A 62239-nucleotide genomic window follows, 5' to 3' on the forward strand; every position below is an offset into this window, starting at 1 on the left:
ATTAATGTGTTTTGTGTGGTAATAAATAACTTAGTTTAATCATTTGGTTTGCTATAAATACCCAAGTTCTCAAGCATTGTAAATCATCCCATCCAAAATCCCACTTCCAATTGTGAAGAAGCTTGTAAGCTTTCTTAGTTTGTAAACCTTTTTTTCATATATCAAAGTCCAAGTGTTTTGCCAAAGCTTGTTGCTTCCCTCCTTTCTCTATTTCTTTCTTTGTCCAATTTTATTTGAGAGTGCAAAGTGATAGAGGTGTGATAGAGTTTGTAAACTTATCACCCACATATTTTGGTATTGAGTTAGTAAACTGTCAAATACCAACAATTCGTATCAGAGCCAGAATACCATTCTGGCAGGTGCAGCAGTTATGGCGTCCAACTTAGTGCAACTCCAAGTTCCCACATTGAAGAAAGAAAATTATGAAAGATGGTGCATCCAATTCAAAGCATTGTTTGGATCATAGGAACTATGGGAAGTTGTCAGTAGTGGGTATGTTGTACCCACTGCCGAGCAAGAAGCCGTATATACTGCGGATCAAAGGAACACTCTCAATGACTTACGAAAGAAGGACCAAAAGGCGCTGTATCTTCTATACCAGGGTTTGGAAGATTCAACGTTCGAGAAGGTTGCAGAAGCAACAACGAGCAAGCAAGTATGGGATACACTCAGTACAATCTACAAAGGAGTAGATCGAGTCAAGAAAGTGAGGTTACAATCACTTCGAGCAGATTTTGAAACTGCTCATATGAATGAAGGGGAGAGCATCTCCGACTATCACTCAAGGCTCATTGTGATAGTAAATCAGATGAGGAGAAATGGCGAGAGACTCGATGAAGTACGAGTTGTGGAGAAGATACTCCGGTCACTCACATCTAAGTTTGAGCATGTGGTGACTGCCATTGAGGAATCCAAGGATTTGGAGGTGATGAGCGCAGAAGAGCTACTAGGATCCCTCCTAGTTCACGAGCAACGCATTCAGAAGAATGCAAGCCCAACAACGCTAGAGCAAGCTTTGGAGTCAAAGTTGAATATTGACAAACCAAATAAAGGTCGTGGGCAGTGGAACTCACGTCGTGGGAGCTCATCCAACCGTAGCCGAGGACGAGCCCGAGGAAGAGGTCGAGGCTATGCACAAAATCAAGGTCAGTCTCAGGAGTGGAGATCTACTCGAGGAAAGACGCATATCCAGTGTCACAACTGTAAGCAATATGGACATTATGCCAATGAATGTTCACATAAAAATGGTGAGCATGTCAACATGGCAGAATCAAGTGGAAATACTGATGAAGAACTTACAGTCTTACTAGCACACCATGATTCCAGTAGCCAACAAGATGTTTGGTATTTGGACTCTGGTGCAAGCAATCACATGTGTGGAAAGAAGGAGTTTTTTGCCGAACTTAAAGAAGGGGCCTATGGATCTGTAAGTCTTGGTGACTCCTCAAAGTTGTCAGTTGAAGGCAAAGGGAAGATCAAGATCATCCAGAAAGATGGAAGAGAAGAATACATCTCCGATACCTACTACATACCAGGTATGAAGAGCAACATTCTGAGCATTGGTCAACTGCTCCAGAAAGGGTACATTATACATATGGAGAACATGCTTCTCACTCTCAGGAATGCAAGGAGAAAGCTTATTGCACGTGTTCGAATGTCAAAGAACTGGATGTTTCCGTTGAATTTGAACACAAAGATTGGAAGCTGCAACATCGGTGTAATGGAAGATGAGTCATGGAAATGGCATCTTCGATTTGGCCATCTTAATTTCAATGGCCTAAAGTTGCTGTCAAGTGGAGGAATGGTTCGTGGTCTACCCCAGATTGAAGTCACACGCCAAGTATGTGAAGGTTGTGTGCTTGGCAAGCAAGCACGACTATCGTTCCCTGTTGGTGATACATGGAGAGCAAAGGCACCACTGCAGTTGGTGCACACAGATATATGTGGTCCATTGGATCCCATGTCTTATGGAGGTAATAGGTATTTTATTACCTTCATTGATGATTTCAGTAGAAAGACTTGGGTCTATTTTCTCAAGGAGAAGTCAGCTGCCCTAAAAAATTTCAAGGAGTTCAAGGCACTCACAGAGGCAGAAAGTAACCACAAGCTTGTGGCTGTGAGATCAGATAGAGGTGGAGAGTACACCTCCAATGCTTTCCAAGCATACTGCAAGAAGCAAGGAATTAGGCATCAACTTACTGCTGCCTATACCCCACAGCAAAATGGGATAGCCGAAAGAAAGAATCGAACCATCCTTGACATGACAAGGTCCATGCTTAAGGAGAAGAATTTGCCAAAAGAGTTATGGGCAGAAGCTATAGCTTGTTCGATTTATTTGTTGAATCGATGTCCAACAAAGAGTGTCAAGAGGATGACACCACAAGAGGCTTGGAGTGGATACAAGCCGAATGTTACACACCTAAGAATTTTTGGGTGTGTTGCATATGCTCAAGTTCCAGAAGCCAAGAGGAGGAAACTTGATGATAGAGGTGAGAAGTGTGTGTTTGTGGGCTATAGTGAAGAGTCCAAGGCATACAAGCTCTACAACCCACTAACTGGCAAACTAGTGGTTAGTAGAGATGTCATCTTCAGTGAGGAAGAGACATGGACGTGGAACAACAAAGAAGTCAGTAAAGAGAAGATCGTCTCCACTGATTTTGAAGAACCAGAAGTTGTACCACCAATTGTGCAACAGCCTGCTCAAACAATCACAACAACTCCAGTGCACAGAATTGCAAGGAGTGGTCCTACATCTAGTGAGGAAAGCAGCTCCTCAACTCCAATGAGGTTAAGGAGTCTCACAGAGATTTATGGACAAGAAGAAGAAGAAGAAACCAACCTTTTCTGCTTGTATGCAGACCACGAGCCTTTCTCATTCAATGAAGCTGTGGAAGAAGATTGTTGGAAGAAAGCCATGGAAGAAGAGATCCATGCCATCGAGAAGAATGACACTTGGGAGCTGACAAAGCTCCCACCAAATCAGAAGGCTATTGGTGTCAAGTGGGTTTACAAGATCAAACGCACTGCAGATGGGAGTGTGGATCGATACAAATCAAGGCTTGTAGCAAAGGGCTACAAACAGAAGTATGAAGTGGACTATGATGAAGTCTATGCTCCAGTTGCGAGACTTGACACGGTAAGATTGCTAATCTCTCTTGCCGCACATCATAAATGGAAAATTTATCAACTAGATGTCAAGTCAGCCTTCCTTAATGGAGTACTTGAGGAAGAAGTGTACGTGGAACAACCGGAAAGCTTCCAAGTACAAGGAGAAGAAGATAAGGTGTATCGTTTGAAGAAGGCTTTGTACGGCCTCAAGCAAGCACCACGAGCTTGGAACTCAAGGATCGACAACTACCTTCACCAAAATGGATTTCAGAAATGTCCATACGAGCATTCAGTTTACATGAAGAATGGTGAAAAGGGGGAGTTCTTAATTATTTGTCTCTATGTAGATGATTTATTGTTTACAGGAAACAATGAGGCAATGTTCCATGAGTTCAAGCAATCCATGTTCAGTGAATTCGAGATGACTGACAATGGATTAATGTCATACTTTCTTGGCATAGAAGTGAAGCAAGAAAGTGATGGTATCTACATCTCTCAACAAAGGTACATGAGAGACATATTGAAGAAGTTCAATATGGACAAGTGCAACACTGTCAATACCCCAGTCGCAACTGGATTGAAGCTGTCCAAAGGAGGAGAGGGTGAGTTTGTAAACTCAACAGTGTACAAAAGCCTCGTTGGAAGCCTAAGGTACCTTACAATCACAAGACCTGATATAGTTTATGGTGTTGGACTCGTGAGTCGATACATGGAAACACCAAGGGAGTCTTATTGGCTGGCCGCCAAGAGAATTTTGAGGTACATAAGAGGTACTCTAAACTATGGTCTATTTTATAATTTTGGTGAAGATGCAAAATTATTTGGTTATTCAGATAGTGATTGGGGAGGTGACCAAGATGAAAGGAAAAGCACAACTGGCTATGTATTTTTTCTAGGATCAACAGCTTTCTCATGGACTTCAAAGAAGCAATCAATTGTTGCTTTGTCATCATGTGAAGCCGAGTATGTTGCTGTAGCCTCAACCGTGTGTGAGGCAATTTGGTTAAGAAATCTGTTGAAGTCAGTGTGTCATCCACAAGTGGAATCGACTGTGATTCACGTAGATAACGTGTCTGCAATCAAACTTGCAAAGAATCCTGTTCAACATGGAAGGAGCAAGCACATTGATACCAGGTTCCATTTTCTAAGGGACCATGTGAAGCAAAAGACAATTGAACTTGTCTACTGTCACACCAAGGAACAAGTGGCAGACATCTTCACAAAGCCATTGCCAATTGAAACATTCCGGCTACTGCGTGAAATGCTAGGAATGAAGGCGTTTTGATTTGAGGAGGTGTGTTGGAAATTCAAATCAAAACAAGTTGTTGCTAGCCATTGTTGAAAATCAATGTCAAAGTTAGGCATGGAAAGTTAGGCAATGTTAGGTATGGTTGAATAAAAATTATTAGGTGCAATTAATGTGTTTTGTGTGGTAATAAATAACTTAGTTTAATCATTTGGTTTGCTATAAATACCCAAGTTCTCAAGCATTGTAAATCATCCCATCCAAAATCCCACTTCCAATTGTGAAGAAGCTTGTAAGCTTTCTTAGTTTGTAAACCTTTTTTTCATATATCAAAGTCCAAGTGTTTTGCCAAAGCTTGTTGCTTCCCTCCTTTCTCTATTTCTTTCTTTGTCCAATTTTATTTGAGAGTGCAAAGTGATAGAGGTGTGATAGAGTTTGTAAACTTATCACCCACATATTTTGGTATTGAGTTAGTAAACTGTCAAATACCAACAATAACAGTTGCTTCAAGAACGGTCATAAGAACTATCATCCCTCCTTCGAGAGTCGTGGAGGCATGATATAAATATGAAAACTAAAAAGGCGATGTTATCTGGAAAGAACATGCGAATCCGTCAACAACAAAGAGGAAAAAGTAAGGTTTTATAGATGAGAACAAAATAACATTACAATATGATATTAGGAAACTAATGAAAACTTTAAAACTTTGAATTTTAACCAAAAGTCATCTAATAACTTTATTTAATGATAAGGACAAAGGCATATGCAAGGCGCATGCCTGACTGAGATCGTCTCCTGATGAACTCCTCCCCGGGTCCTTTGTTTCCAGAGCTCACTGTGCTCTCATGTTCGTTTGAAGGCTTGTATGCCGTGAAAGGGATGGCGATGATTCTCCGCATGCGATTACAAGCTCCCTTGTTGATTTCCCTTTTTGTGTTTTTCATGGCTTCACCTCCCTTACTTTTCTTCTATTAATGGAGTCTTTTGTCCCAGGAGCCATTGAGCCACTCAGAGAGATAGAGAGAGATTGTGTGAGGCTTTGGGAATATGCGTTATGCAAAGATGGATGCTATTTTGGGTTTCTGTCAGCAAACCTTCTTGATGGAAGAGAAGCACCCAACTCCCACTTACAAATATCTCTCGCTCTCCCTGGTTCACAAAAAGAGACGTGAAATTTTTATCATTGTATTGATGATTGAGCAACAAAAGAGCTATAAAGCTCGATGCTACTTACACATGCTAATACTACAAAGGCTGCGACAATCCTCTCTCTTCTTTCTCTTTCCTTCAATCGTCTCTTACTTTCTTTTCTTCTTTCTCATCTTTCTCCCTCTTATGCGACCCCTTTTTTTAGATCTCTTTGTCTAGTTTATGCATAAGATTAAAAAAATTTAAATCGCAAACCAATCAAGTTTTTGAGCCTTAAAAAAAATTATTTTTAAGAAATATTTTGAGAAAAGATAAAAATTTTCAAATAGAATACCAAACAGGCCTTTATATTTTATTAACTTTTGTCATTTTCATTAAAATTCAAGTCTTTTTCATTAAGGTTTAAGCCTTTTTTATTAAATAAAGTTATAAAATGGTTTTTAGTTAAAATAAACTTAACTCAAGCCCTTTCATTAAAACTCCTATGATATTTGATTGGTTTTTTTTTTATTAGCACCCCACATAATAGTTAATACACCCCACATTAAAATTTAATTTAAATGACTTATGTACTATACTATGCAATGACAATTTCGACCTTATAAGTTAAAAAAAAAATCTAAATACACCATAAATTACTTTTAACGTATTATTTAGCTTATTCAACTCTCAAAGCACTCTAACCTCCATTATAGGACAAAACCCTAACCAATGAAACTACAAACACGTTGATTGAAACACAAGATCAACGTTTTAGAAGCTTCACATGAAGTAAGATTTCATATTTCATTATTTTAGTTATTTTAACGACATCGATATTTATTTAAGCCTACTTTCGCTTCCCAAAATACCTGTGTTATTAAAGCTATAAGTGGTAGTTTTCTGTTCCCTTCTCTTGTCGCCATTTTACGATGCTCCACCTCCTCGGTGGATCACCATTACTTGACTTTGAAATGGTCTTCCTTGGCTATGAGATGGCCATTATTTTAAGACCACAGAAATGAAAATATGTCTAAATTTTGGAAACCGCATTTTGGAAATGTATGGAATTGCAATAGGTACTAACTGCTAACTAATTGAAATGGTCATCTCAGTTGCTCAGAGAGGGTTTTGAGCTTGTCAATAGGTAGTAACTACAAACTAATTCATGTCGCAGAATTTAGTTGCATACTGATTGTTAAAAAATGTATAACTTCTCTAATGAGTTCATGTTGATAAATGTTGAGACGCTCAGTAAATCAGAGCGTTCCCTGGAGAAGCTAATGTTTGTCTAAGTATTTTGAAATTGTTGTCGGTGTAGGATTGCTTGAAGAACTCAAAGAAAATGTGTATAGCGTAAGTAGAAAATGTGGGGTGTATGTAAAAATGTAAGGTGTATGTTAAGATTATGGGGTGCAAGGGTACTATGAAGAATTATGTGGGGTGTTTCAAGATAATTTTTAATTAAAAAAGTAATTGTGAGATGTATTAAGTATGTAAGGTGTATTCAACAATACGTGGAATGTTAATACTTTTGACCCTGAATAAGACTCCTCTTAACCAGCTCGAAGACAAAAACACACACAATTCTCGTACGGATTTAATCCAACCATTTAATGAAAATAGACCTAAACCAATGATTTAATCCATCATATCATTGTTGCAAAGGAACTGCTTTAGGTTTATTGCCCAACTGAGAAATTTGTCATTCACGTCTAAAATATGAGAAATGTGTGTTTCATATATAAAAAGGAGTTTTATATGTTTAGATATTATGCATATTATTGATGCTTTAAGCGGCCTATTATTTTTTAAAAATCACAATAGTAGATCATAATATCGCATAATGAAGGCCTAATATATTGGAAAGTTCTAATCTAAGCTTTGATTTTAAAGAAAACTAATGAAAATGACTTGAAAAGTTTTAGTTTTAATAAAAAACCATGTTATAAGTTTTGTTTAATGGTTAGTACAAGGCCTATATTAAAGTAGTCCAACTAAAAATGACCCAACTATAATAAATTATGATTTGTCGATTTTACCCCTAACTTTTTTAGGTTGAGTTCCAGATTTTCATCATTAATAGAGTTCATCGTTGTTTTGCAAACCTTCTTCTTTTTCTTTGAAACATGATCGTCGTTATTATTCATAGTGGATTTGAGGTAATGTTTATCAAGTTTTCTTCGTCAGTGGAGTTCATCGTTTGTTTCTCTAGAAAATAAATTTGAGATCGCATACTATTCAATAACAACGACGAGTCACTGTTTCTGGACTGCAAAAATAAACTGTTTCTAGATTTTAAGTAACATTGTTTCTGGAATCTAAGTAACTGTTTCCAGAGACAGTGTTAGTTTTTCCAGAGACAGTTTTAATTTTTCTAGAGACAGTGTTTTTCCAGAGACAATGTTAGTTTTTCCAGAGACAGTATAGTGTTATTTTTTCCAGAGACTGTTAATTTTTCCAAAGACAGTCTTAGTTTTTCCAGAGACAGTGTTAGGTTTTTCCAGAGACTGTTAATTTTTCCAGAGACAGTATTAGTTTTTTCGGAGACAGTGTTAGTTTTTGCAATGACACTGTTAGCTTTTCCAGACACAATTACGGATTCAAAACATAAAAGGTCGCATTGTTTTCTAAAAAAGTGGCAAAAAAATCATACTATTTCCTAGAAATGTTTAACATTAACAGTGTTATAAAAGTTGAACGCCATGGTTGAAGTCACTTTTCTCTCTCTTCCTTGTCTACTTTTTCTATTTTCCTTTTTTTTCTTTTTTTTTTCCCATATTTTGCAATTGTGGAAGGTGGTTCTATCACAGGTAGAGATATATTTTTCTTTCTAGTTTTATGGAGAAATGGGTGCAAGGAATTGGAATTTTTGGTTTTTTCCTATTCCATGGAAAATGGATTCAGTTTGAGTGTCCTCTTCTTTGATTCAATTGCACAGCTCTTTTCCTGTTCGTTTCTTTTTAATTGTACTTTTGGAGATTGGATTCAATAATTTGGGATTTTTTTCTTCTCAAAGTCTGGTTATTCTCCAAATTTGAATCTAATTTGGACAAGGAAATTCAAAAACGGATATATGCACCAAGAATGAAGGAAGAAAAACCCAGAAAACAAAGCGCTGATCGACGCTCTGCTTGGAGCTGATGTGAGTTTTCTCCTTCATGAGAACAAACAAGTTTCAGACCTACGCCTCCTTGTTGGGGTAATTTTGGAAACTTATTTTTGTTTATGTTGAGCTTTGTAATTCAACCTATGTGGAATTGAAGGCCTTTGTCTTTATGGTTAATTTTGAGGTGCTTTTGGTTAAAGAAAATTATATGATGGTTTTTTATTAAAATAATCTTGGTCTAAGCCTTTTTCATTAAAGCTCCATTGATTTTATACTATTAAAAGGGCAGCACCCAATCTTTAACTGCTCAGACAGTAGCAGCGGGAAATATTAACTTAGGCAGAAAAAAAAAGAAAAAAAAAAAACACGTCAACAATTCAAAAGGAGGAAGAAAAAAATTAATGGCAGAGGTCTATAAAATTGAGGCCGACCATATTGCCTTACAAGTAAAATCTAATATATCTAAAGATTGAGGCCGACCATCATCCAATTTGTCAATCATCTAAAAGAATGAAGAGTCAATATCTACATAAGTAAAATCTGAAACATAACAGGAATAAAATGAGTCAATTGCTTGAAACATTGACATATCTAAGATAACACTGATACCTGGATGTAAGCCACAGCTTTTGAGATAGGGGGTGTGTTAAGGAATTCCCACCGAGTTTCCTTCCAGAGATCCATCAGTTTCCTCCCGTACATCTCACTTCAATGAAAAGAAAGTTAGGCCTATAAAATACAGATCTCCAGCTTTTTCCAAAAAAGGATATTTTAAGAAGGTAAATACTTGAAGAACCTAAGAAGAAGATGATATATAAATCTATACTAAATTGTAATACACACACACATTAAAGTAAAGTTATTGAAAATATCCAATAATAAAGCTAAACAAAAACTGAAAAATGAAAACCAAATGGTTATATATGAAACCGGCCTCAAAGGAATACACATAGTGGATTCATTACATGGAGTCTTTGAAGACCCTCGTACAAATACAAAGCTCATGCAAATACAAATCCAAGAAATTTGAAGAGATCATTCCCAACTTTGGGTCTTCTGTACCGGGCACGCATTTAATCTATAATTAAATAATTAAGAGTACTTAATATGGTTTAGACCAAAGTTGTTCAACGTCAGATGTGCTTTCTTCATGTGTAGGAATCCGGATCCATAACCGTCTTGTGATGTAGGAGTCATTCGGATTCATGAAATTTTTCTTCTTACTTCATATAGTATGCCACCTATCCTTTTCCATTACAAGCTAGTAGTGGAGGAGGACAAATGTGGAGTTATCGTACAATGCTTTACAGGTGATCTTTGATTTTAGTTATCGGAGCGGACTTGAATTTGTTGGAACCTTTAGGTTAACCGTTAGCTTGATGATAACTGTGTGCATCCTGAACTCGTAGGTTGTTACAGCACGTTGTACATCTTTTGATATGAGTTAAAAGGAAGAACTTGAGGAATCCCCCAGAGAATTTCAGCTTGCCCTATCAGTGGTAAAACATCAATAGCGTCTTCCACGTAACTAGGAATTAAGTTCCGCAAAATTCTACAGAAAGTTGACTTTCGTATCCTTCCAATGATGTATAGTACGAAATTCAGTTTGCTCTGAGGAGGTACAGTTTAATATGGGAAGTAGGCAGTGCTGCTGTGACGTGCTGGTTGAGTTGTCTTTCTGTTTAGTTGCTTTGTGTGCCAGATTTGAGGCCGTTCTTTCTTCGAAAAATTTTGGAAAAATAAGAATATTGTAGCTCGACTTCTTATCTTTCCAGGCATACGTGTATGTCACTTGGAAAAATTTAGAAGTCCTTGAGATCTTCATTTTCCCACAGCTACGCATTTCTGGCGGGAATGCATCTTTGACTATCTTCGTACGTAAAAATAGAAAGACTGGCTTTTGTACAAAATTCTAAAATTTGATACAACGATCTTGGAAGTCTTTGGTTGTTGGAAATGTTATGGAAAAAACTGCTATATATTTTATTATAAACTATTAAATAACACACAATAGTATCTCTATAAATGCAAGAAAAACAAGAAATAGAAGAACCTTAAGAGACCGAGGCTAGAATTTGATTCTATAGCCTTAAGACAAGATTGCCCCTCAGTGGTGCCTCAAGGTTTGCGTTGGCAAATGTCTCCCAGGATACAACGATCTTTCTCTTCGTGGAAGTAGCACTCCAATCCACAAAGAACAGCGAACCAAAAGTGTTTAAAACTCTCTCTTTATTGAACACTAAACTACTCTAATTTCTATATGATTTCTGGATGCAAAATTATATCTAAAATGCTTGACTTGGTGGTCTATTTATAGGCACTGACATGCCCCATTTTCAAAGTAGGCGTCTGTTTTCAAAAGGACAAAGGATGCATCCCTTTGTTCAACAGTCATAGCCCAACTACATGAAATGGCTGGAGAAAACCATTTGTGCATTCAAGTAGTTCAAACAAAAGTGACCGAATGATACATCACATGTATCAGGCCTTTATTTTAACTGGTGTGTCCTTTCAGATAGATAGTTAAACCCTTATTTAAATTTCAAACAAGAGTAACCAGTCTAATTCATCCCATAGCAACTTTCATGACAATACAAAATTAATTGAATAGTTGCGTAGACTACCCAAATTGGCAATCAAAAGACCAACTCAGTTTTTCCACTTTAATTTTCATTCACTTAAAATATTTAATATTTAAATATTAATAATAGTAACTAATATTCTAATATTAAATTTCTAACAATCCCCACATGAATGAAAATTAATAAAATTTAATGCAAATGAAGATGCAGACACTTAGAGAGAGTTTAATTGGACAAATACCATATGGGGAGAGGTAGCTTTTGGCTTTGAACCTTCCATAGTGAAATATTATCGGATTTACTAGCTAATCAGTGAACACGATGTCTTGAACTACTCAGCTGTTGATGTAAACCAAGACAATAATATTCACACGATATTCCTCTGAACACATATGATTCTACAGTTGTGTTCATTTTGGCCCTGAACAATTCCCGGTAATCCTGAGTGCTTTTTAGAATTTAGCCTTATAATTCTCATAGAAATGGCCACTTTTCACACTCATGTAGGTGATATCCCATTAAGAGTATCCTGCACAGTACCCCACTTGTTATTTCCAAGTATAGGAATCATTATAAGCAAAGCTTATCCTAAACACGCTGCAGATAGCACTATTTCATCATAGGACATGGGTAGGAGATTATCTCCGCAGTGCTCCCACTGAATCATCCACAATTCGGTTGTCCCTTTGAACCTAGATCTTGGGATCTCCAGTCAGCTAGGTTGGGTTGCCATTATGGCGATTCTTATGACATAGGCTTTAAACCCATTCCCCTTGATGATTTATAAACTTGCTCTCTAGTCAAACCTTTAGTAAACGGATCCGCTATATTTTCTTTTGACCTTATGTAATCAATGGTACTTACACCACTTGAGAGAAGTTGTCTAACGGTATTATGTCTACGACGTATGTGCGGGGACTTACCGTTATAAATATGATTTTGTGCCTTTCCAATCGCTGATTGGCTATCATAGTGTATACATATGGCGGGCACCGGCTTCAGCCAATTGGGGATATCCTTTAAGAAATTACGAAGCCATTCAGCTTCTTCCCTTACTTTGTCTAAAGCAATGAACTCAGATTCTATGGTGGATCTAGCTATACACGTTTGTTTAGAGGATTTCCATGAAATGGCTCCGCCTCCCAGAGTAAAAACATATCCACTCGTGGACTTTGAGTCTTGTGTATCAGATATCCAGTTAGCATCACAATAGCCTTCGAGTACTGTTGGATAAATGCAAATTGACATCATATGGTGTTTTTGCAGGACTACTTACATAATTACTAAATTTTGTAAGTATTTTCTCAATATAATGTGATTGAGATAAAATTAGTCCTTCAAATGTTCTAGAAATCTTGATTCCTAGTATAACATCTGCAAGTCCCATATCTTTCATATCAAACTTACTAGCCAACATTCTTTTGGTAGATTTAATAATCTCATGATTACTACCAATAATTAGCATATCATCGACATATAGACACACAATGACATATCCCTCTTGTGTGCTTTTAGTGTAAACATATTTGTCACACTCATTTATTTTAAATCCATTTGACAACATTGTAGTGTCAAACTTATGGTGCCATTGCTTAGGTGCTTGTTTTAAACCATAAAGTGATTTAACAAGTCTACATACCTTTCTTTCTTGGCCATGCACTATGAAACCTTCAGGTTGTTCCATATAAATTTCCTCGTCCAAATCACCATTTAGAAAAGCAGTCTTGACATCCATTTGATGAATCTCAAGATTATGAATTGCTGCAATAGCAATCAACATACGAATGGATGTTATCCTTGTGACTGGCGAATATGTATCTAGTCTAAGCCTTCTCTTTGCTTATAACCTTTGGCGACAAGTCTTGCCTTGTACTTGTCAATAGATCCATCTGCTTTCATCTTCCTTTTGAAAATCTATTTATAACCTAAAGGTTTATTTCCAGGAGGAAGATCCACCAATTCCCATGTATGATTTTGCATGATGGATTCAATTTCAGCATTAATAGCCTCTTTCCAAAATGAAGCTTCTGGAGAGGATATAGCTTCCTTATACGTTTGAGGCTCATTTTCTAATAAATAAGTAAGAAAATCAGGTCCAAAAGACGTTGATATCTTAGCCCTCTTACTACGTCTTGGTTCAATTTCTTGTACATGTTCTCGGTCAACAGAATTATCATTACTTTCTCTATGACTACTATTAAAGTCATCATAAGTTCTTTTCAAAGAACTTTGTTCTTGTGCAATTTTCCATGGAAATATATTTTCAAAGAATGTAGCATTCCTTGATTCAATTATTGTATTAACATGTATTTCGGGATTATCTGATTTATGTACAAGAAACCGATATGCACTACTATTTATGGCATAACCAATGAAAACACAATCAATGGTTTTAGGTCCTATTTTAATCTTCTTAGGATCAGGGACCATTGCCTTAGCTAGACACCCCCAAACTTTGAGAAATTTATAAGAAGGCTTTGTGCCTTTCCATAATTCGTAAGGCGTCTTATCTAACTTCTTGTGAAGTAATTTATTGAGAATGTGGTTTGCAGAAAGCAATGCTTCTCCCCACAAATTCTGGGTTGCCCCAGAACTTATCAACATAGCATTCATCATTTCTTTCAATGTACGATTTTTGCGTTCAGCAACTCCGTTTTGTTGAGGTGAATAAGGAGCAGTAGTTTGGTGAATAATCCCATGCTGAGTACAAAATTCAAAAAAGGGTGCAACATATTCACCTCCCCTATCGCTTCTTATAACCTTTATCTTTTTGCTAAGTTGATTCTCAACTTCGTTCTTATAATTTGTGAACGCTTCTAAGGCTTCATCTTTGCTTCTTAGCAAATACACATAGCAGTACCTTGTGCAATCGTCTATGAAAGTAATAAAATATTTCTTGCCTCCTCTAGTTTGCACAAACTTTAGATCACAAATATCACTATGAATTAATTCTAAAGGTTCCGTACTTCTTTCAACAGAGTGAAAAGGTGCTTTAGTTGACTTTGCTTCCACACAAGTTTCACATTTATGACTTATATCAATATGAAACTTAGGTAATAGGTCCATGTTAATTAGCCTACGGATAGTATCATAATTCACATGTCCTAACCTCCCATGCCATATATTTGGTGATTCCATAATATAAGCAGAAGAATTAACTTTATTGATAATTTTGGGTACAACAGTCATTACATTCATTTTGAAAAGACCATCACTAAGATATCTTTTCCCAACATACATTCCACTCTTTGTTAGTACAAACTTATCAGACTCAAAAACCAAACGGAAACTATTTTTGCTCAATAATGGTCCAGAGACTAAGTTCTTTCTGATATCAGGCACATGAAGCACATCATTAAGAGTGAGTTCCTTTCCAGAAGTCATCTTAAGAATTACCTTTCCTAGGCCTTGAACCTTGGATGTAGAAGAATTCCCCATGAACAGTTGCTCTCCATGAGTAACTTCTTGATAGGTGGTAAACATTTTTCTATCAGAGCATATGTGGCGAGTAGCCCCAGTGTCCACCCACCATTCCTTAGTGTTTCCCACCATGTTGACTTCAGATACCACAACCGCAAGATTTATGTCAGAGATCTCTTTGGACAACCTCTCTTCCTCGGTTATGTGTACTTCATTACTCTTCCTTTTGGAATTGTCTTGGCCTTTGCGGTTTCGACATTCGCTAGCACGATGTCTTGTCTTGTTGCAAACAAAACACTTTCCTTTGAACTTCTTAAAATTCCCTTGGCTTGAACTTTCAGCAGAGTGCTTCCTCTTTTTGTTATTCTTTGACCCACCTTCCACAATGTGTGCCTTGGCTTGCATAAGTTGACTGTTAGACTTCTTTTCAGAGCAACGATTATCCTCCTCAATCCTTAATCTTACGATTAAATCCTCAAGTCCCATTTCTTTGCGCTTATGCTTAAGATAATTTTTGAAATCTTTCCAAGTAGGAGTTAATTTTTCAATTACTGCAACCACTTGAAAGGTCTCACTTAGCGACATCCCTTTAGCATGTATTTCATGAAGAATAAGTTGTAGCTCTTGGACTTGATTGATAACCTTCTTGGAGTCTGTCATCTTGTAGTCAAGAAATCAACCGACCACGAATTTCTTCATGCCAGCATCTTCAGTCTTATATTTCTTGTCAAGAGAGTTCCATAAGGCTTTTGCACTTTTAATTGGACTATACACATTGTATAGTGCATTATCTAATGCATTGAGGATGTAATTCTTGCAAAGAAAATCAGAATGGTTCCATGCATCTACTACAGCCACCTCTTGTACGGTAGTTCTAGACACAGGCGCATCTTCAGTCAGAAACTTTGTCAAGTTCAGAGTGGTGAGGTAAAATAACATTTTCTATTGCCACCTCTTGAAGTCTGTCCCATTGAACTTCTCAGGCTTCTCACCATAATTGGTGGAAGATGGGATCACCACGGGCACAACACTCGCAACTGATGTGCTGCCCAATTTACTAGAAGAATTACTAGTATCATCCATTTCCCTTAAGAGAGAAAATCACACAATTCAATATATTATAATTAAAGTAAAACAACAAAGTATTTAGGAAACAACCAGAGGTTAATTTCTTAATACCGTAACCTACAAGATTATTTAATTAAACTTGGCTAATAAAATATAATCAATTTATGAGCATGCACCGAAATTACTATTATAATCATGAATCATAAATCATGCTTCGTATATAAAATGCAAACCAATCAGTACTATAATGCAAATGCACAACACAATATATATGTCTTCGAATAGTCAATTAAAATATATATGCAGCACTATTGTAACCAACATATAGCAAATAAACCTAAATCTTGTCTTAAGTTGTTGGAAATGTTATGGAAAAAACTGCTATATATTTTATTATAAACTATTAAATAACACACAGTAGTATCTCTATAAATGCAAGAAAAACAAGGAATAGAAGAACCTTAAGAGACCGAGGCTAGAATTTGATTCTATAGCCTTAAGACAAGATTGCCCCTCAGTGGTGCCTCAAGGTTTGTGTTGGCAAATGTCTCCCAGGATACAATGATCTTTCTCTTCGCGGAAGTAGCACTCCAATCCACAACGAACAGCGAACCAAAAGTGTTTAAAACTCTCTCTTTATTGAACACTAAACTACTCTAATTTCTATATGATTTCTGGATGCAAAATTATATCTAAAATGCTTGACTTGGTGGTCTATTTATAGGCACTGACATGCCCCATTTTCAAAGTAGGCGTCTGTTTTCAAAAGGACAAAGGATGCATCCCTTTGTTCAACAGTCATAGCCCAACTACACGAAATGGCTGGAGAAAACCATTTGTGTATTCAAGTAGTTCAAACAAAAGTGACCGAATGATACATCACATGTATCAGGCCTTTATTTTAACTGGTGTGTCCTTTCAGATAGACAGTTAAACCCTTATTTAAATTTCAAACAAGAGTAACCGGTCTAATTCATCCTATAGCAACTTTCATGACAATACAAAATTAATTGAATAGTTGCGTAGACTACCCAAATTGGCAATCAAGACCAACTCAGTTTTTCCACTTTAATTTTCATTCACTTAAAATATTTAATATTTAAATATTAATAATAGTAACTAATATTCTAATATTAAATTTCTAACATTGGTTTCATCTCCAACAAGCTTTGTGTCGAAGTTCATCTGGGAAACCAAATTCTCGTTGAAAATCATTTAGGCATGGGGAATGGGTTTTAGGCACGATTACATTGCCCCCATAGCTTTGCATGAGGACTTGCCCAGTCGGAGTGTTGACGGACTCAAACTGAGTTGCATGTAGACTTTAGGTGAAAGCTGTACGAGTCAAACCTTGCTATGTGGTGTTAATCAACATGTAGCTAAATATGTTCGCTTTCCTAGCTTGAGAGTTCTTGTGAACCAAGTTTGTCTTGGGCGAATTTCCTTGGATACGCTTTTCTCCCGAGTCTTGGGGTCATCATCTATTTTCTATATATCTTCGTGTTGCAGGATGATCGCTAAGCAGCGTTTATAGAACAATCATGGTTCATATCTGAGTTTGGAACCCTGAAGGAACTTGGGACAAAATTCTGGACTTACCTTTATGTCTTTACTAGGGATGACTCACCCCCAACGTACTTCTTCCCATGTTGAGATTTTGCCATGTTCGTCAAGAAGGTTGTATCGTTGTCGGAGTTATTGGCTCCACCTAGATGGTGTTGGACTGAGTTAGTCAAACGCCACAAGATCTAAAAGAAAGAAGGGATGTGCACTTTGCACATATCCCCTTTCGCAAAACAATAACAAATAGTCAAATTGTGTTCTTTGTTTTATGGTAAAGTACGTGGTTTAAACTTTTCAAATCAATGCAATAGTAGAACAAAATAAATAAAAGTATCAGAAACCCTCCCTCTTTGTGTTCCTTTGGAAAAATCTGGGCCTTGCGATAAAACTCTTCTTCACATCATATGGAGTTGGGGTTTGTGATTCTTCAATTGATCATCAAGTAATTGTGTCGTTGTTCTTATTTTTGTTTTCGCTCAAGGGTATTGTAACGCCCCGACCAGAAAATTTTACCGAAAATTTTATTTCGGAAACTAATTTTGGTAATAGGCCAATATGAAACTTTTGTTTAATTAACTAACACTAATCACAATTTATTTAATAAATTCTTAATTTCTCACATAACCTATAGCTAGATTTATTTAACAAAACATAAGGTTAAACTTTATACTAAACACCCAATCCCTTTTCTTCTTCCTAATTTTCGATAAAGATTAATCTCGGTTTTTTTAAGGCTACATCTAACTCCCGTTAGATTGCCTACGTACCGTTGAACGATATCAAACCTTTCGTAGTTCACCATTCAATCTTAATCCATTTTTTATTATATTCCAAATAAACGAAATATCCAACATTAGTTCTAATGATTGAAACACATCCAATGGATACCAAATTCGTATTTATAATATCAAAATTTGCACAAAATGGTAGCATCGGCACACTAGCCACGCACAACGAACTGAAACCCCAAATTCCGACCAACTCTAAAATTTACCAAATTTTATAATCAAGTAGATTTCAATGAGAGGAAGAACTTTCATACCTGGGCCGAAGTCCAATTCAGCCGAGAAACACCTCAAATTGCTCTTGAACCACCGAAAACCCTTGATTTGGGTGTTCTTGATTCGACTCCAAAACAACTTCGACGCCCCAACCTATGCATGGGCTTTGTTCCAGGCCTCAAGGAAAGTCCATAGGTGGTGGTAATTGAGGATTTAGCTTTAGGTTTTGATGAATCGAAGCCAAACCAGTTGCACCCACCGTGCGGTTTCTCCTAAAATCAAACCAATTTCTTCAGTTTTTTGGGTGCAAATGGGAGAGGGAATGACTGGGTTCGAAGTGAGGAGTAATTTAACACCGGCCCTATCGTCAACTGTGGCCGAAATAGAGAAATGGAGTCGGGTCGGGTCGACGGATCGAAGATGGTCTGTGTTCTTCTCCTCTTTCTTCTCCCTCCTTTCTCTCCTTCCTCCCCCTCTCATTCAACTATTTCTCCACCCTTTTCTCTCCTTTCTCTTCTCTCCTTCCATCTCAGCCATCCATCTCTCTTTCTTTTCTGTTCTTTTCCTCTCATCTCATCCACACATGTGGTACAACTCATTGCTCTAGATTTTCTGAAACCTTTTAAAATGAAGTAAAATTACCAAAATGTCCCTGATTTTAAATGTTAATAACTCTTTTGTTATAACTCCGTTTCATAAACGGTTTGTGCCTATGCGCTCGTAGGACCGAGCTCTACCCAAATTTAACAAGAGATAATCTAATATGTATGAGTATAAAATACGTCCTCATATAATTAAATAAAACCAACTAGGGTCATTTTCATCTTTTCCACTTATCGATACATTTTACAACGTAAATTATAATAATTTTCGATAACAAAATTTTAAAATTCCACAATTGAATTTTCATTACCGTAAATCGATTTATTTTTTATTTTCTCCAAATATTTATAACTATGAATATCAAACTCATATACTTAAAATTTTCAAGGTATTACAGGTATGATTTTTACTATTAAATCAACTTCGATTTGGTTCAAAAAGGCCTTTTTTTTTTTTTTTTTTTAAGATACCTCAACAAATCCTGAGAAGGAACCTTCCTTGAAATATGCCATCTTGGCTTTCAAAATTCCTCAAACGTCCAAAAACGTCAAATTGGAAAAGCTGTGCGCTGGGTCTTCTTTTCTTTGCCACGTTTAAACGGCTTGGAATTAAATTCTAAAATTTTGATACAATCATCTTGAGAGACACATAAATCCACTACAATTAGAATTACTCCAAAATTCCTTCATTTGAATGCTTTTTACCCCAAGTAGATTGACATGACATATTGATAGAGTGATTTATATGGGAAAATATGAATTCACTCTAAATGAAAGCACCAATTTTTAGAACCAAATTTGCATACATCTGTGGAGGGAGGCGAGAACCAAGTTGAAAATGCTCATGATCACTAGTGAGGGGAGAATAGGGTTGATTAGGGGGTGTGGTTGAATCCGGAAATGACTGCATACATATCTCTAGGAAGGAGAATCAAACCACGGGTGTAGTTCTATGAAAGAATGGAGTAACCATCATTGACGGATAGCCTATGGTCGGGCGTTGAGAGATGAGTTCTCCATGGACGTGTCTTCGCGCAGATGATGGCGTAAGGACCTCTATTAGGCATAAAAAGGATAAATGTATTGTGATATGTAAAGAGAAATAATATGAATGTAGGTGGATATCTATGGTAGTCTTGTAGAGCATAAAACGATTGTATCCTGATAAATACCTAGACTAGTCCAGAAATGACTAAGGCTGGTCCAAATATGACTAGGGTTACTCCAAATCTAAGGCTGGTCTGAATCTGACTAGGGCTACTCCAATTATGTGCTATGGGAATTCTGGTATTTCTTGCCACCTAAGGTGCCACATGTCTTGGACCCAAAAAATCATGGTCCCACACAATTCCTGCCAACATATGCCCAAAGCTTATGCTAATATATGTCGACAACGATTACTATTATTTTTAGAGACTTGTCGACGGTGGATGTAAGATACTGTGGACTAATGTTGAAGACTGTCAAGGCTTGTCAACTAAGGTATTTCATCGAGCACATAGTGCACACAATAGAGTCGCCCACAAGAAGAAAGAAAAGAAAGACAAATATGACAGAGGAAAATAGAAGAAGTAAAAGCATAAGGTTGTAAATTAGTTTGCCTTAACTATTTATAGAGGTTAAATACAATACACAAACAAATATACATGACTTTTTTGAAGTTGTTGGGATCAAAAGTAATTAATGACCTCATACTGGCTCCATCACTGCCTATGCATCTAAAATATCAAATGCATTACTTTACATTAAAAATTTGTTTATTACAAAAAAATTTGTTTATTCAAAAGCATAATAAAGTACATATTGAAACTAAATCATCCCAAAAAAAAAAAAAAAAAAAAAAAAAAAAAAAAACACCGGTGCATGATTCACAGTGGAGGTAGCCATGCTACAACAGCAAGGCTTCTCACCCTGTGCACTCTATCCTCCCGCACAGGGGCGGATGCATTGAGGGGTAAGGGGGTCAGCTGACCTCTCGAACTTCGGTGAACGTTCATGGATACCTTGGGTGTTGATCCATCGAACTTCGGTGAATGTCTATGAATACCTTGGGTATTGCCCTTTTGAAGATTAGAGTTGGCTTCATACATGCCCTTCAACTAACTTCAGGCCTATGAAGACTCGGTGAATGTCCATGGATACCTTGGGTGTTGCCCCTGCATACATTAACAGGTGTGCAGTGAGCCTTTCCAAATGACTTCAGACCTACCAAGACTTGATGAAATGGCGATATGCATGCTATTTTTGATAAAAAAAAAAAATTTCCTGCTATTCGTGCTGACCCTAATATTATTTCCTGGATCCACCACTGCTCCCGCACCAACCCTCCGAATTCAGGAACCGCCCGCAGGAATTTCGTAATAAAGGTGATAAGATAGCTTTTGATTTGCTCTTGTGAAGTTCAGCGTCCGAAGCTCGACTTTCACATAAGCAAGCACCTCTGAGCGGCGAAATTATGGCGTCGTAATTCGAAACCGCAGGGCCAACATTAGTGACGGTTGTATGAAGTGTTAAAACAGAAACGTTTGTTCTCCATCTGCAGATGTGTTTGCCAAAATCATACCAATGGCTCCTGCATCTTTCCCCACCTGTCCCTCCTGCACTCTGGGACTAATACCACTGTCACAAATCACAATATTCCCGGCAACAACGCTGCAATCCAAAGTTCCTTCCAAACACGAGGAGCTGGGATCAGAACAATCTATGGGGACATCTGTATAAAAATAGATAAAAGAATTAAGTTCATTTCAAAAAATTAATATGATAAATCGCTTAAAACTTTGGTTCATATAAATTGAAGAACGCTATGGCATTCCTATTGGTGATATGGCATCCCGCCCAACTAGAAAGAGTGTAGAAGGTACTCGCGTGTTTTGCTACATCATTTTGCTGGGTGGCATCCCTGTCGGTTCAAATCTTTGAAAAAAAAATTGAAAATTCTATTTTAGTGCAGAACAAAAATAACTTGAGAAAAAGATTGAAAAGGAACAAAAAGATTAACACTTTGTTTTGATGAAAAAATTTAAGATTATTAAGAAATTTTAAAATTAACGAAATTGAAATGACGAAATTTATTTTTTAGGATATGTGAATTTTCTTATTTGGTTAATCTAAAAAAATAATAGAATTTGAATACATAATTTGTATTTTTAAATTCTCATTTATAGAAATTGGAAATGACATGTATTACAAGAAATTTAAATTTGGAAATTGGAGATTTCAAATTCCAAATTCTCTTCCCATGTGAAAATTTTAAATTTTTAAATTTAATAATTCAAACAAGAAAATTGATACATATTAATTTATAAATTCTGATTTTTGTTGAAATTCTAAATTTATTTGTTTCGTAGAATATAAAAGAAATGGCTTATTAAATTTCAAATTTATGGATACGAAGTAATGGCCCTTTGGTTTGGTATTGCTGTGCTTTGAAAAAAAAACTGCTTCTGTTGTGCTGTGATAATAAGCAACTGTGAAATAAAACAACAAAGTGTTTGGTAAATTTTTTTGTAAAAGTGCTTTTGAAAAAAAAAAAAAACAATATTATAGTATTTGGTAAATTTTTATGTAAAACAGATATGAAAAAAAGCCGGTTTGTCAAAGCTGGGTTTTGCAACTTCTTGTTTTTAGCTTTTTGTCATCCAAAAATGTGAAAAAAAACTGAAGTTGAATGTTTACCAAATACAAAAATAGCTCCTAACTTTTATTGATACCAATCACCTCACTGCCAAACCGTGTTAGCCGGTCTATTTGCAGTAGCTCTCTCAGACAAGCAAAATTGAGAAGACGACGGCGAAGGGGGTAAAAGGCAAAAGAGAGAAGGAATGGGTTGGATCGGTGAGAGCGTAGACTCCATCAAATCCCTGCAGATTCGGCAGGTCCTCACTCAGGCCGTCAGTCTCGGTTCGTCAACCCTTAAACCCCCCCCCCTCTCTCTCTCTCTCTCGTTTTAGCGTTTTCTCTTTCTGGGTCGTATGATTCGGAATTCATACTTCCTATTATCTGTTTGGGTGATGAGAAAATGTGGGTGGCAATCAAATTGCGATGTTTCCAACGTTTACCTCTTATTTGTTTTGTCTTCTGGGGTTTAGGAGAGTAAAGCTTGACACTTTACTGGGATTATTCATAATTAAATGGTATGCCTTAATAATCACTGTTGTGAATGAATTATTTGTGGGTTTTATTGATTACTTAATGCCAATTGTTTTAGAACTAATGCCAATTATTGTAGTTTCTTCAATTTTCTATTTAATTTATGTGTTCAAGTTCTTATGACTTAGTAGTTTATATCTGATAGTCTCACTCTGTTATCAGAGTTGGATTTTGGAAGAATGATCAGTTGTTGTGGTTTCATAACTTTTCGGCAAATACTTTATATGGTTCTTTTTTGTATGTGATTTCTGTTTCAGGTATGATTGTCACATCTGCGCTTATAATATGGAAGGCGTTAATGTGTGTTACCAGCAGTGAGTCTCCCGTTGTTGTTGTTTTGTCTGGAAGTATGGAACCTGGTTTCAAGAGGGTGAGATAGTATAATGCTTGAATGTTTCAATGGTTTGGTACCAAGTAATATTTTGATCACCAGTTGTTGTATATCTGGATACATCTTATTTTATGGTAACCATATTTGAGGAAGCGATCGGTGATATTCCTCTTTGTTGTCCCTGGATTTATCTTTTCAGCAATGTGGTTTATCATTTTGTATCTATGTTACTTAAGTTACTTGTGCTGCTTAACTAATGGTAATAACTCATATGCTTTGCAGGGGGACATTTTGTTCTTGCACATGAGTAAAGAACCCATTCGTGCAGGAGAAATTGTTGTATTTAATATTGATGTAAGTTCCTTGTTGATTTTGTTTTAACTTGGTGTCACTCTGTTTTATTGTAATTACATCTTTTTATGCCTAGTTATTATCAGGTTTGGTAGGCAAGCAACCAGTTATGTACACAAATTTTGGAATTTTCTTCTTTCAAAAAATTTTGATCCCAATCTTTTAACTGTGAATATTTTAGTGCTAGTTTTTGCATGTTTTCTCTTTGATATTGATTAAGCATGTGTGTTATCAATAAACCTTAGAAAATAATGGAGTGTCTCTATTTAATGGTATTGTTTTCTCCTTTTTCAAGAAGCAAATACTAATATGCTCTACTTTCCCATGTCTATTTTATCCAGGGCCGTGAAATTCCAATTGTCCATCGCGTCATTAAGGTAAATAATACACTTTTTGACATTGCTAAATCATGTTGACTTTTGGCTTTTGAAATAAGAGGTGTCGTACTTTTGAGTTTCGTGAATGGAATAATGAATTTGGCAGCAAATATACAACTCTATATCTCAAGGAAACATGTTGTACGATCAAAAGCATCGATATTAACTCAAAGAGCGGACATTTTGTTTACTGCATTATGTTTAAATGATAGCCATAGTATCAGTCTTTCTTGGCATACGCCTTGGACCTAAGTAGGTTAAGTTGAGATTTCTGCAAAAGGACCATACCAAATAAGGAACCAGCTCCACACACAGACACATACACATGCACACCAGATATAGAGTTAGTCTATTAGATGGTTCCCAGATTGACCCCGCTTGCTTTTTCCCACAATTAGTTGATTATAACCATCTGTGGTCCAGTAAACATTGCTGATCAATGATTTTGCAGGTTCATGAACGAAAAGATACTGGAGAAGTTGATGTCCTAACAAAAGGTGCCAATTTCTTGAATAGATGTAAATACTTGTTACGTGTGATATAATCCTTGAAAGTCTTGATAATTAAAACTCTTTAAAGATGTATCACAAACTATTCATATTTTTTTCTTTTACCTCAGTACTTCTGCTGTTTCAAACATGCTGTCCGATTTATGTTTTGCTACTTGCCTTTTTCACTCAAATGTTCACCCCCTCTCTATCTGTTGTTTCCTCAGGAGATAACAATTATGGGGATGACAGGCTTCTTTATGCTAACGGTCAGCTGTGGCTACAACGGCATCATATCATGGGCAGAGCTGTAGGGTAAGAACTCTACCATTGCCTCATTTTTTTTGTTTCCCATTAACAAAAAGAGTTATTGCCTCTGTTCTATGGAACATGGGTAAACTATCATATTTTGTTGCTGGATTGGTATTTGAAGTGATAGTCTTGAAGTGATAGTCTTGAAGCTTAGTTGCTTCGTTCACTGTATTCATAATGAAGCCACCCAAAGTGATTAGCGAAACGAATTAAGCCATACCTAATTGACTAATTCTATCGTCTTTATTCTTACCCTTTTTTTCCCTCGTCTTCTTAAAATGAAAATAGAAGTCAAGTGATTATCATTTTCATGCTGTTATCGCACTTTTGCTCAATCCGTTATCATTTTCAGGTTTGTACCTTATGTCGGGTGGGTGACAATTATCATGACTGAAAAGCCTATTATTAAGGTTTGTTTCTCCTCCAAAAATGGTCTTATTAAACATGCAGACACAAACGATTTTATTCAAATCACAAATTAATCCCTTCTGTATCTTTTGTTCAGTATATTCTAATTGGCGCGTTGGGGTTGCTTGTTATAACATCAAAGGACTAAATGAAGCAAACTCCCGGGGTGGTCGATCTTCAAATGAACCGTTCGTCGCTGCCAGAAGCTCTGATCCTCCCCTCGAATCTGCTAAAGTTCTTAACTGTATAAGACACTTTTACATGATATATTACAGCAGAATAGTTGGTTGATGTGATTAACTTCCATTTGAAGTTTCTTCTTTCCTGAACTAAAATTTGGCTTCAAGTAATTTTTCGGTAACATTTTAGCATCATCAAGTGATGTTACTAATCCACAATGTTTATAAGTCCACCGTCCGTTTACGTTATAACACATGAATTTGTAATATCACATCACGGTGTTCCAATTTTCGAATGCCACATTGAACGTATTTTATAACATGTACTTGAGTATCAAGTATCCAGTTGCCCTCCTACCTAAAATAGGCAACACCAATCTCATTAAATATTTTATTTTGAAAGTGGATTTTCGCACACGCTTTTGTTTCATCTACACGTCCATGTGTTATTTCTATCATTGATCTCCTCACATGATGTTTTGTTTATGCAACGAGGATATGTAATAATGGATGAACAAGTCATCGGGAAATCGAGATCAATGAGTGATCAATAAGATGGATGGACAATGCTTTTACCAACAACATTCTTCCTATCTATGAACAATTTATATTTTTGAAGGATTCATAGGAGGTGAACAATTCTCCGTCCCAACGGGTTGTTCATGGTGGTTCTCCGCGTTGGTCTTGCCCACCGTCGGGTAGACTGAAGCTAAATGTCGACGGAGCATGGGAGAAGGAGAATTACGTAGGAGGTGTAGGAGTTATCATCAGGAATGATGAAGGATCTTTTATGGGTGCGGCTACCTACATGTTCATGGACGTGTTCTCACGCATCCAGGTGGAAGAATTGGCCATGAGAGTGAGTCTTGAAATGGTGGTTGAAAGGGACTTGAACAAGATTATTATCGAGAGTGATGCGTTTCAGATCATATCGGCAATGAAGGAGCCTTCGGTGAATTTGTCTCTCATTGGACCTATCATCGAGGACATCAAATTCTTACTGTCTATGGTCACTGAAGCTTCGGTTGCCCATGTCTGCCGTCAAGCTAACTCAGTAGCCCATAAATTGGCTCGTTTTGCCCTCCATGGGGGAGGAAATTGTACTTGGTTTGACGAAACTCCTGTCATTATAAATGATCTTCTTATGGAGGACATTTCTCTACCTTGTACTAATTAGCCCATTAAGAAATACATATCGCCTTTCATGGAAAAAAAAAAATGAACAATTTATATTTTTGAAGGATTCATGTCATAATATTTCTTTGAATACAAGTGTGATTCCACATTAATCAACACTAAAAACTGGAGAAGAGAGTTTGAATTCGAAACGCGGTATGTTAAAAAGAAAGATTCTAACCATTAGACATATCGACTCCTTGCAATTCTTGTCACAATGTCTGATATAGGGAAATTATTTTTCTTATTTTTCTCATTTTTCTTTGTTCCCATTAATAATTTTAATTTAGCTGTCCCAGCAACCGGTCACCAAAAATGTGTACTTGAGCAGTCCACGCTCCCTTACCATGGAGCCGCACGCTGTACCATCACAGTCCACAAGCACAACACAACGAAAAGACAACCTATAGAAAAACCTAAACCCCCAGTAAGGCCAAAACCCCCACCCCGACAGAGAATCCCAGCCAACTCTAATCACTTAACCAAATAACGTCCCCCTCAGATCCCCAATGCTAAAACCTCCTCCCTCTCTCACTCTCTAACCTTCTGGTAATTTAATTTGGTTACAGAGGATATACGATTCATTGATGGTGTTTGCGTTTCTGGGTTTTTGCTTTTGCACGCGGGCATTGAAGCTCCTTTCAGGTGGGTGCCTAAACCCTTCAATTTCAGCAAATGGATATGTTCCAGTTTCTGAAAATTTGAACAATATATGATAAAGTCTGTGATTTCTGGTTCTTTTGGTCGTTTGTATTTCTGGGTTCCTCAAATTTTGAAGTGGGTTTTCGATATTTTTTCGTTATGGTTTGTGTAGAATGCCGATGTTGATGGATGGATGTGCATTAATATTGGGAAACTCCTGAAACATGCTCTCTCTGCGAACAAGTCGCAGATTCTGTAATGCCGCCATTGCCATAACCTCGAATGATTGCCCTGCAGCTGCGTCCAATCGCGTTTTGAATACGAAACCGTTGGAAGAGCCTGCCCTGGTTAAGCTTAAAGCTGAGAGAGACCCGGAAAAGCTGTTTCATTTGTTTAAGGCCAACGCGCACAATAGGCTTGTCATTGAGAACCGGTTTGCATTTGAAGACATGGTGTCTCGGCTTGCTGGAGCTCACCGGTTTGATTACATTGAACATTTGCTTGAGCATCAGAAGAGCCTTCCCCAAGGTCGGCGAGAAGGGTTTATAATGAGGATTATAACATTGTATGGTAAGGCTGGGATGACTAAGCATGCTATTGATACTTTTTGTGATATGCATTTATATGGTTGTTCTAGGACTGTTAAATCTTTCAACACTGCACTCAAGGTTCTGACTCAAACCCGTGATTTAGGAGCCATAGAGGCATTTTTGAGTGAGATTCCGGAGAAGTTTGACATTGAATTGGATACATATTCGGTCAATATTGTCATAAAGGCTTTTTGCGAAATGGGTATTTTGGTTAAAGCATATCAGATAATGGTACAGATGGAGAAGTTGGGGATAAAACCAGACGTCATTACATACACAACACTGATGTCAGCATTTTATAAGGACAACCGGTGGGAAATTGGTAATGGTTTGTGGAATCTTATGATATTGAAGGGCTGTTTGCCTAATCTTGCGACTTTCAATGTTAGAATCCAGTATCTGGTATATAGGAGACGAGCCTGGGAAGCGAATAGATTGATGGGTTTGATGCAGAATATTGAGATAACACCCGATGAGGTTACCTATAATTTGGTCATCAAAGGTTTTTGTCAGGCGGGGTATCTTGAAATGGCCAAAAGGGTGTATTCTGCTCTACATGGAAAGGGATACAAGCCCAATGTCAAAATTTATCAGACCATGATTCATTATCTTTGTAAAGGAGGAGATTTTGAGTTGGCATATACTATGTGTAAAGATTGCATGCAAAAGAATTGGTTTCCGAATGTGGATACCATTCATACATTGCTTGAAGGCCTAAAGAAGGCAAACCAGCTTGGTAAGGCTAAGGCAATCATGGTGTTGGTTCGAAAAAGGGCGCCTCCATTTTCTTCAAAACAATTGGGTGCTTTGCAAACCATACTGACCAAGAGTTGAAATAAGATGGTGGACGGGAAAACTGAAAAGTGGTTGATTACATAACTGGACAGCTCAACAAGAGCTAGTATTCTTTTCACCTATTCAGTTGTGAAACTGCAGAGCAATTGACATGATTTTTTTAGTCATATGAAAGTGACATCCTGGTTCTTCAATGTTCAATAATTTGTATTACCACCTCAGTTGAATGGAGCTTTGAATGGACAGCTGTCACCCAAAATTGTTGTAAGTTCATTATGCAATGGCTCTCCTCTAATGCTGTAGTTAGCCCTTTTTGCATACTGTTGGGTAATTAGCGTCTATGATTTTGATTGGTTGTTCAATGCTTTCAGATTTGGTGGTGAAGAACAGAATGGTCAGGGAATAATGCCAAAGTCATCCCCATTAGATGTCATAGAATTCTTGTATGGGTAATTTAAAATATTTAATTTTGATGAAACAAGTATTTTAATAATTAATTTTACAAATATTATCAGAGGCTGTTGATTATATTAAGGCCTATAACTTATGCAGCTTCGGAGTAACACATAAGGATATAAGATTTGCCATTGGATAATTTATTTAGTTAGGTGCTCAACCATTACAAACCGAGCGCAGTGGCGTTTTAGGATTTAGATAGCCGACCCCACTTAGTTGATAAGGCTTTGTTGTTGTTGTTTAGGTGCACAACCATTAGTTGATCTTAACTTGAAGCTTTGGTGGTTTTGAACCACTAACCTCTGGGAAATTGTAAGTGTTGTTCTTATGTCCAAACTTGCCATGTTTTCTCGACCATTTTCTCAAGCTCTTAATGAACCACAAGATTAGAAACATGTATAGGTTTTATATTACACTGCAGAATGCATAAGAAAAAAAATCTTTTGATGACTAACATAGTACATGCTGAATGGATGGAAGGTAAAACGAAAATTTATCTGATGTGGCCGGGGAGTGGCTTGAGAATACCCTAAATTTGGAAGATAGATAAGAGGATATGCTATTCACACACTAATGAAAAAATGCTGGCTCAAATGTTGCTTACCCACTTGTCTGCATGCTGATTTTATTGTTGTGTATGTTTACTTGATATATATCTGCATATCCTCCTTAGCACGTTGATGCATGATTTTCATACGGTGTGAGTTCGCCTTACAGCTAGTATTTGCCTTTTCGTATTTCCTATTTCTTGGACTGGTAGTGTTTGCCTTAACTTGAGTACAACGTGTTTGTTACACAGATATTTCTCTAAGCCCTGTTCGTAGTGTGTATATTACTATATTTCTCTAATCCCTTTAAAAAATTAACACAAATGTGAAGGAAAACCTTTTTCTCTTCCCTCCCCCTGCTGTAGAAGTTCATTTCCATGTTCGGATCTGGCACCTAGACATCACCTCAGAACATTTAAAGATCGATTGAAATTCCAAACTTTGTGTTGAGAAAGCTTTTTACTATGGTGCACATTGTATAATGTGGATTAGCTGGACATGAAAGCGTCAAGATCTTTTTATAAAAAGGAGTCGATAGGAAATAACTCACATGGCTAGTTGGCTAGACTTTTCTTGTACATGAATTCCGATTTGTTACTTTCATTTTATTCTCTCCGAAAATATAATCAAATTATTTATTTGATATGATTTTATTGTACAGAAAATCCAATCATCTGCCACCCTGCCTCTCGAGGTGCTGAACAGTTTCTTTGGGTAAGGTTAATAAATCTAATGTACAGGTTTTCATTTTTGTTTTTGATTTGGTGGTGAGTGTACGTGTACATGTGCTTTCGTTTGTTGTGTGCGTCTATGATCGAGTGGATCATTTGATTGAGAATTGGTGTTAAATGTGTAACAGTTAGCGAAATGATTGGTAGATGAGTTTTTCATATTCTGGGTAGAGTGGATTATGTATCTGATTAAAATCTTGGCCGTAGGCAACAATGGGGAGCAGAGCGCAGCAGGCAGGGCGTCGATTCATAACACTTGATTTGGTGCATTCCGGGGAAAAGAAATAGAAGTTGAAAGTCTGAAGAGGATGAGGAGTTGCTGCATCATGAGCTGGATCTTGTCCTTCCGAAGTTATTACGCTTGTATGCTTGGCATGAAATCGTAGATCTCTTTTCAGCTCTTGGAATTTGAGTGTCAGAGAAGATGAGAAGATTGTTTGATTGCTCTTAAGTTATCACACTGAATTCTGAACAAGTGTTCTGCCTATCCAAAATTTTCCATTTATATCTCCGTCTGTTTGGTTTGGGGAATAAATTCTTTGAGAATGTAGGCTTGTTTGGAATTTCATAACTCATAAGCACTATGGTCTAGTAGTATTTATCTTCACTTGTAAGATAGAGTTTTAGGTTCGATTCTTGCAAATGCAAATTCGAACCAAATTATTATGGCTAGTCCATTATGAGACTTAATCCACTTTAATATTCTTAATTTAAATAATATCGTATGTTAAAAAAAATGTTGAAGTTTTTATTAAAAAACCAAGTGCTTTTTAGAAAAGCATACTGAAGTTCTTGAAGCACTCAGAACTGCCCGAAGAATCAGTCCTTATGCTAAATGTAGTTAGTGGTGTTTTTTAGTTGTTAGAAACCGATTGGGTGTGGACTTCCACGCCACACTGCAAGCTGCATGGAAGGGATTGTCCAGTTAAAACATAGCACGAGTTGTATAAACACATGTCATTTTTTTAACTTAGACAATACTTGGACAAAAAATTCGGAAGTTAAGGTTTGCCAATAAGATGTATTCTCGGTTAGACGAGCCTGAACATATGTTTTGTCCAACCATTCAATAGGCTGCTAGTACACACTCTTCACATAGATTATTTTCAACGGCTATGCAAGTGTGGATAGTTGATATGCTTGTCGATGACTCAATATTAGGTATTCAACCATGCTACGTGAGATGTCGTGTTGAGAACAATTTATATAAAACGAATTCAATGTGGCATGTTAATCTAATAATACAATATTATTAAAAATAAAAAAAATAAAAAATTTACGTAACATTATATTATTAAATAGAAATGTTAATAAAATTATGAATTCATTCCGTCGAAGTCCCGTGTCCGGAGTGTCGTGTAGACTTTTGAGATCAGGAGCATTAGTATTTGAAATGAAAATTAAGTTTAGCGCCTTTTTGTTGAAGCGAAAGGGTGCAGCGACTGTAATTCCAATCCAAGAGCAGCGTCACCTTCAAACCTCTGGACACTCACTCACAGAAAGCCTCAAGAAATCCAAAACCTCTTCACTCTCACATGTCTAAAACCCTTCTCTCTCGCATCAAACCCTTTCACAACCGAAAGCCCACTTCTTCTTCTTCTCCACCACCTCCCCACGTCAAGAGACTAGTCAATGACACCATCCAAATCCTCAGAACCCAACATCATTGGGAGCAATCTCTCGAAACCCAATTCTCCGAAACCGAAACGCTTGTTTCCGACGTTGCCCATTTCGTTTTGGACCGAGTGCACGATGTAGAATTGGGTTTGAAGTTCTTTGACTGGGCATTCAAGCGACCCTACTGCTGCTCTCCAGATGGGTCTGCGTATTCTTCGCTTTTGAAGCTTCTGGCGAGGTTTCGGATGCTTTCGGAGATCGATTTGGTGATGGATAAGGTGAAATTGGAAGAAGTAAAGCCGACCCATGATGCGTTGAGCTTTGTAATTCGAGCTTATGCGGATTCTGGGATGGTTGGTAAAGCTCTTGACTTGTATGATATTGTGGTTAAGGTGTATGGTGTAGTTCCGAGTGTTTTCGCGTGTAATTCGTTGTTATATGTTCTTGTGAAAAATAGGAGAGTTGACGTTGCACGCCGGGTGTATGACGAAATGGCTGAGAGAGGTGGCGGTGAGCATTTGTGTATGGATAACTATAGTACTTGTATAATGGTGAAGGGGTTGTGTAAGGAAGGGAAGGTTGAGGAAGGTAGAAAATTAATTGCGGATAGGTGGGGAAAGAGTTGTGTTCCAAATGTTGTTTTTTACAATACGCTTATTGATGGATATTGCAAAAAAGGTGATGTTGAAAGTGCTAATGTGATTTTTAAAGAGTTGAAATCGAAGGGGTTTTTGCCCACTCTGGAAACTTATGGAGCTATGATAAATGGGTATTGCAAAGAAGGAAAGTTTAAAGCGATTGATCGGCTTTTCATGGAAATGAAGGAGAGAGGCTTGCATATTAATGTTCAAGTACGTAATAATATTGTCGATGCTAGATGTAAGCATGGTAGCTTGGTTAAAGGAGTGGAGGCAGTAAAGCAGATGATTGAGAGTGGTTGTGAGCCAGATATTACAACCTACAATATTTTGATTCATAATTCATGCAAGGATGGGAAGGTTAAGAAAGCTGAACAGTTTATAAACCACGCGATGGAGAGAGGATTGATGCCAAATAAGTTTAGTTATACTCCTCTTTTTCACGCTTATTTCAGACAACAGGAGCACCGAAGGGCCTTGGATTTGTTTACTAAGATTACAGAAAGGGGATACAAACCTGATCTGGTTTCTTATGGAGCTCTCATCCATGGACTTGTTGTTTCTGAGGAAGTCGATGTTGCAATGACAGTTCGGGACAGAATGATGGAAAGTGGAGTAGTCCCTGATGCTCACATTTACAATGTTTTGATGAGTGGCCTCTGTAAGAAGGGGAGGCTTCCTACTGCCAAGTTGCTGCTTGGTCAGATGCTTGACCAAAATGTACCACCAGATGCATATGTTTATGCCACTCTGGTGGACGGGCTAATCAGAATTGGTGACCTTGAGGAAGCAAAAAAAATATTTGGGTTAACTATTGAAAAGGGTCTAAACCCCGGTGTTGTGGGGTACAATGCTATGATTAAGGGTTTCTGCAAATTTGGAATGATGACGGATGCACTTTCTTGCTTTGAGAAAATGCGGAAAGTGCATCATCGTCCTGATGGATTCACGTATTCTACAATTATTGATGGGTATGTCAAGCAGCATAACTTGGATGCTGCTCTAAGTTTCTTTGAACTGATGGTCAAACAGGGATGCAAGCCAAATGTGGTCACATACACCTCCTTGATCTATGGGTTTTGCCACAAGGGAGATTCTTGCAGAGCTGTAAAAACTTTCAAAGAGATGAAATCCATTGGCTTGGAGCCAAATGTAGTCACATATAGCATACTTATTGGAACATTTTGCAAGGAAGGTAACCTTGCAAATGCCGCCTCCTTTTTTGAACTAATGCTGAAGAACAAGTGCGTTCCTAATGACGTCACCTTCCATTATCTGGTAAATGGGTTCACAAACAATGAACCTGGTGCGATTCCAAAGGAAGTTAACGAGTCCCAACAAAATGAAAAATCTATTTTTCTGGGGGTTTTCAGAAGGATGATATCAGATGGATGGTTTCAAAAGGCTGCTGTTTATAATTCCATTATCATTTGCCTTTGCCATCATGGGATGGTTAAAACTGCATTACAGCTGTGTGAAAAGTATGTTAATAATGGCATCCTTCTAGATTCTTTTTCCTTTGCTGGTCTGCTGCATGGTATTTGCTTGGAAGGAAGATCCAAGGAATGGAAGAGTATCATCCCTTTTAACTTGAAGGATCAGGAATTCCAAACTGCTGTCAAATTCTCACGTATAATAGATGATTACTTACATCAAGGGAGAGCATCTGAAGCTACACATATTTTGCAGTCATTGGTCAACGACCTTATGTCTCGAGACCAACAAGTGGATCTTTAAAGACGTAAAAAGATAGGGAAGGACATCATCTTTGTTTTCTTCGCAAGCGAGTTGTCAGTTAGTAGACGTAGGCTTGCACTACAACGTGAAGTCAAATTTCCATCCGGTGACTTGATAAGTCAATCATAACTTCATTACAAATTGGTTCTCGGGGATCTAAATGAGTTTCTGTGCGTCCATGTACAAATCTTTTGGTAGGTGCTCTTAACAGATCGAACATGCAGGATTTAATCTGTAGGTTGCTTTTTTGTTTTGTTTTCTTATCATAGATTAATCTCACCTTAAGGTGTTTGTTTACGCAGTTTGGTTCCTCTCTAGTAAATACTCATATACCTGCAGATCAGATGTAATTAAGTTGAACGACATCAATCATACATGTTAGCAGGATACTGGAGCAAATGTGAATTTTGAGTCTGAGGTATTCAAGGAAATTCTTTCTTTTCTATCTTGTTTTAGAAAAGTAATGTATCGTAGTGTTATAGTGTTAACAGTAGTATGCTCCTCTTTGTCGGTTGGCAGCCAAGGAAGAGTTATTGTCAATTATACTGCAGGGTGGTGAACCCGTGAAGGCAGTGGTTACATTGGTTAAGATCTTCATCAGCTTCACGTAGCATGACCAGAATAATTCTGACCTTTTGTGGGTATGTTTACTGCATCCTTTTCCAGATAAGCAAAATGCACTCAAACAAATTGCAACATGTAAATTATTATAATGCTTAGGATTTAGGAATTTTAGCTAAAGCTTTCATTTGTGATTAAACAGTAGGCCATTTCTAGGGCGTGTCACAATTATAAAGATCAAAGATCACTTCTCCAGTTTCTCCTGCCATGGACTGAAAACTGCCACCAATAAGCTTTATCCACACTCCTCTTGGCTTCTCGAGTAGACTTTATTGGCGCCTCTTTTCTGTTCCGCCATGCCCTGGTTGATTTTGAGTGTAACAGGGAGTTCCCATCCAGATGCTCCATTTGTTAATTTAACTATGTAGGCAATCTCATAAACGACTGCTGATGAGAGCTCTGACATCTTGAACTGTCCTCGGACATCTAGGAGCTTTGGTTCCAGGAGGTTGTGGTCCGAAGACTCCAAACACCTTCCTTCACTGACAATTTAATCAAGTTAGCGAACAGGGCTATTCACTTATACAGTCCAGATCTGTCCACACACGGGGACTACTACGCATGAGAGATGGTGTTAGGTAACTTGATATGCATATAATATATATATATATATATATGGGTTTGCATGTCTCTTCCTTTTGTTTTGTAAATAAATGATCCATCTGCAATATATTATATCTCTCAGTCGCCTTTTGGTGTCAGTTATTCGATGTAAAAGATTTTTGTTTGTAAAAATAGAGTACTGTATTACTCACTGTATACACATTCTTTTCCAAAAGTCTTATTGATGTGTACTTTGAGTTGTTTTGAGTAATGAAATCCATTAAGAAAGATATTGTCTAGAAAGCATGTACGAGTCATTGTTTTCTATTTATAACTGCAAGGTTCAAACTTGAAATCAAACTGACCATTGTCTTGAAGTCCCGGAATTCTCCATTTGTTGAATCTTCCATGGTTATATTGTTTCACCCACAGTGCAAGAGTAAGTAAACCTACCAGTTTAGGAGGATCGACTGACATCCTGACCTTCCAATATTTCTAGTTGGTGAAAGATCACAATGTTCTTTGAGAACTGCATTTGGAATTGGTTGATTTTTTTTTTTTTTTTTTTGTTTTTTTGTTTTTGAGTGTTTTTAGAGCATCTCCAAGGGACGAGGTTAGAAGCAAGGAAAAATTCCACACCACCTTGGCAAGGAAACTTTTCCTTGCAGAAACGTTGATGTTTTCTAGTGAGTCAAGTTTGTTTGAATTTCTAAGGTACTTGCTGAAAAGAGCTCCTTACCATGACATTTTCTTTGGGAAGTTCAATGACAAAAATTCGTAGAGAAAGATAATGTAATTTTCTCCCAAATATTATCTTATTCATGTATCAAGAGCTCCTTTTATAGACTAAAAACCATAATAAATAATGTAGAGGCAAATGTTACAAGCATTTAGGATGATCATTAGCTGTGTATATTTAAACTTAAGGGGTTCGTAAGTTACATGTAATTACACACCATAGGTTACATGGAAATGTTAAGGATGGTTGTGGTTGTATCATCCACCAACTTTAGAATTTATAACAATCACAACCATTCCTCGAAACAAAACCATTACAAATCAAATACTGAAACTTAAAATCCCATGGGATTGTTCTATTGAAAGCAGGCAAAGATTTGGAACTCCCAACCTGATTTTGAACTTCTACATATGCATTCCTGGGGCCATCCGCTTTGCTTCGGTATACCGTTTAACTGTAGATAAATGTACGATGTCGCCTCATGTGGTACCGATGCTACATGGGGAGGAGAATTTGTCTTCCACTTAGAACAACCAAAGTAGATTGATCCAGAAGGATCAAACCTGCTCTCATACCAAGTTGAATATCAAAGTGCGCAACGAACATGACTAACAAGAATATTATTAAACAAACGAGAATGCCGAAATGGTTACAAAACTCCAAGAGCTACATCGTGACTAACTTATTTCTTAAACTAAATTGCAAACTATATTTATAGAGAACTAAACCTAAGAAACCCTAACTCGGATGGGCTAGGTCCAAATTCTAAACTAACAAGCAAAACCCAAATACTAAAATAAACCTAAATACTAATATTTCCAACCCCCCACACCACACCCCCCCCCCCGGCCCGCCCCCGGGATCAAACTCATGGCGGTAAACAACATGAGTTTGCCAACAAGCAGATGCGAATGCAAGCTCCATTATGCCAATTTCTGATGCCAATTCCAATATGAAATTCCATCAGTGCAAGTGCAAGTTTCCAATGCCAGTGCTAGTGCAAGATTCCCATAATAGTGCTAGTGCAAGGTTCCATGCCAGTGCAAGACAAATACCAATGCTAATGCAAACTTTCCCAGTGCCAATTGTGAACTTCCGAACAAACCAGCAAAAAATCCAATTCATCATGTACACAACATCACTCAAGTGATCACAAATCCAAACACTAGAGTAATCATAGTAAAGAACAACACAAATACCCAAACAGTGTGGGCCTTTAAAACAAAGTCCACCACTTTTCCTTCTTGCCCGTGTGGGCCTCTCAAAACAAAAAACCAAATATTTCTTATCCTTTTTCCTTTTTTTCTTCTCTTCCTTTGCTCCATTTTCCCTTTTTTTTCTCTGTTTCTGTTTTCTTTTTCTATTTTCTTTTTTGTTCTTTCTTCTTCACTCTAACTTTTCACTGTCAACTTCTTTTATTTCTTCCTGTGGCCTTTCTTCAATTCGTGCAAAGCCAATTGCAGCAAACAAACTGCAGAAAGGGACTGCATACAGATTGCGACACGTAGGAGTTGGTGCGGGTACGGTACGAGTCAAGGTGTAGGTCAAGAGTGGGTACAGATGAAGGTGGGAGCACCGCTGGTGGGCAGGTGAAACAGGTGGTGCGGTACGTGTAGTGTGAGTGTGTAACGACCCGTCCTTAAAAATTATAGTTATTATAATTTTAAAATGTGAATTTACAAAAATACCCTTCGAGGCAAATATGTTGACTTTTGTTGACCGTCTTGTCGTGTCACGTAAAATCTGTTTTCTTGACGTATTTGGGTAGTACTCGTCGTTACAAATACGTGGTGCACAAACGGAACGCAAGTTGGAGTTATAACAAGGGAGTTATTTATGAACGAAGTTAGGGACTAAATGGTCATTTGAACATTTTCTGGAAGGCTCCAGATTTTTGGAGCAAAATCTGGAAAGTCACGTGTGTGGCCCAAATTGAAGGAAAGGAGAAATGGACAGATGAAAGAGAAGATAAAGGAGAGAAAGGAGGGAGAGGTAAAGACCAATCAGGAGAAAGGAGAGGGCGAGTGACCAATTAGAGAGGAGAAAAATGAGGGGAAAGGAAAGAGAGAGAGGAGGAGCACCGGATCACCCTTGACCCGGTTCCTCCCCGCCTACCCAACACAGTTTCTACACAACCCGGTGGTGATTGTGGTGATTTCCCGACGAATTGACCGTCGCTACCACTTAGAATCAACCCCACGACCTCCCTTCTTCACGTTTCACCTAAAATCAAGAGAATTAGGCCTTAATTCGTGAAGATCGAATGCACGGCTTCGAGGGCACCCACGGTGGTGAATCTGCCATTCCTGCAACGATTTCCTTTGATTGCCACCGCCAATATACTTCCTTTGAGCTCAGGAACAATGCCTAATCATTTTTTGGAGCGTCAGAGTCGATTTGAGAATGAATCAAGAAACACCCTTGTTAGGGTTTCCGACGGGTTCTAGTGAAATTGGGGCTTTTCTTGGCTAAATTGGCCTTAGTCGCAGGTGTGAAAGTTGTTCCTCTCATCGAGATCTTCATTCTTGTAAAATTTGGGAATTTTTGGAGTTGTTGGATTTTCCGACGAGTCAGGATGGCTGGCCGCCGCTTGCGGCGGCGCATGGGGAAAAAATCCGAGGTCCCTCCTTAGGTTCCTCGACGTGCCGAATCTGAATCCGCCGTCCGTTTTCCCAAATTATAATGTTTTAGTAGAGTCTCACTAAAAGGTTCCTAATTGTGTTTAGGCGCGTTGGCAGGAAGTGATCACATTCTCAATAGTTCGAGCGGCTTTCGACAATGGAAAACTAGTGAGTGGACCCCTTCTTAACTATATATTTTTACAAATTATTAACCTAGCATGCATTTCATATTTCATGCATTGAATATGCTTTATAATATGTTTTCCGGATTTTCTATAATTATGGATTATATGGAATTCATGATTTAATTAAAATAGCTTTACAGAATACTTATCATTTAGCGAATTTACATTTAATAACGGTGATGAATTATTAGAATTGCATATATGAAACTCCTTGGATTTACGAATATGTTTTATATATGAATATAAGTTATTTTGCGGATTTAAGATTATGATTTACTATGGATTTACGAAATGAGTTTTGAACTTCGAGATCTAATATGAGTTTTTGAGACATGTTTTTAGTACTTATCTAGTGGGTTATCATACGGCACATCCACACACCACGGGTATTATGTCTATAGCCATAGGACACAGATGATGGAGGAGAGAGTTATGATATATATATATATATATATATATATATATATATATTATACCCCCAGCTTCACCGTCGAAAGCGGTGTCGGACAACTTCACTAGCCACGGCTAGTGTCAGTGTGGATGTTATGCTATTTGTTTTGGCTTCACCTACGGGTGATGGGTAGGTAATTCGGCTTCACCTTCGGGTGATGGACATGTTATACAGCTTCACCTTCAGGTGATCGACAGGTACTGCCTTCGGACGACTATGATACCCCTAGTTGAGCACTTTACTGATGTGATTTATGAATTTACCTTTGGGCGACGTTTTCAGCATTATTGAGCATGGTTTTACACGTACATGTTTTACAAAGGTTTTGCGTGGCATGCTAGGATTTTTCTAAAACCTATATGTAGTATTATATATGTTTTCAAAATAGGGGGTTATTATGTTCAGAAGTAAAACAGTTTTCTTATTATTAGTATTATTATTATAAACTCTAGTCCACTCATCTTTTCTAGTTTTGTGCTCCCTCAGGAGTTAGGATTGAGGCACATGATTCCAGCATCAGGGCACTTCAGCTTAGTTATTCTCGAGTTTTCTCAGTATAGGAATCATTTCATTATTCATATCTTTTCTTAGTAATCCTTCCATATTATTCTTAGTAGTTGTATGCTCTGAACACGATTTTGTATCAGTTTATATCTTTCTAATTACATGTTGTATCGGTATGCATGTTTTTAATGGCTTCGTCACCGTCAGGTGTCAGCCAGCACGTGCCTACCCTGGTATTTGGGGATATCGATGTTGGGGCATGTCAGAGTAGGTCAATGAAATCTCGATTCACGATTTCAATCTTTAGACTACGGCACGACTAGCCGCCGTTTCAGTTCCAGATCAAACATAAGCGGAAGTCAAATCAAAATCCGAACAATTTTGACAAACCTAAACTAGATCAACCAACAAATTGATACCAAACCAAAGCAGATTGATCCCGAAGGATCAAACTTGGTCTGATACCAAGTTGAATATCAAAGTGCGCGACGAACAAGACTAACAAGAATATTATTAAACAAACGAGAATGTCGAAACAGCTACAAAACTCCAAGAGCTACGTCGTGACTAACTTAGTTCTTAAACTAAATTACAAACTATCTTTATAGAGAACTAAACCTAAGAAACCCTAACTCGAATGGGCTAGGCCCAAATTCAAAACTAACAAGCAAAACTCAAATACTAAAATAAACCTACATACTAATATTTTCCAACACTTAGAACTACGTTCTATTGATATTCTTCTTTATCAGTAAGTGAGACCGTGAGAGCATCTCCAAATGAGATGTCAAATTTTAAACATAAAATTTGAATTTGACAGCCTATGTGGCATTTTGACATCTTTCAAAATTTTGCTCTCCACCTGGTACGTCAAATTAAATATTATTTTATTACACTATTTTCTTTTCTTTTTATTTTATTAAACTATTATTTTCTGGGTTTGGAATGAAGAGTTTGGAGGAACTCGTATTCTCTCATGAATTCGCGGAGAGGGCTCGATCAGCCTTCATTAATCATGTGAACCCATTGGACGTTGATCCTTAAAAGCTTGATCCTGGGAACCGCCGCCGCCTCTTTCTTCGTCTCACCTTTCTTCAACTCCTCGACGAAGAGCTCCACCAGCTTTTAGCCATTCGACTCGATCAACCCGTTTGAAATTCGGAGCCTTTGGCGGGTTTTGGGCTTGGACCTAAGATGGGTTGAGAGCTTGAAGACGGGGGCGAAATGGGCAAATGACGGCTTGGGGAAAGAGTGAGAGGGGTATTAGGTGTTGACGAAAAGGGTGGCCATGGACGCCATTGAAGGAGGTGACCAAGGTCTTGTTTGGAAATTATATTTGTATTTCACACTTGAATAAGTTTACAATATGAGTATATATACTAGTTGTGAGCCAAAGCAAATCACAACACTTTCTAACTAAGAGAAAACAAACCTATAACAAACTAACAGTTTTCCTTAGTCTCTAAGTATTATCCCTTGAAGATGAATTTACAATATTATCCTTAATATCCCCCCTCAAACGAAACTGGAGAGGTCGAAGGGGAAGTTTGGCACGGAGGAACAGAAATCTGGGCTTGGACAGATACTTAGTACAGATATCAGCGACTTGGTCCTGGGAGCATATGAAATGAAGAGAGACCTGCTGAGCCAGAACCTGTTCACGGATATAATGATAGTCTATCTCGACATGTTTAGTGTGAGCATGGAAAACAGGATTCTTAGCAAGGGACAGGGCAGATATATTGTCACACCAGAGTTGAGGAGAGCAAGGTAAACAATACCCAATATCAGTAAGCAGTTTACAAATCCAAGTAATTTCAGAGGCAGTGTTAGCAAGGGAACGATACTCAGCCTCGGTGGAAGAACGAGCAACAGTGAGTTGCTTCTTAGCACTCCAACTGATAAGAGAGTTGCCCAGATAGATGCAATAACCTCCAGTAGAGCGCCTGTCTAACGAACAACCGGCCCAGTTAGCATCGGAGAAGGCCGTGAGAGAGAGAGGGGAGGAGGATTTAGTAAACCATAGGCCAAGATCAAGAGTGCCCTTAAGATATCGAAGAATGCGCTTGACAACTTGAAAATGAAACACTCGTGGAAGATGCATGAACTGACAGACAAGATTGACAGAAAAACTAAGATCAGGCCGTGTCCAGGTTAAGTATTGGAGAGCACCTACCAAGGATCGATACTCGGTAACATTTTCAAGAGGAGGAGAGTCATGATCAAGTTTGGAGGTGCTAAGGGGTGTAGCACAGGGCTTGGCACCAACCATGTTTGCTTTAGTAAGCAAATCAAGAATGTATTTAGTTTGAGATAAGAAAATACCAGTAGAGGAACGCTTGACCTCAATGCCAAGAAAGTAGTGTAAAGCTCCAAGGTCCTTGATGGGAAACATATCACTGAGTTTGTGAATCACAGCTTGACAGGCATCAGAGGAAGGACCAGTAACCAAAATATCATCCACATAAACCAGGATGAAGATTAAGGAATGATCCGTTTTGACAAAGAGAGAGTGGTCACTTTGAGAACCAACAAAACCAAGTGAATGAAGAGCAGTATGCAGTTTATCATACCAGGCTCGAGGAGCCTGTTTCAGACCATATAAGGATTTATGGAGCTGACAGACATGATTCGGTTTAGAGGGATCCTGAAAACCAGGAGGTTGCTGCATAAAGACTGATTCAGAAAGAGTACCATGCAAGAAGGCGTTGCTGACATCAAGTTGATTCAAGAACCAGTCAAATTGAACAGCTAAAGTAAGGAGAAGACGAATTGTCATAGGTTTAGCCACAGGGCTAAAGGTCTCAGTGTAGTCAAGACCTTCTTGCTGATGAAAGCCCTTGGCAACCAGCCTGGCTTTATAACGATCAATAGATCCGTCAGGCTTCCTTTTAATCCGAAAGACCCATTTACAACTCACTAGGTTTTGAGAGGGATGGGAAGGAACCAAAGACCAGGTTCGAGTGTGTAAGAGAGCAATAAATTCCTCCTACATTGCAGTGCGCCAATGGTGATGTTTGGAAGCTTGAAGATAAGTGGTGGGAAGATAATCTGGTAACAGCTGAGAGGGAAGGGGATGTTTAGTGGCAGTGAGGGCTCGAGGCCTGTATATACCAGACTTTGAGCGGGTTTGCATAGGATGAGTGTTCAACAGTGGGGAGGAAGAGGCAGGGGGTGGGGAAGCTGAGAAAGAAACAGGATTAAGAGGAGGGTGATTGGAAAGGACAGGTTGAGGAGAAGGGACAGAGGGAGATGAAGTAGGAGGGATTGAGGTAAAAGTAAGAGAAGATGGTATAGAAGAGGTGGAGAGGGTAGAGGAAGGGTGGGAAGAGAGAGGAGGAGTAGGAAGAGTATGGAATGGAAATTGAACCTCATCAAATACCACATGCCGAGAGATGTACAGTCTCCCTGAAACAGGATCAAGACATTTGTAACCTTTATGGTTAAGGCTGTACCCCAGGAAAACACAATGCTTGCTCTTAGCATCCAGCTTGGAAGAAGTATAAGGCTTCAACCATGGGAAGCATAAGCAGCCAAAGACTCGCAGTGTACTATAACTAGGAGCCTTCTGGAAAAGAGACTCCCAAGGAGAAGGGCGAGATAAAGTAGGTAACCGATTTATGAGATAAATGGCAGTGGCAAACGCGTCAACCCAATAGATATGAGGGACTTTAGAGGCTGCCAAGAGAGTCCTTGCAGTTTCCACAAGGTGGCGATGTTTACGTTCTGCACATCCGTTTTGTTCAGGAGTGTAAGGACAGGACAACTGACGTTGAATGCCATGTTGAGCCAGGAAATTGGAAAATGGAGTGCTCAAGAATTCACCACCAGAATCAGATCTCAGAGCAATTATTTTAGTACATAGAACATTCTCAACCAATGACTTATATTGCATGAAACACGAGAGTACATCAGATTTGTATCACAGAGGGTAGAACCAACAGTATCTAGTAAAGTCATCCACAAATATGACATAGAATCGGAAACCTTCCTTAAAAGCAATAGGAGAGGGGCCTCAAACATTCGTATGAATTAGTTCTAGGGGTTTCTTTGTAGTACTAATAGTAGAGACAAATGGCAATCGAGAACTTTTGCCTAATACACAAGATGAGCAAAGAGAAGTGCTCTTATTCTGTAGCATAGAGATACTAGAAGTGGAAACTAGCTTATTAAGAACTGCGACAGAAGGATGGCCCAATCGTCCATGCCAAAGAGTTCTGGAAGCTTTGGGAGCAGCAGTGAGAGCTAGATGCTTGGCAGTAGTACAAGAATGTTGAGGAAACTGATAGAACCCATGCTGAACAGGACCTTTAAAACACATCATCCTCGAAGAAAGATCCTTCACAACGAAGTGAGATGGATAAAGATGCATGGAGACTTGATTATCAATTAAAAAGCGATTGGCAGATAGAAGATTGTGTTTCAGAGCAGGCACATACAACACAGATTTGAGTGCAAAATTACTAGGTGAAGCAGTAAGAAGAGAAGAGCCAGAATGAGTGATAGGCAAACCTTTGCCATCACCAATATACACTTGTTCAGGGCCTGTGTAAGCTTCAGGATTCTGGAGTGTGGCATAGTTGTTGGTCATGTGAGAGGTGGCACCGGAGTCGACAATCCACGGAGAAGAAGGATTGAAGGTGCTAGCAGCCAAAGCCGATTGAGAAGACTTGGTATTATAGTGAGGATCCATGCGATGAGGACAGGCGCAAACCTCATGATCAGATTGGCGACAGATTTGACAAGAGAGTTTCCGGTTGGATGAAAAATTAGGGCGAGCACCACGATTGAACCGCTGATTATTGCCTCGATTAAATTGGGAAAACCTCTGAGGAGTAGATTGCCTGAAGTTACCTCGATTATAATGATTGCTCCGATTAGAATTGCGATCCAGTCCACGACTGGAATTGTTGAAAGATGAAGAAAACTGAGCAACAGGACCTTGAGAGACAGAGTTGACATGCAAAGGTAGAAGACCAGTGGAGGTGTTGTAAGCCTGAAAGGAAGACATAGGGGTACTGTGCTTGCGACTGGTCAATTGAATCTCTTTGCTGAGAAGCAATCCATGTAACTCATCAAGAGTTGTAGAGCCGAGACGAAATTGGATAGCATCCACAAAAGAATCAAACTCAGGAGGTAAGCCATGAAGAACCACAGAAATTAATTCAGAATCTTCAACCGGAGCACCAGCACTGGCAAGAGCATCTACAATTTCTTCAGTGCGTTGAAGATATTGTGCAGCAGTGAGATCGCCTTTAGTAAGATTTCGAAGGCGAGATCGGAGTTCATGGATATGAGAATGGGAGGCAGCAGCAAGTCGTGACTCCAATTTGGCCCAGAGTTCACGAGCCGAAGAAACGCCAACAGTATAGGGAATTAGGGATTTAGAGAGAGTGAAGTTGATCCAGATGAGGATGTTCTGATCATTTTCATACCAGGCAATATACGCCGGATTGAGAGTGCGAGCACCGGAGGAATCAGTGAGAAATTGAGGCGGCGCCACCATAGAGCCATCAATCAGCTCGGTGAGATTGTAACGACGAAAGATTGGAGCAAAGAGAGCACTCCAGGTCAGGTAATTGGTAGTGGTGAGCTTAATCGGAACCATATATCCAATGTTCTGGACCGTAATCGAAGAATTAGGGTTTGAAGAAACAATTGGGGGAAAAGATTGAGATTCTGAAGCCGAGGAGGAATCAGACGCCATGATTAGAGATACAGAAATCAGAGGAGAAGACAAGCAATAGCAAAGGATTGCAAGATCAAAGACTAGCAAGAACAAGATCAAAGAAAGGAGATCGACAGAGAAACGGGAAAAAGGCAAAGAAAAGCAGAGAAGCGGGAAAAAAAAAAATTTGGGATCAAAAGGTCGTGAGACTCAGGCGGGTGATACCATGTTTGGAAATTATATTTGTATTTCACACTTGAATAAGTTTACAATATGAGTATATATACTAGTTGTGAGCCAAAGCAAATCACAACACTTTCTAACTAAGAGAAAACAAACCTATAACAAACTAACAGTTTTCCTTAGTCTCTAAGTATTATCCCTTGAAGATGAATTTACAATATTATCCTTAATAGGTCTAAATGCCTCTGTTTTTAATCCGAGTTGCTCCAAACTCTTCATTTCAAGGATTGACATCTTTCGAAATGGAGTCTTACATTTGGGTTTTAGGTTGAGATCGTGAGGTTAGTTTCTGGGTTTGGTTATGAGAAAAGGGAAGAAGAAGAACGAGCGGTGCTTCTCAGGTTCGAGTGAGAGAGGAGAGTTGCAGATTTGATAAAAAAAATTAATAAAAAAATATTTGACATTGTTGTCAAATTTGATAGCAAGGGCTGCTATTCCATTTCATGCTGCATTATATTTGACTTCTCAGTTGGAAAACATTGCAGTTGTCTTTTTTTATTGTTATTGCTGATTTGGACATTTGGACATTTCCTTTGGAGATGTTCTGAGAGGTCTTATGTTTGATTCTCTTCAAAAGCATATTCGAATCAAATTATTATAGCTGACCTATTATATGCTTAGCCTAATTCCCATTAATGTAAATAATATTAAAAATAAATCTTCACACACAACCCACTAAGGGGTCCCCAATGGTCGATCACAGGTGCTTCTCTTGAAATTGAGAGGGTCCTAGGACCACCTGGGACCCTATGTTGATTTGCCTCCGTCCAGACGAAGTGTTTTAGCTTATTATGTACTTTCAAACCATATATATGCTTTCACCAAAGTTTTTTTTTTGTCTATTTTCACCTTGGATTTTTTCCTGTTAAAATCAAAGTTTTCCCTTAGGCTTTTAATGAGCAAAAACGTACATGAGCATGCACGTAATCTCCTTGTAAAGTTGTCAAAAAGAGCGTTTATATCCATGCATGTAGTCCCTTAAAAAAATGGAACTTTAATGAAAAACTTCCGGTACTGTTTATTTTAACGAAAAACCATAATTTTTTTACTAAAAAGTCAATCTAGGTACTATTCACTTTGCCTTTTATTTTGTCTATGTCGTTAAAACTCAAAGTTTTCAAGTTATTTTCATTAGTTTTCCTTTAAAAAAAAAAATTAGCATAATGATTCAAATTTCAACTATTCAATCTTTTTTTACAACTATCCATTTTTTGGTTGGTTCCAGATATCCCATTTTCTTATTTTCTTTTTGACATAACAAATAACAACCGAAATACAAATTTTCTTCTTTCAATTTGATACTTTGACGCACGGGACCAAATGAAAAAATTCTTAACGAAAATAGATCCGCAATGAGTAATTATATCAGCTTTTTCGAAAGGAAAAAAAAAAGTTAATAAAAAAAAAAAGAGAAATATAAAAACAAGAAAAAATACAAAATGATCTGGAGTAGATAAGATCAGTCCCTAAAACCTAACCCTTGCGACCTTCTCGAGGCACTATAAACTCAGCGAACACGCCGCCGTGGACAAACACTCAAACACAAGTTCTAGCTCTCTCGACTCGTGTTTGGTAGTGATATGTGTAGGAGATCATCATCCCAGGCCTCAGAAATCCAATGTGAAGACGAAGGCGATGACAACGATGATGAAGAGATTCTGATGGTTCTCACCATCACCCATCTTATCCATGATTTACCAGAGGTAATTATCCCTAAACGTCCATCTAATTAACCGTTTAGGGTTTTATCAATTTCCAGTCAGCTAGTTTATTGTTTTTCAAATGGTTTGGTCACTGGATCTGCAGGCAACAACCAAGGGCCGCCTGAAGGGTTACCCTGAACTTCAGGGCCTGAAGAGGCTGTTTCGTGCTTGGATCTCTCATTTGCAGGATTCATTTAACAAGAAGTGACATGGTGGGGATATTCTTACCATGCTTGGTTTCTTGTGCAGCAGTTTCTGGTCTCTCATTTGCAATTCCATTCGGTAGCTGACATTGATTTTCAGCCAGGAAACCCTCCTTGCCCTTAGGTCTTGACCTGATGGTGAGAGGCATTTCAGCTTCTTTACTAATACGTACCCTCCTTCTGAACATTTTTTTCCAGCCAAAGAACCACTTGAGACTTTGTGCGTCTTCCTTGTTCAGTTCACCATCATTCTCTTTCTGCTTATGGGAAAACAAAAATCGTAGTCTTTAATCATTGCCTGCCCATCAAGGAAGCGGAAGTCGGACAACATTCGGTCACAAGCACTTTACTCGTATCATGTATATGTAAATTTTTTACTATTTTATACTTAAGACATAGCATTGTTAATTACTGGTCAATGTAACAGTAAGGAAATAATTTTTTTAACTTACAAGATTTCGACTGTTTGCTTTTCAATGGATTTTGTAGTCTAACTGTTAGTTTGGTTGGATGAAACTGGTAGTTCGGTTGATATGAATATGATGTTGAAATGAACCTGCCACTCGCACGATAACAATGCAAAGAGAAGAAATTAAAGAGGCCAAACAAAGATAGACAATGCACGACCACAGAGATGGACGATTTTAACGTAGACACCAATATGGAGCACAAAACTATTTTTTCCGCTGCAGACAACGCGCGTATAGGTCCAATCATTGCACATCCCTCAAAAATAAAATTTCTTTGGGGTAATTCTATTAACACCACCACAATCTTATGAAGGCACCCCACACCTTAACGTACTTTAACATAGTGTAACTTTTTCGTTACAGATCCGATTCGAGTCTAACATGCGCTCACGCTTTCATAACGATGAGTATTTTTTAAGTACGAAACCAGGAAAAAGAAACTGAAAGGCAAAAATCACATCTAGGTCAGGTTCCATTTTTGTCCGAAGAAGGGTAAAATCGTCAAATTACACTAACGGAAAAGAAATTACAATGAAAAATAGGGACGGGTTGTCACAACCTACCCCCCTTAAGAAAATTTCGTCCCTGAAATTTAAAATCATTTGTTACAAAACTCGAAGATAGGAGAATAAAATATATGTACGTAACGAAGAATGACCTATCAAGCCCAAGTAATAAACAGGTACAAGCAACAAATACTACAATAAGTACACTAACGTAAAATGACCTATCTTTTTACTTACTTAACAAATCCAACGAATAAGTTATTGATATTACGGTCTGCGGCCCGCAATACCGACAACTCACTGTTGTCACGATAACTAGGTAACAAATTTTCGAGGGTGTAATGTTACCAACATGCCCCCCATTGGGAAATACACAAACAATGTTTGGTCAAGTCTTTACCGTGCTCACGCACTACCCACTTGGGCAACAACAACAACAAAATAAAATTCTATATTGTGAACTCTCACAATTGAGCACTTGTTTGTAAAACTCCTCTGTCATACAAGTGTTGAGCAAACAATCTCTATTCTACGTCTCAACAGTGTCACAACCAAGACCAAAATTTTGTAACCGTAGTTACAAGCAGTTCTAATATAAATAAGTGTCTAATACAATCATGCTACAACTATAGAGCAGATAAACGTAACACACCATGAAAGTCTGGGTAGTTTGTTCAGACTTGTCGTTAGTCTGAGGAAGAAATGTAGCCGGTGACAAAACTTACTACACGTGGCCTTCAAGAAGGCTTTCCCAAAAATTGGAAGTAAAACACACATTACAATGAGATACTGCAGTGACGTACCTGCCACATAATCTAATCATGTAGTCTGCAACTCCTTAGCAAGCAACTTCATAGCGAAACTTCTCCCGAATTTAGTGAGAAAGTAAGTCAAGAGGGCTAGAAGAATACTCGAGAATTTGAGGGTCAAAGCAAGTTCATCAAATCTAGAGTATGAGATAACTGGATCGACATCATAACATAGAACTACAATCACCACGGTAAAGATTTGTTCAACCGAGTATTTGCTGGATGATTGAGAAATTAATGGTCATGACTGCACTTCCAATATCAACGGTTCTCTTAGGTAGTGCATCTGCTTTAAGGCAAAATGAAATGCAGTAGGGTAGACACGTACCCAAGGTTAACTGGAATGCCCTCCGGCACAGAGAGGTAAACATGGAATCATAGTCAGATAGATACTAATCGAACGCCAGGAAATCTAATAGATTTAAGACTAGGCAATTTTACCAAGAGGTGTAAAATGTTGTCCATTTGGACCAACGGAAAGCAAATTGACTTGTTAAGTCAATCGATAATCACCATACATCACTAAAATCTCTACATGTATAAGATACTCGTACTAGGAGCGTATGGCAATATTTTCCTATCTTTACTTAGATACAAGAAGTGATTATAACCACTCAAATGATACTTGATCATTTGTAGGTATCATCAAACCAATACTCGTGAATCTCGACTAGAATGGGATAAGCTAGAGACGTTCAAGTGTAGATATGTCTTTTGTTGTTGTAGTAGTAAATACGTTTGCACGACCGGGGTAATACAAGATAGTGCAATCGTAAATGTTGGTTTGGTTCTTCTGTCATTGTTATCAGAAATTTAGCTCTTCCCGACGAAAATGTACTCGAGAAATTTATGAGGTTAATAAAGATTTTGAACACATTTGTCCACAGAGAAGTGTCATCTAGCTTTCGAAATATAGGTGATGACTGTTGACTCTAGGTCATGAATAATATAGTTCGTTTCGAACGGTTCTAACCGTTGGAAAATAAAAGCAATACTCCGTCATGTTGCCTTTGAATAGTTGAAACATCCTAAGAACACGTCATCCTAGATTTCGAGATGATCAGAGTCATCAAAAGGTGTAAAATAGAGGTTCGATGAGGCAACACTTCGGTTGTCAGAAACTTTACTGATATTCAACAACCCAACCTAAAATAACTTTCCTCGGTCGTAAGTGAGGAAAAACAATGTAGCTGAAAAGATCACCAAAAATTTGTCGATAAATCGACAAGATCAAAGATTTCTCAGTTTTGCAACGCTTTGCGAGAATTTCTACCTTCTTCCACTAAATCCTTTTTGGAAAAGAAAAGAATGTCATTTACTGAGATCACGTCTCCTAAGAAAGCACCAACTTAACAATGGTTACTTGAGGGAATAGTATAAGGCTGAGTGTCGGTGTTCCCAAACACTTGATTTTTTATGCTGAAGTTGAGGAGAGATTCGTTGGTAAGACTACTCCGAATTTCGTTAGGCTATGAAAGAACTTGCAGGTTCCAAAAGTTGATCGGAAAAACCAACAACTCAAAGTAGGACTAACGGTTTTTAACCGTCAACTGATTGAACTGTTGAGGACCAGGTACAATTCTAAGGTTTGGCCTTTCGCCTTTGGGGATAGGTTTAAGATTCCCTAAACTAGGTATTTGGTTAGATAGATGACAAGGGCCCTCCATAAGAGTTACGTGTCGTCTTCTCTTAAGGATGCATGAGTTGTTCGAAATGACGCAATGAAGAACTGGCATAGTACACAAAATGGATCAAGGTGTACCTCACCTCACTACTTGGTGATGGCTCCAAAAGAATTTTGAGAAATGACGCCAAAGGTACACGTTCTTGGACTGTACAATACTGCTTCTTCTCTCTACGCCACGTGCTACAAGGTCTTCGTAAACTTCTCAAAACTCGTTCCGCTCCTACAACGGGAAAATTGCTTAAGCTTCGACTCCGCTATCTACCTATGAAAGTAATCGAAAAAGTGACTGGTCAAAGAGGTTCCAGTTACCTAAATGGGTAGTGTGGTTAACATAACCACAAATTTACTGTTCTAATGCAAAATTTGCTCCTAAGTTTTCACGATCTATTTTCTTCGGCCCAAGTAGCCACTTTTAATCAGTCTATCAGCCGCGCCACTAATTAACGAGCTTAAGATATTTTTATATCGTTCGTTACTCTGAAACTGTGAACCAACATTCTGGCATAAAGGTATCACTCCCAGATACTAGCACCTGTGTCCGGTATCAGAAATCATAACATCGAATACTGGTAAACGGTCTCTGGATATCAGACATCATCGTTAATTAGTAATGCCTTCGTAGGCTGATTACGGGTTTAGAGCTCGTTCGAGTAGAAAGCTTCGGGTTATTGGAAATGAACTGGTTAAGTGAAGTAGTTCGTTGATTCTAGGAGAATTTGATTACTGCCTTTGGGATTCTGTTACTCTCAAGGTATGACAACTCATACTTGCAAGCCTATACTCACCCAAATGATGAGTACAACATCGAAAGGAAAATCTGGGAATTAACATTCATTGGAAAGTCCTAAGGCTGGAAAAAGAACTTGCTGATAATTTACTTTGGAACGAACTTAAATGGGAGTCGATCTTCCTCCTGAAGATCCAGAATGATCATTAGTACGTTTGAAGATATTAATGCTCTTGGGGACCACACAATATCTTTTGTCAAGTGCTACCACTTAAGCACCAGGTTGTTGCTCAAGACAGTTCTAGAATCTTGACGCAGTAACCTTCGCAGGAATTCTAAGAGATGATATACTATAAGTGCTATCCAAAGAAACAAAACTTCTTCTGGTTTCCTAACTCGAAGGGTTGGTAAAAACAGTGGAAGAAAAACAAGAGGATTCATCGGTAAATCCTTGGTGATACTAAACCTTTGATGCATTTGCCCGGTTGTGGGGCTAACAACTCATTCCCAAAATGGAATTTCCTTGGCAGAGAGTTTCATCATTTAAAGTCTAGGGGCGATTGCCAAAACGATTTTTCTAAAATGACGATGAGTCGTTGAAAGTACCCAAAACTTAGGGAAAAGATAGCACGTTTTTCGTGTTCGACGAGGGGGTAAGATTTCAACACTTAGGTTCAAGAACCAAGAATGCTTACATCATGCATGTGATGAATGCATTACTACCCAAACTTATGCTTTGATAGTAAACTGACACATCCCGACCCGGAATATCCACTTGGACTCCAAATCAAGTTGTGCTGGCCGACACCTAGAGGGTGACGAAGCCATAAAGTCTAGTGTAGTGGAAGAGAAAGTGAATAAATTTAAACCTAAAGTGCATAATTAAAAGAGTGCACGGGTGAGCGGGATTGAACTCATTTCACACGTGGCGTCAGAGCATAAGGACAATATAGTAAATAGGGTGAAGGTTATACCATTGAAGATAACCATCAACTGAGATTTGCCAGAGTCCTCGTATAAACGTAAGCACATCTACTAAACCTGGAGGAGTGAAAAACAAAAGGGTGGTGGGCACAAAAATAAGGATTTATAAAAAAAAAAACCATTTGTTTTCTGAACATACTAACCCTTCACTATAAAACATGTATAGTTTCCAGAAAATCGTACTACGTATAAGTATGAAATCAAATGCATGCCAACAGTAACCTAGAAATATCTAACAGCAGGATAATTCAATAGCAAGATAAATATAATCATGTGCTCAACAATCTATAATAGCGCACAAGTCGGAGTCACCTAATGTGACCTTTACGACTGCACTTATTGCTCATTAATCTATGCTAGCACACGAGTCGGAGTCACCTAATGTGACTTGTACGAAAGGGCTAGGTGTAATAATGTACGCTCTAGTGCTACGATCACGTGAAGGCTAGCGTTATGCACGGTCACCTACGAGTCAGAGTCGCCTAATGCGACTTGTACAATAAGGCTAGCACCTAACTTGGATCCAAGGCGAGCGTGCAGTGCGGAAGGTGAACATCACGTGAAGGACTAGACCTGGCCCGGGGCGGGAGCACTAACATCGGGGTGCATCATATGAAATAATTCCAATCAACACTATAAACTTACCAGAACTTACCACCGCATCCCGTAGGATTATTTTGCATTTCACCACAGTACAAAATTTATGGACAGGTAAAATGCATAAGAATATGCCATGACAATATATAAATCTCAACCACAAAACAACATTTTTTTAAGACTAATTAAATTGTGGCATAAAATGCATAAACCAATTTAAAAGTATTTGTGGAAACTATACAATATATATATATATATATATATATATGTGTGTGTGTGTGTGTGTGTGTGTGTGTGTGTGTGTGTGAAAACAAAATGCCCACTCATAAATACGCAGTAGGAACGAAGCCTCCGAGCCTTACTTGGCCCCGTATGTCCTCGGAGTACATTTCCCCTATATGTGAAATTACTAATTCAATTAGTTTAATAACACATATACGGAAACTTAAATAAAATCTCCGTAGTTTGCTCAAATATAGGGTTTGAATATACGAAAACGATCTACTCGACATCACGGACCTACACAAATTGACAGAAAGCTAATCGGAAGCCGGACGCGCTGCCTATCGCACGGCCCTACGTGCCACCATGTGTGGGTAGAGACTGACAAAGGCCCTAACGGCCGTTAATAATATTCCATTAAAGTGACGGAATATTCTATTAAATGGTAATGGCGTTACCTGACGCCGTTAGGATATTTCGTCAGAGTCAACAGAATATTCCGTTGTCTTCTTTGGTGTTCCTTGTCGGTCGCTGCCACCGCCAACCTTCATCTGGTTTCGTCGGAATCTGGAAATTTTTGCTGATTTATGGGTAAAATTTCAAACATTCATATATTTTTCATTTCTCAACCATTTTTCATGAAATTTATATGGAAATGAAGCTTATGAAGAGTAAAACATGATTGTACCTATTGGAAGTCCAAAAATGGATGGGAAATGGCCTGAAAATGGCTCAAAAGGTTCGGCCAAAAACTTCACTCCTCGAAACCGTGTGTTTCGAGGTTGTTTCTTCTTCAAACTTGTCCTAGTTGCCTCGGGGAGTTGTAAGGAAGCTTCTAAAACCTTCAAAACTCCGTGACTTGGCCTGAAACTCGTTGAACCAAAACTCATTGAGTCAGACCTTCTGAGTTGGTGAGTCAAAACTCAACCAAATCGCGATCTGGGTACATGGTTGTGTTTGTGGGGTTAAGGGGAGTTCAATGGTGTAGGTTGCAGATCACGTTTGAGTGTTGGGATGGTCGTTTGAGGGAGTTGCAAAGAGAAGAGAGTGAAAGAGAACTAAGTTGTGATTGGTTGAGTGTAAGTGAGAGTGAAGAAATCTGATTGGGTGTATGAAATGATGGTGATAACTTTTGATTGGTGGCGAGGAAGGTTTCATGGAAAGTGATTGGTGGATGTGTGAGGTGAAGAGAAGACCAGATCCACCAATTAGGGAAAAGGAAGGATTTTGTACAATTTAAAATGTACAAAATCTACCTCTTTGACAGTGTTTCCGACACTGTAAATTTGTATGTGCGTGTACAAAAATACCCGTGGTTAACGTACTTTAACGGAGCGTAACTTTTTCGTTACATATCCGATTCGAGTCTAACACGTACTCATGCGTTCGTAATGACGAGTACTTTTTAAGTACAAAACCAGGAAAAAGAAACTGAAAGTCAAAAATCACGTCCACGTTAGGTTCCACTTTTGCCTGAAGAAGGGTAAAATTGTCAAATTACACTAATGGAAAAGAAATTACAGTGAAAAATAGGGACATGTCGTCACAATGCGATCACGAGTGTTTGCAATTTTTTTTTTCACATTTTTCACACTTATAAATTAATTATTTTTAATTTTAATGTGCTTTGGTATTTTGTAGGAAAAATCAAATTACATTAAAACATTCATAATGTTTAATTTAGAAGTGTGAAAAATATGAAACAAATATGCAAACGCACGTGATCACATCCTCTACGATTGGACGATGGATACATCGTCGTTTGGATTTTTAAAACCTTCCAAACCTCATGAACAATGTTTTAGGGGAGTTGAAAATGTGTAATAATTCATAATAATTAATATACAAATGTGAAAAAATTATGCGGACACTCGTGATCCATCCCCTATGTTTTGACTATGGTTACACTGTCATTTGGATTTTTAGGGTTAAGGTTTAGGGAATGTAGATACTAATCTAGTGACAAAGTGGTATGTAGATATTAATTTAGTATGACATTTTTCATTTGATTATTCATTCAAGTAAAATGTATTTTTGCTTTAATGGGTAAGGAGTCGGGTCATCTTACCGGTTAGTTTTAACGCGTCGAGCTCATGTTGGGTCATATTACTCGTTCATTTTAACGGATATGGCACGACAACATCCATTAAGATATCGCATATGGCACCAAAACGGCAGCAACACAATAAATACGATATGGTCACTAAGTCGAAGATACTTTAATTTTTAAATACAGCACCATAGTCTTTCTTATTTCTATATATTTTTCTCAAACAGCAATTTATGCATGTGGAATACTGCAAAAAAAGTTAAGTTTATGATTTTAATGGAACAAGCTCCACTAAATAATTTCTTCTTTTTATTTTCTGTTCTTTTTTTAGGAAAACCAAAACAACTTAATAAATCAAAGAAAATAAAACATGAGTGGCTTTGTATACACCTAAGTTTTAACTTTGGACACCAAATAACTTAATAAATCAAAGAAAATAAAACATGAGTGGTTTTGTATACACCTAAGTTTTAACTTTTAACTTCCAAGATACCTATATTTTTATAAATATAGTTGAAGATACCTAATTTGGTATAGAAGATCTTGAACTTAGTAGTGAACTGCATAACCACCCTAGGCTGAGAGTGTTCCTTTGTCGGCCAGGGTCACTCAGTAGAAAAGTCAATAGCACATTTTGTCACCACATCAACACATCTATTCTACTCATCCGACTGAGCTTGAGATTAACTCTTTGATTTAGTCTTATTTGATTAACTCTTTGAGTTCCACTGTATGTTATGATATGATATACGAATATATGCACATAAAGCACAATGTCAAGAAGCCCGAACAAACCGAATAGGCTGAACTGGTCAGGCAAAACAAGAACAAAAAGCCTGACATGAATACGAAACATACAAGTTAAATGCTACTTACGGTGTATACTGGGTGGGCGGGCATGGCAAAACTGCAAACGCTCTCTCAACGTGACATGAGTTCAGCAGGAGGACTTTGTTGTGTTGTTTTCAACATCTAACTTCCTAGTCACACCCTTGGGCCCGAAAGGTGAGGTTTCAATTATATTGAATGAGAAGGATGAGATTCCCTCTTCAGTCCTCCATATATAAGACTGCAAAGTCCTTGATCCTTTCCTTAATGTGCTACAGGAAGACGCACAAATATTCACAACACTTGTACAAAAAATTAAAAGGAGAACTTAGGTTCTCATCCTTCCTTTTGCTACTCCATTGATTAAAATCCTATTCCTTTTCAATTTTTGATCAAGGTTGTTGGGTATTAATAACATCTTTAATTATTTTAATATAAAATATTTTTTTATTTCTAAATATATTCATTTAATGTTAAAAATGTTACAATTAGTATATTTATATTTATGACTAAATTTTTTATCATATATTTTTAGTTTTAGTTTGTATCCATTTTTAATTTGTAATTCTTTTTTAACTTGTACCAATTTTCTTTTAAGTTTTAATTTGTAACCATATATTAATTTCTTTTTGTGCCCATATTTTTTAAAGTTTATTTGTATTTGTACCCATATATATTTTTTTATTTGTACTTTTTATTTTGCTAAATGTACCCATGCTAATTATATGTACCCATTCATGTAAAACTTTTTAATCTTAAAATGTACTCATTCTTAAATATACCAATTTCTTATATGTAAAATGTACCCCTTATATATATATATATATATATATATATAATCTATTCAATTTTTTTGTAATCCATTTTTAAACATATATGGGTACAATTTTTTTTGCTTTGATTTTAAAATGTATCCATGTCAAGTTTAATCGAAGAAATTTACTAATGTTATTAAGCCTAATATCTTTTTTTTTTCTTTTTTGTGATTTTGAAGAATGTACCCATGTTTATATACACACACACACACACACACAATAGTATATTTATATTTTAATATTTTTAATCTCACAAATTATGGTTTTTTTATTTAAAATCTCATTTATATAAAAAACTAAATTTTCTAATTTTTAATTTAAAAAATATAGTAACGTACATAGAAATGAATTATCACATTAATTTCAGAGACTTCGATCAAAAATTAAAAAACCAATAAGGTTTCAATCAAAGAATATTCATAACTAAAGACCGCATCCAAAGTCTCCCAAATTAAAAACTTAAATGATAAGTGCAATGTAGATAATTTCTATGAGAAACTCCAACTACGACGAGGAAAGAGTTAATCACCTTCACTCTTCATGAAGTACCACAAATATTCTTTTCAGCCTCTTATGTTTCTGCAAGCGACAATATTATTTGAGTCAAACCGAAAAGCTCAACAAGATAATATTAGTTATTAGTGAAATAAAAATTAAACCACAAGTGTTAAGTTTAAAGTTATCAGTAACAAAATCAAGAAAAATGATTCTGAAACACTTTATGCATTGTAAATACTCTTGAAACAAAAAACAGAAAGAAAAATAATATAAGTATCTAAATACTTTTTTTAAAATAATAGTTACCAACACCACATCACTAGCAACACAATGTTAGCTATTTATATGATCATAGTATTTGTCTCAAATATTTCCTTATTCATCAAATACAGGATTGATCCAAACACATGCACTACTGAGCTTATGGGGTGAGCTGGGTAGACCAAACTTCAAAACTTAAAAGATGCGTTCATCTAAAAAGCTTCACTGTTATATCTATTCAAGCCAAATTGGAAGACATGCAAACAACACTGGGCAAAGGGAATCATGAAAACAAAAGTAAGTACAACTTAAATTGAATAATCAAAATATTACATCTGACCAAGAAAACAGTGAGGCAATGTCTCGCTGAATTACTTCATAGTTCAATCGTCTACAGACTATAGAAAATCAAGAACAGAGCATACCGTTCCACATCGACAATATGATTCCTTCAGCTGCCCCAAGATGTTATACAATTTCTCCGTGCCTTGAATAGCATAATCAAAGTCCTTTCCTAGCTTTTCAAACTCATTCCTACATTTAGAAGGAATAATTGTTTTGAGACACAATTTTGGATGAAATCAACACAAACCAATTAATCAAACAAGTATTAAAAAGAGAATCAGCATTGCCTTAAAAGAAGTGAAAGGAATCTTCAAACTATCTGTAACTCTCTAGGGCTTTGTTCAACGAGCAAAAGCTATCATACTTATCACGATATTCTTGCACATACTCTTTGTACCTAAGATAAGAAAAGGAAAAAGTATAATGTAATTCAGATGTCAAAAACCAGGATTAAATACAACAAGGCCAAAACCTGGTCAGACGGTTTTCACTATTGTAAAAGCTTGAATAGGTTCACTTACTGATAGAAATCTTTTATTGGTCCCTTAAGCTCGGGCTCATTCTTCTCATACTTAGAATAGGAACAACTATTCTTATCTGAAGAAGAATCCCTCTTTTTTCTATCAGTGTCATTGCCGTCTGCCACCATTGATTTCTCATAAGAAGCATAGAATAGGATTATGATTTTCGATATATTTCATTCAACAAGTAGGTTTACAGCTTTATACAATGATGCAGTCAATAGGATCCTAAACTATCGCCTATAAACAAGGCTTGATCAGAAACTAAACAAGGAAGTAAATAACTACAATATCAATTTACAATATTGACTAATTAATAGAGATATCTTCCTTAAACTCCCCCTCAAGTTGGAGTGTATGTTAATGACACCCAACTTGCTAAGTAAGACTTCAAACTGCATTGAACTCAACGGCTTGGTGAATATATCAGCTGGTTGATCACTTGTCCTTATGTAAGCTGTGCGTATTATTCCTTCTTGAATCTTTTCTCGTACTAGGTGACAATCAATCTCTATATGCTTCGTTCGTTCATGAAAAACAGGATTTGAAGCGATGTGTAATGCCGCTTGATTATCACAAAATAACGTGACTGGTCGTGGATGATTCACCCTTAGATCCTTCAAAGTATTCTTCAGCCATATGATTTCACAGCATGTGGTGGCCATCATACGGTATTCAGCCTCTGCACTAGAACGGGATATAGTTGTTTGTTTCTTAGTTTTCCAAGAAATGGGTGCTTGACCAAGAAAAATACAATACCCCGTTATCGACCTTCTAGTATCTCTACATCTAGCCCAATCAACATCACAAAATGCTTTGCAATGAACCCGTGGAAGGAAGAAAAATTCCTTGTCCAGGTGCTTGTTTAATGTACTCGAGGACCTTGTGTGTAGCCTCAAGATGTGGTTGCCGAGGTTTCTCCATGAATTGACTTAGCATGTGAACAGCATAAGCCAAGTCAGGCCTTGTTATGGTCAAGTATATCAACCTCCCCACAAGCCGTCTATATGATGAAGGATCATTCAACACTTTTCCTTCCATTTGTGTGAGAGACAAATTTTGATCCACAGGAAACCATTAAGGCTTAACTCCTAGAAACCCAGCATCATCCAATATTTCTAGTGCATATTTTGGTTGACATAGAGTAATTCCATGCTTTGAACGTGCAACCTCTATTCCCAAGAAATATTTGAGTTGCCCCAAGTCTTTCAGCTTGAAACGTTGAGAGAGAAACTGCTTGGTTTCTTCAATTTCATGCAGATTATTCCCTGCTAATAAAGCAATGAAGTTACCATGACGACTTCGGAAAAATAGTGAATAGTTGGACCATGATTGATAAAATCTAGCGGCCTTGAGAGCATTGGATAACTTAATGAACCATTGCCTCAAAGCTTGCTTTAAACCGTAGAGAGATTTATTTAACTTGCAGACTCGAGTCTCCCCCTTTCGTCCAAAACCAGGAGGCAAGGTCATGTAGATATCCTCGTCGAGATCACCATTTAAGAAGGCATTGTTCACATCCAATTGATGGAGGTGCCAACCTTGTATAGCGGTAACACTAAGAAGCATGCGAACTGTGGTTAACTTAGCCACCGGGGCAAAGGTTTCACGGTAATCAACACCTTTAATTTGACTGTAACCTTTGGCAACGAGGCGTGCCTTGTACCGTTCGATACTGCCATCAGGTTTAAGCTTAATCTTGTAAACCCATTTACATCCAATGGGACGTTTATGCAGCAGCAAAGGCACGAGTGTCCAGGTATGATTGGCTTAAAGAGTAGCAATTTCATGTTGCATGGCATCACGCCAGTTTGGATCTCGGACTGTAATAACCCTTACCCAGATAATCTAAAATTTTATTGGGCCAACCCAGCCCCTTTTTGTGTTAACTTAAGGCCCAAGGTTAGGTCCAATGACCCCAACCCATGAGCCCTATCCTCTTCCTTCCTCATTTTCTGAAAAACTTAGTTTTTTCTCTTTCTCTCTCTCTCTCTCTCTCTCTCTCTCTCTCTCTCTCTCTAACTCTCAGAAGCTTCCACTCTCCCTAGAGCTCCGAGAGCTCTTGTCCCCTTTCCTTTTCGATATCTAAACAAATCCAACACTAACCACATATCTAGAATCCTTAAGGCTTGTGGAACTCAATTATAAACCTGCATGCGTCATTAAAACACCTCTTTGAAACTCGAACATAGGTGAGGTTCATCCCTACTTTTTCTTTTAAATTTTTGGGTTTGCATGTTGGGTTTATAACTTTGTGTGAAAACCAAAGTTTGAACTTGTGGTTTTTCTGTGTTCTAAACCCCAGAACCCGACAAGAAAATGTTGAGAATCAATGTCAATTGTAGGTGAAGTAGGTGGATGTTGTAGGTGAAGTAAGTGTGTGAGGTTGGTGAAGTAAGTGTGTGAGGTTGGTGAAGTAAGTGGAGGTTGTAGGTGAAGTAGGTGGATGTTGTAGGTGAAGTAAGTGTGTGGTGTAGCTTTCATTTGGTTTGCTATAAATACCCAAGTCCTCAAGCATTGTATATCATCCAAGGAAAAACAAAGCCTAGAGCTAAATAAGAAAAGCTTTGCTAATTAGTTTGTTTTGTGAGCTTTCTTTAAGAGTGTGCTCTATTTTCTTCTTCTTGGGATCATTAGAGTTATCTTGGATACTCTTCTTATTCAACAATTGGTATCAGAGCCAAGTCGGTCAGGGATCGTTCTTGGTAGAGCATTGGTTGTAAAGTCTCTTGAAATTCCGAGTATGCTCTGTGGTTGCAGTTTTGACTGATCTTCCACATCAGAAAAAATTTCTTGAGATTATTGCTGGGGTTATCACAAACCTTGAGAGGGAGCTTCTTTGTGCCGAGAGTAGTGTATTACTCTGCACGGTAGTCACTCAAGCTTGTTCGGTGTAGTCAAAGTCTTGCCGATACGATGGGTGATCTTCAAGTTGTTGGAGGAATCAAGAAGCTCAACAACCAAAACTATAACACGTGGGCAACGTGTATAGAGTCTTACCTTCAAGGTCAAGACTTGTGGGAGGTTGTCGGTGGTAGTGAAGTTACACAACCGGCAGCGGAAGATGCTAACGGCGTCTTGCG

At 37.8% G+C, this 62239-nt stretch overlaps 4 protein-coding genes across 6 annotated transcripts; all 4 read left to right on the plus strand.

Annotated features, from left to right (window-relative positions):
• The first annotated feature begins 22562 nt into the window (after positions 1-22562).
• On the plus strand, positions 22563-25644 carry LOC137707847 (uncharacterized). The gene is made up of 8 exons (XM_068446775.1): positions 22563-22730; positions 23237-23349; positions 23593-23664; positions 24003-24038; positions 24490-24535; positions 24754-24841; positions 25191-25248; positions 25344-25644. Exons 1-8 carry the CDS (start codon positions 22652-22654, stop codon positions 25392-25394), a joined length of 543 nt encoding a protein of 180 aa, XP_068302876.1. The 5' UTR covers positions 22563-22651; the 3' UTR covers positions 25395-25644.
• On the plus strand, positions 25395-26602 carry LOC137708954 (uncharacterized). The gene is made up of 2 exons (XM_068448111.1): positions 25395-25490; positions 26054-26602. The coding sequence occupies exons 1-2, from the start codon at positions 25395-25397 to the stop codon at positions 26600-26602; spliced, it is 645 nt and encodes a 214-aa protein (XP_068304212.1).
• Positions 26603-26999: 397 nt separating this feature from the next.
• Positions 27000-31052, plus strand: LOC137708389 (pentatricopeptide repeat-containing protein At1g80150, mitochondrial-like). 3 transcript variants are annotated; one of them, XM_068447449.1, is made up of 5 exons: positions 27000-27246; positions 27416-28892; positions 29000-29077; positions 30294-30346; positions 30571-31052. In XM_068447449.1, the coding sequence occupies exon 2, from the start codon at positions 27468-27470 to the stop codon at positions 28665-28667; it is 1200 nt and encodes a 399-aa protein (XP_068303550.1). In that variant the 5' UTR covers positions 27000-27246; positions 27416-27467; the 3' UTR covers positions 28668-28892; positions 29000-29077; positions 30294-30346; positions 30571-31052. The 3 variants fall into 3 exon arrangements, with proteins under 3 accessions (XP_068303550.1, XP_068303548.1, XP_068303551.1); XM_068447447.1 differs by having other exon boundaries at positions 27000-28892; positions 29000-29071; XM_068447450.1 differs by lacking the exon at positions 30294-30346 and having other exon boundaries at positions 27000-28892; positions 29000-29071.
• A 704-nt stretch (positions 31053-31756) lies between these two features.
• Positions 31757-34773, plus strand: LOC137709476 (pentatricopeptide repeat-containing protein At1g52620-like). The gene is given in 3 exon segments (XM_068448572.1): positions 31757-31887; positions 31889-34549; positions 34658-34773. Coding segments are annotated over 2 exon segments (2598 nt in total). The 3' UTR covers positions 34356-34549; positions 34658-34773.
• The last annotated feature ends 27466 nt before the right edge of the window (positions 34774-62239 follow it).

The sequence above is a fragment of the Pyrus communis genome, chromosome 11, assembly GCF_963583255.1.
Source record: "Pyrus communis chromosome 11, drPyrComm1.1, whole genome shotgun sequence".
NCBI lineage: Eukaryota > Viridiplantae > Streptophyta > Magnoliopsida > Rosales > Rosaceae > Pyrus > Pyrus communis.

Bases quoted from the DNA above. Each gene is read 5' to 3' on its own strand.
- LOC137707847 (XM_068446775.1), top strand. From the start codon at position 22,652: ATGGGTTGGATCGGTGAGAGCGTAGACTCCATCAAATCCCTGCAGATT. The intron at 23,665-24,002 runs GTAAGTTCCTTG...TATTTTATCCAG, and splicing joins TTGTTGTATTTAATATTGAT to GGCCGTGAAATTCCAATTGT. The intron at 24,039-24,489 runs GTAAATAATACA...ATGATTTTGCAG, and splicing joins TTGTCCATCGCGTCATTAAG to GTTCATGAACGAAAAGATAC.
- LOC137708389 (XM_068447447.1), top strand. From the start codon at position 27,468: ATGCTCTCTCTGCGAACAAGTCGCAGATTCTGTAATGCCGCCATTGCC.
- LOC137708954 (XM_068448111.1), top strand. From the start codon at position 25,395: ATGAAGCAAACTCCCGGGGTGGTCGATCTTCAAATGAACCGTTCGTCG. The intron at 25,491-26,053 runs GTATAAGACACT...AAGGATTCATAG, and splicing joins ATCTGCTAAAGTTCTTAACT to GAGGTGAACAATTCTCCGTC.